This window comes from Ascaphus truei, unplaced genomic scaffold (genome assembly GCF_040206685.1).
Source record: "Ascaphus truei isolate aAscTru1 unplaced genomic scaffold, aAscTru1.hap1 HAP1_SCAFFOLD_1911, whole genome shotgun sequence".
NCBI lineage: Eukaryota > Metazoa > Chordata > Amphibia > Anura > Ascaphidae > Ascaphus > Ascaphus truei.
In genome coordinates, this window is record NW_027454815.1 from 1 (window position 1) to 58,680 (window position 58,680).

Sequence of the window (58,680 nt, forward strand, 5' to 3'; positions counted from 1 at the left end):
CGTCTCCCCCGTCTCCCCTCTCTCTCTCTCTCTGGTCTCCCCCATCTCCTCTCTCTCTCTCTCTCTGGTCTCCTCTCTCTCTTTCTCTCTCTCTCTCTCTCTCTCTCTGGTCTTCCCCCGTCTCCCTCTCTCTCTCTGGTCTCCCCCGTCTCCCCTCTCTCTCTCTCTCTGGTCTCCCCCGTCTCCCCTCTTTATCTCTATCTCTCTCTCTGGTCTCCCCCGTCTCCCCTCTTTATCTCTATCTCTCTCTCTGGTTTCCCCCGTCTCCCCTCTCTATCTCTCTCTCTCTGGTCTCCCCTGTCTCCCCTCTCTATCTCTATCTCTCTCTCTGGTCCTCCCCCGTCTCCCCTCTCTATCTCTCTCTGGTCTCCCCCGTCTCCCCTCTCTATCTCTATCTCTCTCTCTCTGGTCTCCCCCGTCTCCCCTCTCTATATCTCTCTCTCTGGTCTCCCCCATCTCCCCTCTCTATATCTCTCTCTCTGGGTCTCCCCCCGTCTCCCTCTCTATCTCTCTCTGGTCTCCCCGTCTCCCTCTCTACTCTCTCTCTCTCTGGTCTCCCCCGTCTCCCCTCTCTATCTCTCTCTCTCTCTGGTCTCTCCCGTCTCCCCCCTCTCTCTCTGGTCTCCCCCGTCTCCCCTCTCTCTCTCTCTGGTCTCCCCCGTCTCCCCTCTCTCTCTGGTCTTCCCCGTCTCCCCTCATTTATCTCTATCTCTCTCTCTGGTCTCCCCTCTCTATCTCTCTCTCTCTCTGGTCTCCCCCGTCTCCCCTCTCTATCTCTCTCTCTCTGGTCTCCCCCGTCTCCCCCTCTCTTTCTCTCTCTCTAGCTCTCTCTCTGGTCTCCCCCGTCTCCCTCTCTATCTCTCTATCTCTCTCTCTGGTCTCCCCCGTCTCCCCTCTCTCTCTCTCTCTCTGGTCTCCCCGTCTCCCCTCTCTATCTCTCTCTCTGGTCTCCCCCGTCTCCCCTCTCTCTCTCTCTCTCTCTCTCTGGTCTCCCCCGTCTCCCCTCTCTCTCTCTCTCTCTCTGGTCTCCCCCATCTCCCCTCTCTCTCTCTCTCTCTGGTCTCCCCAGTCTCCCCTCTCTCTCTCTCTCTCTCTCTGGTCTCCCCCGTCTCCCCCCTCTCTCTGGTCTCCCCCGTCTCCCCTCTCTCTCTCTCTCTCTGCTCTCCCCCGTCTCCCCTCTCTCTCTCTGGTCTCCCCAGTCTCCCCTCTCTCTCTCTCTCTGGTCTCCCCCGTCTCCCCCCTCTCTCTCTCTCTCTGGTCTCCCCCGTCTCCCCCGTCTCCCCCCCCTCTCTCTCTCTCTCTCTCTCTCTCTGGTCTCCCCCGTCTCCCCTCTCTCTCTCTGGTCTCCCCTCTTTTTGGTCTTCCCCGTCTCCCCCCCCTCTCTCTGGTCTCCCCTCTTTTTGGTCTCCCCCGTCTCCCCTCCTCTCTCTCTCTGGTCTCCCCCCTCTCTGGTCTCCCCCGTCTCCCCTCTTTTTGGTCTCCCCGTCTCCCCTCTCTTTGGTCCCCCCCGTCTCCCCTCTCTCTCCCCTCTCTCTTTCTCTCCCCTCTCTCTTTCTCTCTTTCTCTCCCCTCTCTCTCCCCTCTCTCTTTCTCTCCCGTCTCTCTTTCTCTCCCCCTCTCTCTTTCTCTTTCTCTCCCCCCCCTCTCTCTCTCTCTCTCTGGTCTCCCCCATCTCCCCCCTCTCTCTCTCTCTCTCTGGTCTCCCCCGTCACCCCCCTCTCTCTCTCTCTCTCTCTGGTCTCCCCCATCTCCCCCCTCTTCTCTCTCTCTCTGGTCTCCCCCGTTTTCCCCCCCCCCTCTCTCTCTCTCTGGTCTCCCCCGTCTCCCCTCTCTCTCTCTAGTCTCCCCCTCTTTTTGGTCTCCCCCGTCTCCCCCCTCTCTCTCTGGTCTCCCCTCTTTTTGGTCTCCCCCGTCTCTCCTCTCTCTCTGGTCTCCCCCTCTCTGGTCTCCCCCGTCTCCCCTCTTTTTGGTCTCTCCCCGTCTCCCCTCTTTTTGGTCTCCCCCTCCCTCTCTCTCCCCTCTCTCTTTCTCTCCCCTCTCTCTTTCTCTCTTTCTCTCCCCTCTCTCTCTCCCCTCTCTCTTTCTCTCCCTCTCTCTTTCTCTCCCCTCTCTCTTTCTCTTTCTCTCCCCCCCCCTCTCTCTCTCTCTCTGGTCTCCCCATCTCCCCCCTCTCTCTCTCTGGTCTCCCCCGTCACCCCCTCTCTCTCTCTGGTCTCCCCCATCTCCCCCCTCTTTCTCTCTCTCTCTGGTCTCCCCCCGTTTCCCCCCCCCTCTCTCTCTCTCTCTCTGGTCTCCCCGTCTCCCCCTCTCTCTTTCTCTCTGGTCTCCCCCATCTCCCCTCTCTCTCTCTGGTCTCCCCTCTTTTTGGTCTCCCCGTCTCCCCCTCTCTCTCTGGTCTCCCCTCCTTTTTTGTCTCCCCCGTCTCCCCTATCGCTCTCTCTGGTCTCCCCCCTCTCTGGTCTCCCCCCGTCTCCCCTCTTTTTGGTCTCCCCCATCTCCCCTCTTTTTGGTCTCCCCGTCTCCCCTCTCTACTGTATCTCTCTCTCTCTCTCTCTGGTCTCCCCTGTCTCCCCTCTCTATCTCTCTCTCTCTCTGGTCTCCCCCGTCTCCCTCTCTATCTCTCTCTCTATCTCTCTCTCTCTCTGGTCTCCCCCGTCTCCCCTCTCTATCTCTCTCTCTCTCTGGTCTCCCCTCTCTCTCTGGTCTCTCTCTCTCTCTCTTTCTCTCCCCTCTCTCTTTCTCTCCCCTCTCTCTTTCTCTCTTTCTCTCCCCTCTCTCTTTCTCTCTGTTCCTCTCTCTTTCTCTCCCTTCTCTCTTTCTCTCCCCTCTCTCTTTCTCTCCCCTCTCTCTTTCTCTCCCCTCTCTCTTTCTCTCCCCTCTCTTTCTCTCCCTCTCTCTCCCCTCTTCTCTCTCTCTCCCTCTCTCTTCCTCTCTCTCTCTCTCTCTCTCTCTCTCTCTCTCCCTCTCTCTTCCTCTCTCTCTCCCTCTATTTCTCTCTCTCTCCCCCCTCTCTCTTTCTCTCTCTTTCTCTCTCTTTTCTCTCTCTTTCTCTCTCTCTCTCTCTCTCTCTCTCTCTCTTTCTCTCTCTCTCCCCATCTCACCCCCTCTCTCTTTCTCTCTTCCACCTCTCTCCCCCTCTCTCTCCCCTCTCTGTATCTGGATATCTTATTTACCCTATATGTCTTAACTGTCCTATACTACACCAAAATAACTTATACTGCTTTCTTCCAGATCTCACTCTCAAGCTTCACACGGAAGACATCGGAATCCCCCCTAACCAGAAGACAGGTAGGGAACACCTCCCTTCCAATTTATAACATTGCGTGAATGAGGGTAGCTGGACATTGAGGGACTGCGGATCAGGTAAGATCCCAGGCGGGATTGCTGCTTTAGATATTGTGAAGCGGGGACGTCAGACACTGGTTAAAGGGTTCAGGAAACTAGTCATTCACCTGTGGCTTTTATTTCTAGATCCGACATTTACACACCCACACCCACACACACCACACACGTAACAAGGACTAATTGTAGTATAATGTAATAAATACATTTGTCAAAAACGAATGTTGTTCTGACTAGGAATTTATTAAATGTATTTTATTTATATATTTTATTTTAAAGCGGGGTTGGGGGTGGGACTAGGGGCGGGGTTGGGGGCGGGACTAGGTGGCGAGTAGATTTTTTGGTTGGGCGAGTAGATTTTTGGGTGATTTGTCGAACACTGTGTGTGTGTGTGTGTGTGTGTGTGTGTGTGTGTATGTATATATATATATATATATTATAATTTATTTATTTAAAATCCGTTCGGCTGGGCCGAGCGGGCTAGAAATTGCTAGACCCTCATGCCGGAGGGGACTCTCCATGGTGGCAAAGTTTCAGCTCGCTACGACCCACCGAACCGGAGATAACAATATACCACTTCAAATGCACATTTACCGAAGTTGCATTTCTCCGCCATTGAAGTCAATGGCAGAATCACATTTTACACAGTTACCATACTCTGTTCTGTTGATCAGAGAGGGCTAGAAATTGTCATGCAATCATTCTGGAGCAGTGATTATATGGTGGCCAAATCCCAGCCCTCTAGGTCTTATAGAACCGGAGATATGGGTTTTCACTTTTTACACTTTCTGACTTAATGTTTTAAAGCTATGCGGCTTTTCTCCGCCATTGCGGTCAATGGTGGGACCCTCATGGCCGGCGCCACCCTTTCTCGCCGCCATTGACTGTCGGACCCGGTTGTGTCGAGTAAGGGGGTTCCTATGAGCTAGGGGCAAAAGGAGTTTTATTGCTGGCTGCCCTAGAACAAAAGTTACACACGTTAATTGGTGGTGAACTTGGCCATAGCCTAGTTCCCACGTCATTGAGAGATATAGCTCTTTTCAGTGAAACAGTATCCATTTTCGGATGCTGTGGTTTGGCAGGCATCCAACTCATTCTTGGAGAGCGGTCTTCGAGGAATCCACATTGAAAAACATTACGCCATTCACTTTCAATGGAGAAGCTCCGCTCCTCCTCTCGGGTGCCACCTGCTGGTCTTCTCAGGCATCGGGCCCAAATCTGTGAAATCTCCATAGGGTTGCATGGAGCTCCAATGGCAACCTATGGACAGGCTACAAATGGAGACTGAAAAGGCGGGAAGGGGAACAAAGGTCCATAACCATGTAAATACAATTAACCCTTTCCCCTCCCGACCTGATCCCCGTGTATGTGGTTGGTGCATCACCGATAATTGGAACAAAACATACAACCAGCAAAGAGGACACATTTTGCCCTGAGGCAGGGGAATAGAAATACATGTAATCGCTCTAATTGTGGGAACATGATAACCAAAGGGACATACATTTTGGTTGTGAAACAGGGGACCATGTGTATTACAAGTAAATTTCAGGTTAACCCCTCACTTCCCAGACGGTTGAAGGGGGTGCCTAACGGGATGACCCCTTTATTACTCGCTTGGCACCCCGCTGCCGTCACAGGTTATACAATATATACAGTATAAAGACATTGCATTACATTAAGTGAACAGGCAGTGGCGGATTTCACGTTAGGTCTAGGGCGGCAAAATGTCTGCTCCATAAAGTTTTCCTGCACTCTCGGCCCTGATGGGAAGTCACCTGGCTGTATTGGCCACCTCCTTTTTACCTGCTGCCCTCCTAAACCGCAGCCGTCAAATGACATCATAACGCCACATTACCATTGCAAAGCGACGTGACATTGGTGACGTCGCTGCGTTCAGAAGGAAGAGGGGGCGCAACTGCTGAGTGAACACTGTTATACATTAAATATGAAGACATTGCATGAACCGTTAAAGATAAAATAAGTTCATAATATAAGTTCTAGGCGTATGTAATAGTTACAGACCACTTTAAAATGTGAGACAGCTTTAGTTTTGAAAGAACTTAGACTGGGGTGGTTTTGAGAGTCTCCAGTAGATTGTTCCAGTTTTGGGGGAGAAGGGGGAGCGACCGGATACTTTGTTGAGCCATGAAAAAATCCCTTGGAGTCAGATCTCAGGTGACAAGTGCTGCGTGTGGTAGGGGTGAGGAGCTTGTTCAGATACGGGGTAGCTTGCGGTATAAGTATTTGAAGGCAAGACAGGAGAGATGAGCTTAGTGCCTGAACTCAAGTGATGACCAGTCTAGTTCTTTGAGCATTTTCGCAGTGATGTGTGTTGTGGTTACATTGGCGGACAAAGCGACACATTGAATTGTAGTATGTGTCTAGTTTACTATGGTGGGTTTGGGTGCTGTGCTATATACTATGTCCCCATAGTCTATAATTGGAACTATCTGCTGTGCGATGCACTCTCACCAGCAGGCTTAGGGAGGATTTATTCCTATAAAAATACACCTAGTTTGGCATAGGTTTTGGATGTCATGGTATCAATGTGCAACCCAAATGTTAAATGGTAGTCAAACCATATGCCCAGATATTTAAAACTAGTAACGGCTAGGATGGTATTCGAGCTGGTTCTTATCTGAAGCTCTGTCATTGGTAGCTTTAGAAATGTAGCCTTGTCCTGAGATACCATGGTTACAGTCTTGCCAGTGTTTACAAACAGTTTATTTGGGAAATCCAATTTGTAAATGGCAAAAAGTCAGATTGAAGTATGTGTTCATGGTCAGAGAGGCGAGGGCTGCATGCATATAAGATTGTGTCATCTGCATACATGTGTATTGAAGCTTCCTTACAAGCTGTAGGGAGATCATTGATGAACACCGAGAAAAGTAGGGGCCCCAGAACAGAGCATAGCGGGACACCGCAGGTGGTATTCAAGGGGTTGGAGTTGGACACATGTTGGGTTCCACCTGATAGGTAGGAATGAAACAAGTCGAAAGCATGTTTCCCTATTGCAGAGCACTTGAGTTTGTTTTGCAAGATAACATGATCAACAGTATCAAAAGCCTTTGCAAAATCTAGGAATACTGCACCAGTGAGTTGTCCCCGTTCCATTCCATACTGATTTCATTGCAAACTTTTAGCAGGTGGAGTGTTTTGGGCGAAAGGGAATTGACTAGGGAAATTTGTCTTTGTATAGTAATCGCTTAATTGGGAATGAACACTTTTTTTTCCATGACTTTGAATAGTATTGGAGAAGAGAGATTGGCCTGTAGTTTGAGACCATGTTTTTGTCCCCACTTTTGAAGATTGGGACAACTGTGGCAGTTATACATGTTTTAGGGGTATGGCCTGCAGACAGGATAGATTTGATTAGGGAGGCAAGCTGTTTGGCAATGGCTGGGGAACCAAGTCGTAGGAACTTTGATTGCAGTAGGTCAGGTCCACATTGGCTGCTTAGTTTTAATTTGAGGAGCGCTTGTGTAATCTCCTTCAGACACTGGGACAAATTGAAAATTGTGGGCAGTGTTGGGAGAGTGTAGGGCAATAGCGGTACTCCAGATTGGGCTTCATGTTTGTAGTTTGGGTTGCGTTTTGCTAATAAGTTAGTAGCACACCCCACAAAGTAATCATTGAATGCATTTGCAATGTCAGTGTGATTTTTTTTTCTCCCTTAATATTATAGGTTGTTGATTGCTAGAAAGGCTGGAATATATTGTTAATGACCTTCCAGAAGTTGGCTAGATTGATGTATTCTGGTGAAGATTATCAGAATAATATTGGGCTTTTGCATGTCTTGTTTGTCTTGTGCACATATTCCGCAGGCATCTGTAGTTATTAAGATCCATGGTAGTGACCGTTACTTTGTAGCTTTTCCACATGTCATCCCTAAAGTGGTAGAACGCTATAAGTCGGTTGTAACCACGGAAGGTGGTCCTTAATTTTATTCTGCGTAGTGGAGCATGGTTATCACAGAGTTTTAGAACTCTGGCAATAATCGAGGGCGGAATCGGGGTCAGGTATTAAGTTGATTCTGTACTAAGGGCAGCTGGTAAGATCAGCAAGGAACTGTTTTGGGTTAAAGTTTCTAAATGTTCTAGTGAGGAGAATTTTAGGGCTTGATTGGGGTGGTTGATTTTCCTTACACAGTACACTATTGCATTGTCACTGAAAATGTCAGGTAGTATGCCAGAGGATTGGATTCTGCTTGGTCTAGAAGAGAGAATCCAGTCTAGCAAGAAATGGTTGTGAGATTTCAGATTTGTTCGTGTGAGTTGGGAAATTAGTTGCATTAGGTTAAGTGACTTGAATTGTATCTGGATTTTGTTGTTTTTAGGGTCAAGCCAATTCGAGTTGAAATCCCCAAGAAACTAACAGCTCACTCTTCTCGTTCAGAGAGCAAATTGTGCCAAGAAACTGGGTAATATTAGTCAGGGATCTTAAGGGGGCCACAGATGCCAGCAATAAGAACAGACTTGGAAAAGGGGAGGCAAATTGTGTATCCGTATTACACAGTAGTTATATTACCATCAGCTGGCTCTGCTTTTCTGGCCTGATCTCCGCCCCTGGACACTTTCCTCTTTGTCCCCTGCACCCCTCCAGTCCCCAAAAATACACAAAAATAGGAGCGCATGGAAAGAGACAAAACCGAAATTAGTACACGAAATCTTTATATGTAAAAAAGACAGAACATATAACACCACATACAGGTAGAGATCACATTGATCTAATGGTCCGTGAAATCCACAGAGGATAAGGAACTGATGAACAGAACCTCCCGACTAGAAATTCTACGCTATCCCTAAGTATATTAGCAGGGAAGGAGTCTGGGGCTAGATGATAAGAAGCACACAGACCTCAAGCTAATAGAACTCCTGTCAGCGTCCTCGTTGAGTCTCAGGACTGCAGCCCGGATGTCCATCGTCACGGACATCGCGTCGCTGCGTATGACGTCACCTACGCGTTTCGTGCCATATGACACTTCAGGGATAAGTCATGTGATCCCTGGGTATTACTTAAATATCTGACTAGAGAAACCCTTAGCCAATAGGGGTCACTATACCGGATAGAAAACACAGCCTTCCAATCAGTTATCACAAAACATAACTTGATACAAATGACGAACAAATCATTAACATTACACAACATATCACAATTAAAATACATCCTACATGCATGAACTAATCGTGTTACAGTATACTGGGATAATTATTAGAATTACATTGGTTATCACCACTAACTAATTAATCTTACATACCATATGTAATACCCATATATACATTAGCACTCTAAAAAACATTTTAAAGTATATATTTATTAAAATGTTCTAAATTCACATATATATCTATTTTTTTTTAAATGTTTATTTAAAAGTATTACAATATGTTTAAAAAAAATATAAAAAGGAGGAGTCTTAAATGACTAAACTTGTATTATATAAGTCCTCTCTCTATATATTAAATGTCCAAAAATGTGTGGAAACCATCTAATGATCATAAATGCAAACTATACACATGCAAATAAACAATATTTACCTGAATGTGTACATTAAACCATGTGTAACTAAATACCGTATTTCCTCGATTCTAATTCTCGATTCTTAGAATCGATGGCGTCTTAGAATTGAGGAAATAGGGTAGTATAGACTTCACATACAGTACATGGATGTATATAAATATACATACATAGAGCTCACAGATAAGATATTAAACCATAAAGTGCTCTATAAACACATTGGTGTCTCTGTACACATTAGTGTCAATGTATATAAATACCATAAATTGTCATAGATTAAATCTATACACATGGTTTATATACAACAATTCCCTTAATTGATACATAAAACCTGAGGTAGCTAGAAGGTGTAGTGCTTCATTCATGAGTTCTATTAGCTTGAGGTCTGTGTGCTTCTTATCATCTAGCCCCAGGCTCCTTCCCTGCTAATATACTTGGGGATAGCGTAGAATTTCTAGTCGTGAGGTTCTGTTTAGCAGTTCCTTATCCTCTGTGGATGTGACGGACCATTAGATCAATGTGATCTTTACCTGTATGTGGTGTTGTATTATCTGTCTTTTTTACATATAAAGATTTTGTGTACTAATTTCGGTTTTGTCTCTTTCCATGCGCTTCTATTGTTGTGTATTTTTTGTGACTGAGTGTACCCCGCTGATCACGGGAGACTGGGAGCAGCAGGGAGGACCCGTTATTAAAGGGAGGAATATCCAGGGACAGCGCGCACATTTTTCCTTTTCAACCTCTCCAGTCCCAGCAGCACACAGGGTTTCACAGCCCTGCACGTCCCCCTCCAGTCCCAGCAGCACACAGGGTTTCTCAGCCCTGCACGTCCCTCTCCAGTCCCAGCAGCACACAGCATTCTCAGCCCTGCACTCCCCCTCCAGTCCCAGCAGCACACAGGGTTTCTCAGCCCTGCACGTCCCCCTCCAGTCCCAGCAGCACACAGGGTTTCTCAGCCCTGCACGTCCCCCTCCAGTCCCAGCAGCACACAGGGTTTCTCAGCCCTGCACCTCCCCCTCCAGTCCCAGCAGCACACAGGGTTTCTCAGCCCTGCACGTCCCTCTCCAGTTCCAGCAACACACAGCGTTTCTCAGCCCTGCACGTCCCCCTCCAGTCCCAGCAGCACACAGGGTTTCTCAGCCCTGCACCTCCCCCTCCAGTCCCAGCAGCACACAGGGTTTCTCAGCCCTGCACGTCCCTCTCCAGTTCCAGCAACACACAGCGTTTCTCAGCCCTGCACTCCCCCTCCAGTCCCAGCAGCACACAGGGTTTCTCACCCCTGCACGTCCCTCTCCAGTTCCAGCAACACACAGCGTTTCTCAGCCCTGCACGCCCCCCTCCAGTCCCAGCAGCACGCAGTGTGTGCTTCGCTCACACTTGCTGGTCTTACACCATTCCAGTCATTATGGTGTCTTAGGCTTATCAACTAAGTTGGTATGGAAATCATTTTAGGAAGTGCCGGATGGTACTCCTTTTAAATATGCTTTGCCCATCTATTAGCATGTCTCCCAGGCTACCTCAGGTGTGCTACTTTTTCAGCACATGCATTTCTCCCTAATTTATTTGTAGGGTAGTTTGAGGGGATATATACAACTGGAGACACTACTAAAATAGAAGTCGCCCCCCTTCTCCGCGCTTTCCATAGCCTCTAGAATTAAATGTAAAACGCTTGTTGTAACAAGAGACCAGAACTTAATACCCGGATAAAGGTACCAGACAGGACAAAGCAGTTCAATAAAGAGTATTTATTCCAGCCGGAGCCAGCACAGCACAATATCACAAACAGATCTTTTATTTGCCAAAACAGGGAATATGGGGGAACTCCTAACAACCTAGTAAAGACGATTAGTCTTTCTGGACTTGCTGGTGTAACGGGTATTCCCTCTATCCCAATCACAGATACAGTATGTGTGGGTGGAAACCTATATGTTACCAGTGTGGTGCGTTATACCTGTCAGGCTCACAGGGGGCCTCAGCCTCCGCCAGTGAGAGCCTGGGGTGAATCCTCTGGAACGTTCTCGGTTTCAGCGCCTCCACCTGTGTAGGGTTCTAGGGATGTAGAAGGTTTCCTACACAGGACCCGCATATACAATAACCACATACACAGGAATGTATGTAACCAGTTTATATATATATATATATATATATATATATATATATATATATATATATATATATATATATATATATATATATGCAGGAAACAACACACTTAATAACATACACTACTAACACTCCCCCTAGGGGGTAACTCCACCGTCTACAACGCAGTCTGACGTGTCGTTCACTCCACTAGGAGTGTACCTACCCACCACCGTGTATCCCCACACCGTGTCCACAGCCTAACCCCTTTGTCCCGTGGTCAGCGCTGCCATTATGTGTAATTATAATGAGTATGGTATACGTTGGTGCACTTATTGGGGTACCTGCCGAGCGCTCCTGCACTCGGGCCTGCAAGCTACTTCGAAAAGGATCTGCCGCTTGGTGATCCCGTCTGATCCGGTGGTTCCTCGCACGAGGGTCCGCCAGGTGCGGTCCCACCCTGGAGATAGTCTCTGTGGGCACAGATTTGAGCCCAAGTCTCTTCTCGGGGAATGCAGCGTCCGCTGCGTCCCTATCTAACACTGATACTAAAGTGACAGGGTCCCTAACCTAGGGCCTGTCCCTGTAGCACCACAAGCTGGGGAGTGCAGGACCTATCTGGGGCCTAGGGGTTACTGGCCTAATGCAGTGGGTCACTGACCCCTGCACTCACCTCCTTCCCCTAGCTCTTCCTGGTCCTGACTGCTAGCGTGAGCTCAGCGCGCGAAATGTATCTATTCCCAGCAAGCAGGGAGCTCCCGCAGCCCTATTGGCTCCCTGGCGTCATGGGGCCGCTCTCGAGGCTCATGGGACTTAAGAGCCTTCCCTGGTAGGCTAGCGTTTGTGCGCTCCTTCCTGCGCATGCGCAACTCTGCAGGGCCGTCGGGACTCACTGCGCATGCGCGATCTACTGCAAGATGGCGGCGCCCTGCTCGGGAGCCGCCGGGGACCGCCGGAACGCTAAAATGCTCCCTGCACTGGCCCCCACCCTCCAGAAGTGCCGGCGGGTCCATCGAGTGACCCGCGGCAGCGGAGGAAACGAGGGGGGGGTCGCGGGGCAGCAGGCACGCAAAGGGGACCTGGCTACATTGGTTTGCCAAATGAAGGTTTTCTTCATTAATTCCATATATATCAAATAGTCCACGGATAATCAGGGACTAAATAGAACACACCTTTCACAACATAATTCCAGTCATCATCAGGTTCCATCATTCAGGCATATAGTGTAGTTATGGAGTGGAGAATCTTAGCTTGTTCTTTGCTTGGTGTAAAGGATTCTGAATTCCATAAATACAAATACAATTTTTATACTTTTCTCTCAAACTGTCTAAACATAGGAAATCACTTGTTTTTCTGATTCTGAGCTCATTATACTCTTGGTTAATTATTAATCTGAAAACACTTTCTTCATTTAGCAATATTTACTGTGACATAGTGACAGATCAAAAAGTGTCTTCTAAGTAACTATAGAATGAACTTTGTTCTTTATCCTTTAATACCTCTCTCCTTTTAATTTCTCTCCATTGTATTGTTTTACTAACGATTTAACTACCCTTTGAAGTCAAACTCTTGCAACTTGGCAAACAAACATTTGCAAATCTGCCTGCATTTAACTTATTATCATTGCAGTCTAACTTAATACTAAATTATCCAGTTACATGTTGAATATATATGTACATAGAGAATATAGCATAATTAATATTTAGGATTAAAATCACCCTATCTTCACCTAGGTGCCAGGCGCAACTTCCAGGACTTACCCGTAGTGCAATTCGTGAGAGAGCACTTTCACATCTCCCGCTTGGTTAGGCTCCCAGGCTCGTTTTCACGTGTCTCCGGCACAGCCTCGGAGCTCCCTGATTAGTTCCCCTACACGTCAGGCCATCTGAGCTCTGGAAGTGAGATCAGCAACTCTTTACATAGACCTTGGCCTTCATCTAAAACTGTGGAGTGCTGCAAACCAATCAGAGCACGGATGCCACTGGCACCTTTGTCAGTTGGGCCTTAGACCCAGACCTCACGTTACAGTTTCAGCCAGATACCTTTGGTTGAGATGGATGACTCAGTCTGGGCTGGAGAATGGCCCTCTCCTCAGTCACAGTTCATCTAATAGCTATTTCTCTGGACATGCGGGCTGCACAAAGGTTTTCTCAGCCCTGCATGCCCAGAAACCTATGCTTAAAACACATGTTTACACTCAGTACATTATTATAATAGGAATAAAGAATCACAGTTTACATGAATGCAACAAGCTACTGGACATATAACAGGGAAGCTCACGGGTCTGGTGGCCAGATGGTAGGGAGGGGCTGGGGCCAGGAACCGGGCTTAACCTGCGGTTCCATGTCGCACTAATTATGACAACGGTCTCAATGACCCTGGACACCTTACATCTCAGCCCTCATCCTCAAATACATACCTAAATGCCCCCTATTTTCTGCCAGTGACGTCCGCCTTTCCTCATACCTTATTACCTCCTCTCAATGCTGCCTGAAAGACTTTTCCCGTACTGCACCCTCTCTCGGAAATTCCCTACAACGCATCATCAGACTCTCCCGCAGCTTCATATGTTTAAAAACTCCCCCAAAATTCCCCTTTTCAATTAAACCTTCTTGCCATATCTCTAACATCCAACTCCACCTCCAACATCCAGAGGATGAGCCAACTGTGTGACTGCACCAATCTTCACCCTCTGTAATATCCCCCCCCCCCCCAAATCTTAATGGGTTCAGCTGTGAGGCTGGGATATAGTCCAACCTGAGCCACACTATCCTACAATGAGCAGCCACCCGTGACGAGTGCTCACCACAAACTGGACCAGACCATGGGGCTGAGGTGGGGATGTTTATAACCGCCGCCCTACAACCATGGTACCAGGTCCGGATTGCAGTCAGTTTTGTGTAGCCGGATCAGGGTAGGAGAGTTGGGTAGGTCATAGTTTTTGCCGTGGTTCGGGATAGGAGAGAGAAGAGTAGTCGTTATCTGTTAGCCGTGGTCGAGGAGAGCGGGAGTCCAAATCAAGCCGAGGTCCAGGGGTATAGAAGAGTCAGGTCCAGGTACGAGCTGGGGTCACAACACAGGTCAGATAAGGTAGAGGAACAGGCAATACTAGGAAGCGTACGCGCAGGCTGAGGTTCACGCGTGCCCTTGGAGATAGTGCGTGAGGCGTCCTGGGTGCAGAGCCTAGCTGCGATCCTGACCGTACCCCCCTCTTCATGGGAGACTGCCGGATTACCCTGAGATGGAATAGAAGGGTACCTGCGATGGAAGGCCCGAATCAGTCTGGAGGCGTGTACCTGTTCTTGGGGCATCCATTCACGCTCCTCGGGACCGAAGCCCCTCCAATGCACCAGGTACTGCAAACTTCCCCTTGATACTCTTGAATCAAGAATTGTTAGAACCTCGAACTCTTGTTGGCCCTCCACAAGGATGGGCTGAGGGGTTAGTTCCTAACTCGTAGATTGACGGTTCCTTTAGAAGGGTTTTAGAAGAGATCCATGAAACATGGGCGGAATTTTCATTGTCGCCGGCAGTTTTAGCTGATGGGCAACAGCTAAACATAGTAACATGGGCAACAGCTAAACAACAGGTAACATGAATTACCTTTCATGATAATGAAAGGTCCAATGAATCTTGGTGCCAATTTGGGGGAGGTTACTTTAAGACAAATATTTTTTGCCGACAACCAGACCTTTTGTCCTGGAGTGTAAATAGGAGTCTCCCGGCGGTGACGATCGGCTTGTCTTTTGTATAGCGACGATGTGCCTCAAATTTCCCTGAATTTTTTCCCAAGAATCCTGGAGGTATTGGATTCTGTTTTTGGCAGCGGGAACCCCAGATGTGGGGATTGTGATGCCAAGTGCTGAGGGATGAAATCCATAATTGATGAAGAAAGAAGATTGCGGAGAGAATTCGTTCCGCAGATTGTGTGAAAATTCTGCCAATGAGGAGATCCGCCCAATTGTCCTGAGCGTCCGAAATAAAACAGCGAATGAGCTGTTCCAAGGACTGATTGGTCCGTTCCGTTTGGCCGTTGGTCTGCGGATGATATCCTGAAGAGAAATGGAGTGAAATGCCTAGTCTTTGGCAGAAGGCCCTCCAGAATTTGGAAATAAATTGTGAGCCTCGATCAGACTATGACTTGCGGTATTCCGTGGAGTCTGAAGAATACTTCCGGGAGTCTGGACACGCTGGGTAATCCCTTAAGCGGAATAAAGTGCGCTTGTTTGTAAGAGCGGTCTACGACCACTAGTATGGTGTCCATCCCCTTAGAGGTAGGTAGTTCGACAATTAATTTAAAACCAGAGACAGAACATGAAACACAGAGAGCTCCATGCACATCCAGTGAAACCTTTACACGGTACAGTGCCTAAATATATATGTATAGATATCTATTAAATGGTCTTTAGTTTAACATTTTGGCCAAAGTGTTGTAAGCCCCTGAGCCACTACACGGCAGACCACATCTCAAGGGTCCCTAACACTAATATAAATTCATATTAATTCTTAATAACCTGTGCATTACCAGGAAGAATGATTTTATAATAAATCTGTCAAAATTAGTTGCATAGTTCTAAGTCTGATTGAATGTCAAGCTAAAAGACCATTTTATTTAATAGATATCTATACATATATATTTAGGCACTGTACAGTGTATAGGTTTCACTGGATGTGCACTGAGCTCTGTCTGTGTTTCATGTTCTGTTTCTGGTTTTAAATATATATCGCCATGCTCAGTAGCACTCCTCTGTGACACCTATATGCTTATATATATGTTGTGGTTATTTTGGGGATTTAATATGAGCTTGCAGGTGTCCTGTAAGTTCGACAATGAAGGCATCGAAAGATGTCCATGGAAGGTCCGGAATCAGAGAGGGTTGAAGAAGCTTCGAGGGCCTGTTGCGAGGCGTATTATTCAGAGCGCATGTGGCACTTGTCGAAACGAAATTCCTGATGTCCTTGCGCATATTTGGCCACCAGAAGGTCCGCTCCAAAAGTTTGATTGTTCTCCTGGTACCAGAATGGCCGACTGTCTTGGATACGTGACTCCATTCCATTACTCTCCTGTGGAAGGTAGGTGGCGTAAAAAGTGTCCCTTTGTAATCTTGAGGCCCTCTGCAAGGCTAAATTGAGCTTTTGTGATGTCTGGTAAGCCGTTGAATGAGTTGGCTGAAAGTATATGGCAGGTGGAAATATAGTCTCTTGACGGTCCTCTGATTTGTCCTCCACCAGAAATTGTCGCGAGAGCACAACTGCTTTTGTTTTTAGACCCAGGGAGATACGAGATGACAAAATTAAAACGGGTGAAAAATAAGGACCACCGTGCCTGTCGTGACCTTAAGCGACGCGCACCTTTAATGTATAGCAGGTTCTTGTGGTCGGTCAGGATAGTAACGGAAATCTCCGTACCCTCGAGAAGATGTCTTCATTCTTCTAAGGGCCTCTTAATGGCGAGAAGTTCACGATTTCCCATGTCGTAGTTTTGCTCAGCGGTAGAGATTTTTTTTAGAAAAGAAAGCGCAAGGATGCATTTTGGCCTGAGGAATTTTTTTTGAGATAGTATTGCCCCATCTCCTACATCTGAGGCATCTACCTCAAGCGTAAAGGGCAATCCTGGATTCGGGTGCACAAGGATGGGTGCAGAGGAAAAGGCTTTTTTCAATTTTTCGAAAGCTGTGGTAGCTTTGGGAGACCAGTGTGCTCGGTCGGCTCCTTTTTGGGTTAGGGCCATAATGTGTGCAACCACCGAAGAGAAGTTTTGGATAAATCTCCGATAATAATTTGCGAATCCAAGAAATCTTTGTACGGCTTTGAGAGAGAGAGAGAGGACAAGGCCAATCCATGACTGCTTTGACCTTGGCCGGGTCCATAGCGAGTCCTGTGTTGGAAATTATGTATCCCAGAAAGAAGTCAAGGTTTGGTGTAACTGGCATTTATCCAGCTTGGCAAAAAGATTATTTTCTCGCAGTCTCTGAAGAACCTGTTTTACATGTCCTGGGTGTTCGTTCTTGTGTAGATTTGGAAAAGATCAAGATGTCGTCTAGGTACACGATTACGTGTTGATTGAGCAGGTCCGTGAAGATTTCATTCACAAAGTCCTGAAACACTGTGGGTGCGATGCAGAGGCCAAAGGGCATTACCAGGTATTCGTAGTGCCCATGCCGAGTGGTGAATGCCATTTTCCACTCATCTCCTTGATGAATTCTTAGCAAGTTGTACGCCCCTCACAGATCCAACTTGGTAAAAATGATGGCACCTTGTAGCCTATCGAACAGCTCAGAAATTAACGGGAGTGGATAACTATTCTTTATAGTTACCTTGTTGAGCCCGCGGCAGTCGATGCAAGGACTGAGTGAGTCATCCTTTTTTTTCACAAAGAAAAACCGTGCACCTGCGGATGATGCAGACTTCCAGGTGAAGCCTCTCTTGAGGTTTTCTTGAATATACTGCCTCATGGCCTTGGTCTCGGGGGGGAAAGACAGTGGATTAGAGCATCCTCTAGGCGGAATGTCGCTAGGCAGCAAATTGATGGAACAATCATAGGAGCGGTGAGGTGGAAGTTCCTCGGCTTGAACCTTGTCGAAGACGTTCCGGAACTCCTTGTAGGTTTCTGGCAGTTGCTCCTTACCCTGTTCCGGTACTGACATCCCTGCTAGGCCCTAGGGAGGGTTTAGACAATCCTTCTGACATTGGGGCCTCCAGTGGATAGGAAAAGTCTCTGTCCAATCGATTCGGGGATTGTGTAGCTGGAGCCAAGGCAGACCCAGAATGACGTCCACCGACGGGGTATGAATGGCATCCAGTTGTATCCTCTCGGAATGGACTCCATTGACCTGTAAGCAGATTATCATTTGCAAGAATATTTAGGCGGGTTGAAGTGGGCAGCCATCTATAGCTTCGAGCCCTACGGGGCGATCCTTGTATATTAGGGGTATCTTGTGCCTCTCTGCGAACCCTTGGTCGACAAAGTTCCCACCTGACCCGGAATCCAAAAAGGCACGTGTAGTGGTTCTGAAGGTATCTCCGGATAAGGTGATGGGGGACGTAAATCCTGGAAGGAAGTTTGAAAGGAGGTGAAGACAAGGTACCCAGTGTGATCGTCCTGGCTCTCACTGGGCTGTGGCGTTTCCCAACTTCAATGGGCAAGTGGCCACCCTATGTCAGCTGTTTCCACAATATAGACATAAGCCTGCGCAACGTCTGCGCTGTTGTTCACCCGTCGAGAGGCGTGTGCCTCATAGGTTCTTCTACGGGTGAAGGTAAAGAAGTCACGGTTCCTGCTTGATGAGTAAAAAATGAGTAGTTACCTCGTTGGTGTCTTCCCCTCTCCATCCTTCTTTGAGTCGTTGGTCCATACATATGCACAGGGCCACGAGATCTTCTAGTCACGTGGGGCGGTCTTGGGATGCCAACTCGTCCTTGAGTCAAGGACAAACCATACCAGAATACCGCCGAAGAGGACGCGCCATTCCAGCCCGTTTCGGATGCTATAGTACGAAATTAAACCGCGTAGCGGGCCACAGTACGGTCTCCCTGTGAGATGTTTGAGACTGGAAGATTCAGTTACCTTGCGGCCAGGCGTATCGAAGAAGCTGGAACTCTGTGGTGAAGCGGTTAACGTTGGAGGTCAGATCCGGTCTTTGTTCCCAGGTGGGGGAGGCCTATGCCAGGACGTCGTCCATCAACCATGAAACAATGTACACTTCGGTCCGGGAATAATTGGACACTGACACAATTTTCATAATTTTGGCTCTATACGCCATCACAATGGATTTGAAATGAAACAACCGAGATGCAATAGAAGTGCAGACTTTCACCTTTAATTCAAGGGGTTGAACAAAAATATCATATGAAACGTTTAGGAATTGCAACCATTTTCATACACACTCCCCTTATTTCAGGGGCTCAAATGTACAGTAATTGGACAAATTAACACAATCATAAAATGTTCATTTTTAATACTTTGTCGAGAATCCTTTGCAGGCAATGACTGCTTGAAGTCTGAAATGCATGGACATCACCAAACGCTGGGTTTCCTCCTTTGTGATGCTTTGCCAGGCATTTACTGCAGCTGTCTTCAGTTGTTGTTTGCTTGTGGGTCTTTCTGCCTTAAGTTTTGTCTTTCGCAAGTGAAATGCATGCTCGATTGGGTTGAGATCAGGTGATTGACTCAGCCATTGCAGAATATTCCTCTTCTTTGCCTTAAACTCCTGGGTTGCTTTCGCAGTATGTTTTGGGTCATTGTCCATCTGTAAAGTTAAGCACCGTCCAATCAACTTCGCTGAATCTGAGCAGACAATATATCCCTATACACTTCAGAATTCATCCGGCTGCTTCTGTCTTCTGTCACATCATCAATAAACACTAGTGACCCAGTGCCATTGGAAGCCATGCATGCCCATGGCATCACACTGCCTCCACTGTGTTTTACAGATGATGTGGTATGCTTCGGATCATGAGCCGTTCCAAGCCGTCTTCATACTTTTTTCTTCCCATCATTCTGGTACAGGTTGATCTCAGTTTCATCTGTCCAAAGAATGCTGTTCCAGAACTGGGCTGGCATTTTTAGATATTGTTTGGCAAAGTCTAATCTGGCCTTTCTATTCTTGAGGCTTACGAATGGTTTGCACCTTGTGGTGAACCCTCTGTATTTGTTCTCGTGAAGTCTTCTCTTTATGGTTGACTTGGATAATGATATGCCTAACTCCTGGAGAGTGTTCTTCACTTGGCTGGATGTTGTGAAGGGTTTTTTCTTTACCATGGAAAGGATCCTACAATCATCCACCACTGTTGTCTTCCATGGACTTCCAGGCCTTTTTGTGTTGGAGCTCACCAGTGCATTCTTTTTTTCTCAGAATATACCAAACTGTTGATTTGGCCACTCCTAATGTTCCTGCTATCTCTCTCATGGATTTTCTTTTTTGCAGCCTAAGGATGCCCTATTTCACTTGCATTGAGAGCTCCTTTGATCGCATGTTGTGGGTTCACAGCAACAGCTTCCAAATGCGAATGCCACACCTGGAATCAACTCCAGACCTTTTACCTGCTTAATTGATGATGAAATAACGAAGGAATAGCTCACACCTGTCCATGAAACAGCTTTAGAGTCAATTGTCCAATTACTTTTGGTCCCTTGAAAAGGAGGGGGCTACATATTAGAGATGTAATTCCTAAACCCTTCCTCCAATTTGGATGTGAATACCCCCAAATTAAAGCTGATAGAATGCACTTTAAGCCCATATTCATTATTTAACCAACTTGAATTTATTTTGGTACACAGCCGAAATAACAAAACTTGTATCAGTGTTCAATTATTTCCGGACCTAACTGTATGCCACCTTAGAGCGTTGAGATGGAAAATGAGGGCAACAATTTGAAATGTATGGAGCACTGATTGAGAAATCCCCGACACCCCAGTGGGTCACCTCCATAGCGTTTAGGGGTAGGTAAGCATGGCTTACCAGCCGGGGTCAACAGGACAGAAGCAGGAACTACTGGTATAGCAGTGGTAGGAGTGAGGCCTTTAAGCTGGACACAAATTTTCTCTATCGAGCATTGGAGCATATCCATTAGCTGATTATTCTATGTCAGACACACCTTTACTTGCTTGAACATGGCGTCGTGTTCATACATTCATCGACCCACCTCAGGTATGAGCAGGGGTCACAACACAGGTAAGGTAAGGTACAGGAACAGGCAATACTAGGAAGCATATAACATAACTTGTAGTTGTCTGCTCACCAAATAAGAATGATAAGAAAAATAATCAAATAAATTACAGTTGGTGCACAGGGATAATGTTATACATAAACTCAAGTCAGAAGATTAAAGGTCTCCCAAAGATCCCCATTGGTTGCACTCGATAGCTGCTAGAATACAGGGGGTTAGATACTCCCCATCATAATTTCAAATAGGCTATATATAAGTACACGAAGTAGCTGCTCCCAACACTGGGAGGACAGTAACCACTAAAAACCTAAATAGGTAGAAAAGAATGAAATTTTAATGAATTAAACCTTAAACAACAACGCAAACACAAAAATCAATTAAAAATGGGTGATATAGGTCACGGGTGAGATCGTTCCGACTTGTTAGGTGGTGGACGTGTTGGATGGGTGGCGGGTGCTCCTAATGTTTGTAATGCTTGTAATGTTACTGAAGCTTGTCACGGTAGCTTGTGACAGGCTGTAATTTACACCAAAACTATATATAAATATATATATACCTGGGTTTGAACTGGGACGAGACTTAGATATGATAAAATATAATTTATTCCTTGATAAAGGTGAACACAACAGATTATACAAATAACAGCAAAATATAGACACTTACTTAAAGATGGCAATGATGACACAGTCCCTTCTGGACTGGCAGATCATACAGCAATACCTGCATCATTCCAAGACCTTGCCTAAAGACACAGGCCTGATGACATGCAGACATGAAGATCATGAAGACAATGGGTAAAAGATGGTTCTGACTTATATATCATTTTAACCCCCTCTTCCCCAGTTACAGCGCCGTGCCGTCTAGCAAAAGTCCCTTTGAAGCTTTTGAAGCTCATTTTGGACTTCCAGCTTGGGGTAGCCCCCCATCAATAAACCCTTTGAAGCAGGGAGGACATTTGTCATGTTCACTCCTGCAGGAAACCTTGGTGTGTAAGTGTGAGTTACCACGTTTACAAAAACATCCTCTTCCCTTGGTCCCTTCCCTGCTCATTATCATAACAGGGGAGTTGCAGTTTTTCAGAACTCAACCAAAATTTCATATTTACTGCAAATCACTCCCTAACTTGAGTTCAGTAATACATACAGGCAGGTGAGACATATTACTACATTCCGTCACACCTGACGCTCTCAGAGAGACCAAACATTACAGTGTAATATGAAAATTAATAGAGATATTAATATCTGGCATTTAGTAGCGGTTAAATATACAATGTTTAGACTCCAAAAGATATGCTAAATCCCACGAATACACATATGTAGTTCTTAGCAGGTTCAGCCAAGGACATCTCATAATATTCTTATATTTAATAAGGTTACTCATTTTGATTTCCTGCTGGGGCTCTTAACTGAGAGTTCCCTTGCTGCTCCGCCCAGGTAATGGGGAAGCCTGGCTGCCCTACAAACTGCCCTTCCTTCCCCACCCCTGGTACCCCTATCTTCTGCCACCCCCCTGTCACCCCTATAGTGAAACAACAGGGTACAGTCATAGGGAAACATAAGTCAGAGTCAGTCTGCGACTTGGTCTGGCTTACCTTGCTGGTCCCCGCAGAGACCGCCGCCTTCGTTGGTCCCAATTGCAGGGGGACTGGAGCGGCCGCCACCGGCCCCCTCTGGGCTTGGCAGCGCCGGGCCGCTGCCGCAACAGCGCCCGGGTTGGGTACAGGTAAAACGGTGCAGGACAAGGGTCCCAGGTCTTTGTGGAGGAACACAGCTCCATGCAAAATAACCCACTCCCGCAAACCCTGTCCCTCCCCCCAAAGGAAACTCCCGCTGGCAGGATGCCGGAGTGGCGGCTTCTTCTCTGCTGCCGCCGCTGGTTCTCCGCCGGGATCAGGTGGATGGCCGCTGCTCTCCGCCGTTGTTGCTGATGCAGCCCGTCCAGGTTCTCCAGGAGACGTCTCGAGGAGGGTTGTCGCCCCGGCTGGGCCATCAGAGGATGCCGCTAACGGGGTCATCTTTTCCGCAGCTCGTGAGCGTTGGCCCTGAGGGGCTTCTTCGCCTGACCGCGCACGGTCAGGGCACTGGGCATTATTGTGGCCCATTTGTTGGCAGTGCCGCAGCAACTGCCGGTGCTTCTCCGCCACCGGTGGACTAACCCCAGCAAGGGGCAACGGAGTCCAGAGCGGAGTTGCTGGAGCGCCGGGCTCATTCCAGAGCTTCTCCGCCGCCGGTGGATTAACCCCAGCAAGGGGCAACGGAGTCCAGAGCGGTGATGCTTGAGCGCCGGGCTCTGGGAGGGGATTAGCGGGTCGGATCATTGCCAGCTTCAGCTGCTCGAGCCGCTCTGCCGGGGACATCTCTCCCTGCGCAAACATCAGGGCCAGCAATTCTGGGTAAAATGGACTGGCCGCCGCAACGGCCAATACCTCTCCTGGTGCAAGACTTCCATGGTCTCCGAGACCACCCGCTCCCTCCACAAGTCTCTGCCGTCCCGGAGCTGGGTCCCTTCCCTGCTCTCCGGGCGGTTTGATGGTTACAGCAGCTGCAGCTGTGGCTCTTTGCTCAGCCTGCCGGGTTTCATGCTCACCGATTGCTGTCTCTCTCTCAGCCTTGCTGGCTGCTGGTCCCCGCGCCGACTTGATGCACTCCTCCGGTCTCAGTGCCCGGCTCCAGTCAGACGGATGGCCGGCACTTTGGTTCTGGAGGCAATGCTTCTCACAAGTAGGGGAACAGTGAGGAGGTGCCATATCTTGTGTTATATGTTGTACACTGTGTGTTCAATATCTTTAGTCCCAGGAACTTGCAATTACCATCAAGTTCCCACTGGATCACAGTACCCCGCAGAATACTGTAATCCAGGTCCAGTTCAATCACACCACTGCCACCAGTTAATTACAAGCTTGTCACGGTAGCTTGTGACAGGCTGTAATTTACACCAAAACTATATATAAATATATATATACCTGGGTTTGAACTGGGACGAGACTTAGATATGATAAAATATAATTTATTCCTTGATAAAGGTGAACACAACAGATTATACAAATAACAGCAAAATATAGACACTTACTTAAAGATGGCAATGATGACACAGTCCCTTCTGGACTGGCAGATCATACAGCAATACCTGCATCATTCCAAGACCTTGCCTAAAGACACAGGCCTGATGACATGCAGACATGAAGATCATGAAGACAATGGGTAAAAGATGGTTCTGACTTATATATCATTTTAACCCCCTCTTCCCCAGTTACAGCGCCGTGCCGTCTAGCAAAAGTCCCTTTGAAGCTTTTGAAGCTCATTTTGGACTTCCAGCTTGGGGTAGCCCCCCATCAATAAACCCTTTGAAGCAGGGAGGACATTTGTCATGTTCACTCCTGCAGGAAACCTTGGTGTGTAAGTGTGAGTTACCACGTTTACAAAAACATCCTCTTCCCTTGGTCCCTTCCCTGCTCATTATCATAACAGGGGGGTTGCAGTTTTTCAGAACTCAACCAAAATTTCATATTTACTGCAAATCACTCCCTAACTTGAGTTCAGTAATACATACAGGCAGGTGAGACATATTACTACATTCCGTCACACCTGACGCTCTCAGAGAGACCAAACATTATAGTGTAATATGAAAATTAATAGAGATATTAATATCTGGCATTTAGTAGCGGTTAAATATACAATGTTAAAACTACAAAAGATATGCTAAATCCCACGAATACACATATGTAGTTCTTAGCAGGTTCAGCCAAGGACATCTCATAATATTCTTATATTTAATAAGGTTACTCATTTTGATTTCCTGCTGCAGGATACCTTTTGCTGTAAGGTGTGAGTTATAAGGCTCACCCCCACTCTAGCTTCCTGGGTCCCGCAAAGCAATTAGGTAATTACTCTTTGATCAGGATTATTAACTTCCATTGTAAGTGTGAAGGACCAACACTCAGTTTCTTGGTTCCTGCCTCCCGCATAAACAATTAGGGCAGTTACCTTTTGCTGCTTCCTGGGTCTCACATAGCAATACCCCTTTGAAGCAGGGCTAAATTCTAGCAAGATGTCCTATCTAGCATCCAGCTGGCCCATTCACACCTCCCTTTTGATATGCACTTCCAGAGAGGAAGCTTGCATATCAAACATGAATAGACTCATATGAGTCACAGCATTTGGTTCTGGACATTTTAAAAACTGCAAAAAGTCACTTTATCAAAAATATATGTCCCGCTTATGACAAAGTTATATTTTTAATATGTGGGTACTTGGGGGGTTGCCCTGAGGCTGCACCCCAAGACTCAGGGTGCTGGCTTACTCCGTTCCCAAATTACTAGTTTTCAGGTAACTGTTTATTCAGCACTGCATATAAGATTAACCCCTTAAATCCCAGTGGGTGGGTTATGCAGACACTGATCCAGCAACAATACATTTACACAGGAGAATAAGCATTTTCATGTTATAACAAGGGTTAAATCACCTTTCTGGACCTCGGCCTAGTTAACCCCTTGTCTCCCTGGCGAGGTTAGAGGGGGCCAATTGGGGGGGTAACCCCGTTAATCCCGGGCCAAACCCTCACGATCGTCACAATACTTACTATGATCTGACGGGCACTGTCTATGATCACATGAGACATTGCTACACATCACTACTAGCTTTGTGTGGCGATTCATATATGTCTGCATACACTAGCAACCGCGGTAGCAGGAAGAGAACATGTGTACCTGGCTACTCTGTACCCTTACTCTTGGGTCTGAGACATATGTAACAACTATTTAGATCCACAGTGTTACTGAGGCTGTGGGGATAAGTCTGTGTATGCGACCATATGTTTCAATATTTTGTTGCACTGCTGATGCTCTCCACATCATCATATGTATGTCTGAGTACTATATAGACACAATCACCCACCACCTATATGATAAGCAAGGTTAACCTGTACATGGTATCTTAACTATTCCTATATGAGACATACCTTATTCTTGGCACCTCAGGGGTTAACTGTACATCCTCATTAGATATTACACACCTACTTCCCTAGTGAGGTAATTATATGGAACGTCTCTAGTACCTATTACCAGGGATTATCTATATCTACTTGGGGATTACCCCTCGCTCCCTGTTAAAGCTACTATATCACCCATTTTTAATTGATTTTTGTGTTTGCATTGTTGTTTAAGGTTTAATTAATTAAAATGTCATTATTTTTTACCTATTTAGGTTTTTAGTGGTTACTGTCCACCCACAGAGTTGGGAGCAGCTACTTTGTGTACTTATATATAGCCTATTTGACATTATGTTGGGGAGTATCTAACCCCCTGTATTCTAGCAGCTATAAAGTGCAACCAATGGGGATCTTTGGGAGACCTTTAATCTTTTGGCTTGTGTTTAAATACTAGGAAGCATTAAGCTCGGGACATAAACAGTCTATCCTCAGCAACTAGCATAGGGCTGACTGTGTATAAAAGAAGGTAGCAACCAATCGGGGAACAGCAGGGTGACTGTCATACGTAGGCTACGAGCCGATAAGAGGGCATAGGATTAGCAACAGATGAGAGGCAGCCGAGTTCCCTTCTGTGATTACTTGCTGTGCTGTGTGCGTGGGGCGTGACAGGCGTGTCACCCGTGGGGTGGACCGGAGTGGTGATGTCACGTGAGCGGAGGTCTGTTGACCCAGCATTCTTGCGGTGTGTACGCGCAGGCCGAGATCCGTGTGTGCCCCTGAAGATAGTGCGTGAGGCGTCCTGGGGGTGGAGCCTAGCTACGATCCTGACACCAGCTTACATTCTTGTTTCAACATTGTCCCTCTGCCCCTAGATTGTAAAATGTCACAAGCATGACCTCTTTGTATCTGTTTGTGCATATTTGTCCTTACTTGTATGTAATTGATTATGTAATATACATAACTCCACGTACCCCATTGCAACACGCTGCAGAATATGTTGACGATTTATAAATGAACTAGCTGGTTTACCCGGCATTGCCCGGGATGTAATTTTCCCGCTCCCCCCTCTCTCTCCCTATTCACCTCTCCCTCTTCCCCTCTCTCTCTCCCTCTTCCCCTCTCTCTCTTCCCCTTCCACTCTCTGCCCCCTCTCTCTTTCTCCTCCGTTCACAGCAATCCGGTCGTCGTCGTCCCCTGCACATGAATGCGGCCCTCCCTCCCTTCACAGCTCCGGTCTCTCCCTCCCCCCCCCTCACATATCCGATTCTCCCTCCCCCCCCATTCACAGCTCCGTTTCCCCCCCTTCACAGCGGGGTATCTCCCCTCTCTCTCTGTGAGTGTATATAATATATGTATCTCCCCTCTCTGTGTGTATATAATATATGTATCTCCCCTCTCTCTGTATGTATATAATATATGTATCTCCCCTCTGTGTGTATATGACGTCACCCTGCCTTGCACTCGGAGACCGCGAGAGCCAAGGCCCGCCCTGCAGTCAGCCAATGGGAGAGGTTGACAGCCAATGAGTGTGCACAAACCCACAGACAAACATATTTTGAGTTTTATATAGATAGTAATAATATTTCCCATGCTTATAACTGTGGCAAAGGTGTAACCACACACATGTAATAGCAGTAATCATAAAGGGATTTCTTCCCTTTGGAGAAAGGTGGGAATAACCTTTGCTGCAGCAATAAGCTTGGGAAGTATATTTTTTCTTACATTTTCTTTTGAATATGATTTGCACCCTTATTTAGGGCACGTTTTGTTAACTAGTTTCAGTTGCAGTGTAGCACAAATCAGGGAAAATGATGTGACATTACGACAGGAACGTCTGTTCCTGTTTTAGTTAATCAGCCCAGTTAGTCTAGTGTTAGCGGTGTATTTACCCCTTTGTAGATGTTAGTGGTCAGATAGTCATGGGATGCCAATGGCTAGCTGACCCCGTGAGCCACTAAACGGTTAATATATCACAAAGCACAACAAAACTTATTTGATGAAAAAAAAAAACGTTCCAATCTACTATTGTATGTGCTCACTTTGTAATAAGTCATAGCTGCAGAACAGAACAATATATGAAGAACATTGATACAGGGAGAAATGGGATTTCCATTACTGGAGTGAGGGGAGAATATGTATTTCATTTCTGAGAAATAATTGTAAAATGATTCATTGGGGTGTTTCTTTGCCTTTCTCTGGGTGAATGTAACTATAACAATGTAACTTTTATATGATTCAGTACCTTGCACAATTAGAATTTTTTAAAGGTTGAACTCAATGTCTCTATCATTCAAATGTATTTTGTTGCATTAATATATTTTCTCGCCATAGATGTATCTTCAGCACATGACTGATCTGTGACAACAAGCAATGTAGGAAATGTCCCAAACATCATAAATTACAGAGGTGCTAATGGAACAATGCAATGTTGAAGTCCTTAAAACATAATTCTGTATGAGAATTGGAACAAGATTACAAGATACTCGGCAGAGCTTTCCTATACATCAACAGCATTTTAGTTAATTTACAGACATCACAATACCAGACAAGACAAAGAGAGGATTTAAAGAGCAGAGACATGAATACCATATTTCCCACTGTAGGTTATGTTATACCGCAAATAATCCATACAGGGAATAAATCCTATAACTGCTCTGACTGTGGGAAAAGCTTCAGTAAGAAATCACATCTTGTTACACACCAAAGAATCCACACAGGGGTGAAGCCCTATAACTGCTCTGAATGTGGGAAAAGCTTCAGTCATAAATCAAATCTTGTTACACACCAAAGAATCCACACAGGGATGAGACCCTATAACTGCTCTAAATGTGGGAAAAACTTCAATCAGAAATCAAATCTTATTAAACACCAAAGAATCCACACAGTGCTGAAGCCCTATAACTGCTCCGAGTGTGAGAAAAGCTTCAGTCAGAAATTGTGTCTTGTTACACACCAAATAAGCCACACAGGGGTGAAGCCCTATAACTGCTCTGAATGTGAGAAAAGCTTCAGTTTTAAATCCGCTCTTGTTACGCATCAAATAAGCCACACAGGGGTGAAGCCCTTTAACTGCTCTGAGTGTGAGAAAAGCTTCAGTCAGAAATCACGTCTTGTTGCACACCAAATAATCCACACAGGGGTGAAGCCCTATAACTGCTTTGAATGTGAAAAAGGTTTCAGTCATAAATCAACTCTTATTACACACCAAATAATCCACACAGGGGTGAATCCCTATAACTGCTCTGAATGTGAAAAAGGTTTCAGTCAGAAATCAACTCTTATTAAACACCAAAGAATCCACACTGGAGTGAGACCCTATAACTGCTCTGAATGTGGGAAAAACTTCAATCAAAAATCAGCTCTTGTTAGACACCAAAGAATCCACACAGAGGTGAAGCAGTATAACTGCTCTGAATGTGAGAAAAGTTTCAGTCACATATTGCGTCTGCTTACACACCAAATAAGCCACACAAGGGTGAAGCCCTATAAATGCTATGAATGTGAGAAAAGCTTCAGTCATAAATCAGCTCTTGTTACACATCAAATAATCCACACAGGGCTGAAGCCCTATAACTGCTCTGAATGTGGGAAAAGTTTCAGTCAGAAATCGCATCTTGTTACACACCAAACAATCCACACAGGGCTGAAGCCCTATAACTGCTCTGAATGTGGGGAAAGCTTCCGTCAGAAATCGGCTCTTGTTACACATCAAAGAATCCACAGAGGTGAGACCCTATAACAGTCCTAAATGTTAGAAAATCTTAAGTCAAAATGAAATCTTTGAAACACAAGATAATTCACTCAGTGAAGTCTCCCACTAAATATTAATGTGAAAAAAAAATACCATTAAAAAATACTTCCGGTGTGTAGGCCATGGCAATGGCCGTTTTCTAGTTGAGCTCCCAAAAAGCCTTGTCAAAAAAAAAAAAAATTGGTCCCAAATTAATTGCAAAAGAACTGTAATAGCAGGGGATGAGCAGGCAAACAAGAAGAACAAGAAATACGACCTCACCCAGCTCTCTGCCTAAAGATTACACCAGAGGCCATCTCAGACACACGCCAAGTCAGCAAGATGACCGCGAGGTGAGTGAAAAAACACAAAGACTGAAACACACACAGCACAAATAAAAATGAAATCAATACAAAGCGGCTGCACAGGAGACCCCACCCAAATCCATTAAACCTGCATACATGCCCACGCCAAAAGTGTCAATCCCGGGAAGCTTGGCGGTGTGAGGTGACTTGGGCAGGAAAACCCTGATGGAGAAACTGCAAGGATAGTCCACACTGGCACATCCCGTGCAGTACCAGAAACTCACCAAAACAATCAAGGCCCATCAGTGCGAGGGAAAGCTGAGCCGGGAAGGACTGAGCCAAGCAGGGAAGGCGCGGGTCCCTAAGATAATGCTGTAGAGAGGCCCTGCAATATAAACAGCAGGGGGCCTGTGGAGAGGGATCCAGCTATCAGCGCCACACACAGAGAGGGAGGGGGGAGAGCTGTGCTGAGAGCTGCAAGAGGAGCAGTGACAGGAGGGGGCCTGTTAAAGGAATAGGCATACCAACCCAGAGGTCAGTAATCCTCAGCACCATAGGCCTGCAACAGAGACACAGCAGCTTCAAGTCTGTCCCCTATGACTCCTGTAGCATATATCTAATAAAATAAACTCACACTAGCTTATATAAAACTACCAGAAATCTGGAAGTGCGGTGCTGTCAGAATCCACACGGACAGCAATTGCACTCAAAACAAAAGTCAACACATCTCAAATTCTATCCCAAATTAAACTAAACAAATATAACAAAATAGATGAATAAATAAAGGACAACAAAAGGTACCCCAACACAAACCAATGCAATAATTTTATACATTTATGGACAAAACAGACACTATAAGGAAAACTAAAGCAAAACAAAGGGAAACAGAGGAAAGCTACCCCAGCCACGCAATCCCCGCAACTATCTGAGAATGAAGGCCACAGCAATACAGTACCTGATACCAAGAAATGACACACACAGCGGACACACTGAAGAGATCATGAAACTAATGTCCCCACTATTTGACGAGAAGATCTTAGACCTCAACAACATAATGCAAGAAACTAAAACACAAATTAGCTCACACGGGCAATGACTTGAGGAAAACAAAACTTAAGTATGTGAAACTAAACTCCAAAAACTGCAACTCAAATTTGAGATGCAAGCTAAAACTATAATAACAATACAAGAAAATTAGAAACCCTGGAAAACAGAGGCCACAGGAACAATTTACAAATCATCGGCATACCAGAATCTGTAAAAGGTAGAGCTCTGAATCACATACTAACAAAATGGTTGCCACAGACATTGAAAATGCCGGAACTGCTGGAGAACCTTAAAATCGAAAAGGCACACAGAATACGCCCAGAGGGAAGTCAGGATAGAGCAAGACCACGGCCGGTCATCATGAGATTCTTCAACTATGCGCCAGAGCAACTGTCCTCGCAGCATACAGGCAAATCTCGAACCTATACTATGAAGGGAAGAAGCTCCTGATCTTCCATGACTTCTCAGCCCAAGTAGCAATGAAGAGAAGAGAATTCTCCCCACTCTGCAAAGAACTCCACCAAAAAGGTAAACAATTTGCAGTCCTATACCCGGCCAAACTGAGGGTGATGAAGGGTAACAAGCTTGCTATTTGACTCACCCGAAAAGGCGTATACTCCTTTTTAAGGCAGTGATACCCAACCTTTTTTGTTTGGAGGAACATTTGAAGTGTTTAGAAAAATCTCGTTTATGCTCCAAATTTGCCTAGTCATCTATTCTTTACAGATGTATATCAAAAGATGGTCGGACGGGGTACGGCGACAATTCTCTTAGGGGGTGACTTCAACATGGTGGAAGACTAAAAGCTAGACCGATCAGGAAATAAGATGGTACCAAATTACTCAGACACATAATTAGACACTTTAATAATCTTCAGAGAATTAGCATCCACATCAGTAAAGAAAAGAGGGCTAGTCAATCCTAATACATAAGAATTTCCCATTTGTCCCAGAGAGAGATTTTATTATCATAATAGGCAACATGCGAGACACTAAGGTCACACTGGCATGTGTTTATGACCCGAACGAATCCAGAACTCAATTTTTCGCATCCTTTTTCGAAGTATTAAATTCCATTATACAACGGGAGGGGATTTTAACATAACTCTAAACCCAAGAATGGACAGATCCAATGCCACTGGAGGCAATATAACCTCTGGAAAGATTCTGTGCGATTCTAGAGTGTTGTCTGAGAGGTTGGAGGTCGAGTCTCTGGTGGACATGATTACATCCCACAACACGGATTACACAGGATAGACTTTTTAATTATAAGATCATCATTGGCCTCACAAGTGTCAAATGCTGTTATACACAACATAATATGGTCAGACCATGTGGCCATGGAGGTGACCCTCAAGGGGTTATGTAAAGCTAGATCACCGCCTACCTGGCTACTTAATAATGCCCTCCTGTCTATCCCAGAAATTATAGGGGGGGGGGGGGAATTTGGCTTATTTATTTTAAAACTAATATAAATCAAGAAATATCCCTGTCACTATTATGGGTAGCTTATAAAGCCATAATAAGAGGAATCCTAATTAAAACAGCAGCAAGAAGGAAGAGACTGAAAAATGAAAAGATTGATCAACTCTCCAAAAAACTTTGAGTTAAAAAAATAAACATAAGCACCAGCAATCTAATAAGATATGGAAACAAATAGTGTTAACAAGAGGAGAATTGCATTTATACAGGATACAAGAAGGATTTCGGCGCAACTGCGCATGTCTGATTCAGTAAAGCTCCCGGATGTTCTTCAAACAACTTTATTGGAACAATAACACACAAGGGCTACACCGCAATCTCCCCCTCTACGCGTTTCACCCTTACAGATAGGGCTTCGTCTCGCCCTATCTGTAAGGGTGAAACGCGTAGAGGGGGAGATTGCGGTGTAGCCCTTGTGTGTTATTGTTCCAATAAAGTTGTTTGAAGAAGATCCGGGAGCTTTACTGAATCAGACATGCGCAGTTGCGCCGAAATCCTTCTTGTATCCTGATACTCCAGACGGCAGCACGCAGGAGCAGCCGAGGTGAGCGGGTCCCAGACCGAACATGCAGGTGAGGTAAGATCATATTTCCCCCTGCTCCGGTCAACTCCGTGGCCACGCTGAGCTCCCTCGCACACTGCCCCAGTGTTTGAAACATCAAAGTGACCCACATACATACACTGAAGCGCAGGACAGACCTCTTGGCAATGAGAATTGCATTTATGCCTTTCCGAAGCCTCAGAGAGAGCTCTTAGATGGACCAATCAGAAGTTCTACGATAAGGGGAACAAAGCAGACACAATGTTAGCCTCTAAATTGAAAAAAACAATTTAGGTCCCAGAATATTTATGCTATTGAGAAAAGATCAGGACACCTCACATACAATTCCTCTCAAATAGTAGCAGAATTCCAGGCATATTATAAAGATTTATATTCTTGTCTTCCAAGTAAGGGGGGAGCGCTCGGTGAACAGGTGATGTGTAGGAGGAAAAAAGAAAAACCAATAATAGTTTAGTCGGTAAGGAAAAATTTTCCTATCAAATAATTCTGTTAATCTCACTCACAATGTGCTTCTCATATAGTGTAGCATATCAGAGATTCTTCTCTCTGATGAAAGCCCTTTTGTGTGTCCTTCGGTAGGAATTGTTGTATTATAATACCCCTTCTATTATTTGTCACTTGTCCTCATTCAGTGATATTCAAAGGTAAAAAGAAGAGAGATGCCGCAATAGTGTAATATCGTTTGAGTAGTATATTGCACAAATAGCAGATAAAATAATTGCACTCGCATTTCAATGTTAATTTTTTTCATGTGAGAACTGCTGAGGGAACCCCGAATCTGCCGTATCATATAATAAAGATTTATACGACGGCAATAAGACCAATTCAGGCCTAGATCATAATAGAGAAATACATTGTATGCTAAGTGCAAAATCCCCAAACTAAATGAAGCTGCCTGTAGGTCTCTCAACAAAGAAATCACACTGGAGGTTTGTGAGGTAATTAAAAAATGAAAGCCGGCAAAAGCCCCTGGGCCTGATTGGTTCATCAACCATTACTATAAAAAAAAATAGCAACTTCATCACTAAGCAACTAACACGATTATGTAATTAATTTCTTAAAGGCCGCCCAATCCCCTCAGAGATGCTTCAGGCCAACTTGATACTTATCCACAAGGAAGATAAAGACTCCCAACTATGCAACAATTATAGACCAATTTCTTTATTTAAGACAGACCTTAACATTTTTACTAAAATTCTAGCTAGTAGACTGAACCAGCATCTCCCTAAATTAATCCACCCAGACCACGTAGGTTTTATACCTCAACGTCTGGTGTCTGATAATAAGAGGCAAATTCTAAATTTGATCCATAAAGCTAACCAAAAGTAGATCCCTACCATGGTTCTCGCACTGGATGCAGAAAAGGTGTTTGATAGGGTGGACTGGAACTTTTTGGGTGCCGTCCTGTCACATTTTGGCGTCTAGGGAGAATTTCTCAACTCTATCAAAAGCCTTTACAGCTCCCCAGTGGCTAGGGTCCAAAATGCAAGGTTTTCATCAGATCCAATTCCCCCCCCAAAAAAGTGGCATGAGACAGGACTGCCCACTTTCACCTCTCCTATTCGGTTTATATATAGAACCCCATGTCATTATGAACAGAGAATATTCCAACATAAATGGAACTCAACTCCCAATCCCATAAAATAGCCCTATTTGCAGATAAGATGATAATATTGTCCCTCACAAAACAATGAGGTCACTCCTAAACCTCTTCCATATTATTACACAATTCGGGAAACTCTCTGGCTTCAAAATTAATAGCTTTAAGTCAGAGAGGCCCTGGGGATAAGATTGTTAAAGGAAACTGTCAAGCTGATTGACATCAACGTTGATCTAAAATGGCCAATTATCCTCATTGAAATACCTGGGAATCAGCTTTGACAAAAACAATACATACATTATGGGAGACTAACTACCCCAGCCTCATTAAAAAGCTCAAGAACAGTCTGGCTCTATGCTCTAAATTCCCAATATCTTGGATAGGAAGAATTAATTCGGTTAAAATTAATTTGTTACCAAAAGTATTATCTCTCTTTTGCACTCTAACTATTACAATAAAAAAAAGAAAGGTTATCAGAAACCTCCAACAACACATGACGACATTTATTTGGAATGGTAACAAACCGAGGGTTTAATATAAGATTATGATATGTACATCTGGCTCTGGAGGCCTATCGGTACCCTGCCTGTATTCATTTTACAAGGCAGCACAAGTGAGTCAGCTGACACTGTGGCATCTGGAAAGGGGAACGGGTATGGGTAGATATTGAGGCAGCAGATACTGGCCCATTATCACTAGGGTCTATTATGGCTTCCAGCCCCCTCCAGACCAAAAGGTTTGGCATCAAACCCATTGATCTCCCACTCTTTGAACATATGGGATAGAAATAAATGTAAACACAAATTTACCTTAAAACGATCAAACATGACCCCACTATTTGGAAATCTGGATTTCAAACCTTGATACTCTGGAAAAAGTTTCCACTAGTGGGAAACTGTGGGTATTATCAGAGTGAGGGATTTCCTGCTGGACACCAGGATTAAAACATTCAATACAATTAGAGAGAGTTATGGTGCACCTGAAGGGGGAGCTATTCAGATATTATCAGTTGAGACACTTGTTTAGCTCAAAAAGCCTGGGAGTTTCTTCATTCAATGGTGTACTTTTTGAGTCTATTTGTAGGGCAAATCCATTGCATACAGGCTTGATATCACTTCTTTATCAGCACATAATCCAAAGTGGTGTAGAGTCAAAAACCCAGTTTATAAAACAATGGGAGGCAGACATAGGCGAGGTCCTAGAGACGGAGGAAAGGGAAATGATTTGGAATGAGCTGACAGAAGCCTCAATCAATGTGATTACCAAGGAAAATGGATACAAGGTTTTATACAGGTGGTACCCCTGCCCCTCACGGTTACACAAAATATATAAAACACCAACCCCACTATGCTTTAGAGGCTGCAGGTGTGAGGGTACAATTTACCACATATCGTGGAGTTGCCCAGAGGTGGAATCTCTTTGGGAGAAGATCTATGACCTCATATATGACCTGTTGGGCCTTAGAATCATTCGAACCCCATGACAGGCCCTCCTTAAACCCCAGGAAGATTTACCAAAAACAGCCCAGAAGCTAATTAAACACATCCTAACAGCAACTAGATGCTGTATTGCAGCCTCTTGGCGACTAAAATGCCCGTCTATACTAGAGGTAGAAAAAAAAGACTATGGTGGACCCTTCTGATGGAAAAACTGACAGCCATTCTTAATGATTAAGTGGCTAAGTTTGAAGCGGTCTTGGGCCCTTGGGTGGTGAGAAACGATCCCTGTGGCTCTAATCATCAAGTGCTTACATTGTACGTAGGTAAAACCACAAGGAAAACCATAGTTTAAGTAAAAATAGTTCCTCAAACCATGTACCCAAGAAAAACATCAAACTGTCGCTGACTTTTGTTCAGAACAAGTGTGATCGTGACGATGCAAAGTAACAACCTTTCAATTAAGTTTGTTTACATGAAATTGCTCCGGAAATGTATCTAACCCACTTTGTTTTGATTTTTTTGTCTTTCTGTATCTTCACTATTATATGTATTATTGCCTTGAAATATCCCTATACCTGCTCCTCCCCGACTTCCTTTCTGTATCCCCTCCCCCAAAAATCTTATTGATAAAAAAAAATAAAGTTACAAAAAAAAACCTTCAGAGAAAGCTCGTCCCTAAGTGACTTATCATAGGGGATGACTTCAACATGGCGGAAGACTGGCAGCTCGACAGATCAGGAAATAATATGGTACCACATTACTCATATACATAATTAGATACTTTAAAAATCTTCAGAGAAAGTTTATCCCTAAGTGACCCATGGACAATACTAAACCCATTGGAACGGGAATACACCTTTTTCTCTCACGCCCACAACTTTTACAGAATAGACCCTATTTTGATATCAACAAGAGAATTGCAGAGAATACACTATATAGATAGAAAACATAATTATCTCTGACCACACACCAATTTGGATCAGTCTAAAGCTGAATAATCCCCAAAATATATCTCACAATTGGTGCATGCCCACACACCTTGCTGGTTAAAATGAATTTAGAGAGGCGCATGCGCGGCAGGAGCAGGGATGGCAGCTTAACCTGATCGCTCCGAATCCTGCCGGCAGTAAACACATAAAAAAGCATAACAAAACTCATCAAAAGCGCAAAAAAATAACAGGACTTAGTAGGCATAAGAACCAGACATAAAGTCTCATGGCGGCTACAAGGCGAAAATCTAAACAGAAGGAAGACGTGCGTTCATACTTTGCGGGAGCGCAAAAGATACAGGAGGAAGAAAGCATGGCGGCATCCGAATCTGATTCCGGTCCGGAGATGGACGCGATAACGGAGAAACAGACGGGCGCCCTGAAGAAAGAAATAGCCAAACTCCTATCTGACTTAAAAACATTCTTCCGCGGGGAAGTGGACGCTTTAAGAAAAGACATACATAGCATCGGGGCCCGCACGAACGATCTGGAGGAGAAGATGGACGAATCCATCCGCTGTCAGACCGCTACAGACTCCAGAGTTACTATACTGGAGAGAAAAGTAGCAGAACTTGAAGAACGCCACGAAGACAGCGAGAACAGAGACAGGCGAAATAATCTGAGGATACGGGGGATACCGGAAGAGATCCTGGACCCTGAGCTATTAATAAACCGCTGGATGACATCCATAATGCCAGAAAAAACAGAATCCGAACTGGTAATGGACAGATGTCACCGGGCGTTGAGGGCCAAGCCACTTCCCAATAACCCCCCCAGAGATGTGATCATGCGACTACATCACTTTAAAACCAAAGCCGACATCTGTAAAAACACCAGGGCCACCCCCACGATCAAATTCGAGGGCATAGAGATGTCAATATTTCAAGACATCTCTCCAATCACTTTGGCAAGACGTCAAGCCTTACAGCCAGTCACTAGACTCCTAAGAGAGAACAATGTACGCTACCGTTGGGCTTTCCCCTTTGCCCTGATTGTACTGCAAAATGGCAGGTCACACGTCCTTAAGCACATCGCAGAGGGGTCTGAGTTCCTGGCCAAGTTGGGATATCCTAATGCCCTACCGCAGTCTGACACCCCAGCTGGACGAGTGACCCGACGGACGGAATGGGAAAAGGTGAGACAGCCATCCGGACAACAACACACGAAAGCTGGCCCTTCAAGACCGGGGTGAAGATTAAACACCACAGTTCTCAGTCTCGTTCACTAGTTGTTCACGTTAAAAGTTTGGAACTATATACCCTCCCGAGCTACAGCCCCAAGTAAGAGGGACTATAATACATCCCCCACCGAAAGCTCGGACTCAGATTGAATTGGCCTCGCTGGCAGCCCAAAAAAAGACAAAGGAAGCAAAAACATGGCAAAATCTGCCTAGCCTGTAAACTTACCAAGATGGCTTCATAAGGCTCCACGAGGCTCCAAGAGTAGCTGGGCGGGAGAAAACGGAGAAGAAGAGAAGGATCAGAATGGCGGAGAACGCTCGGGCGTGCATGTGAGGAGCTAAGGGTAACCCCGCCCATCGGGACCGCCTACACCAGCCACAAGACACTGCCAGATCTGCGCATGCCCCCAGCTGACGTCGCTAACTATCTTCCCGCGAGAGGTCGGCGCTCGGAAACTGACGTCACCAGCAGCGACTCTGACGCGAGACGCACAGGATGCAAGCAGTTTAAGGACAGAAGCAGTAACCGGAAGGCTGGCGCAGAGCACCGGAGCTCTTCAGAGGGGTCCGCGCACTCCCCTACTGGGGAGAGGGGATGAGCTCAACCTGTAGAGAGAGGGTAGCCAGTTAAAACCTGTTAAATAAAAATAATAGAAGCTAGAAAGTAAAAGGGTGGGATCACCCGGAGTTTTCTACTAGACAAAAAGATGAGTTATAGTTGAAATTTATCATGTTGTTTATATGCTGTATGTTAAAAAATGTTTTCATATTGCTGCCGGCGGAGGGGCGGGAGTCTGCCCTCTCTAGTGCCTGTTGGCATGTGCCTCTGGGGTTGGAATGTGGCCTTAAGCCACACTCTAATCAAAGACCTGGGCTGCCGCGAGCTGGATGATTTCCCACAACCCTATATGGGTAAATGGGAACGTCCGGAAGCGGAGCGGTGTTCCCGGGCAGCAAACCACAGGTCTCCAAAGACCAAATGGGTTTCCCTTGTTGGTATAACAAGGCTATGTGTCCCCTGTCACTCCCTTCTGTGTTTTCCTCCCCCCCCCTCAGGTATCCTCAGAACTGAAAACATGGCAACACAAGACCTACAGATCCTCTACCATCATCCGCCGGGCCATCACAAGCCGGGTAAGAGGAGAAACCTACACACATACGCAGAATCATCACACACACAAAGATGACTTTATCATTCATATCCCAGAATGTCAAGGGATTTAATTCCCCCCAAAAACGCAGAAAAGCGTTTGCTGAATTCAAACGCAGAAATTCTGACGTTCTATTCCTTCAGGAGACGCATTATTGCCGTAATAAGAACCCGAGCTATATAGACAAACAGTATAGGAAATTCTATTTGGCTTCAGCCAAAGAAAAGACAAAGGGAGTGGCTATCTTGATACATAATAGAATCCCATTCGTGTTGGAGAAGATAAAAAGAGACCCAGACGGTAGATACCTTATTATAGTAGGCATCCTACAGCAAACTAAAGTTACATTGGCGTGTATATATGCCCCCTGCGAAAATAATCCCCAGTTCTTTACAGAGTTCTTTCTTAAATTACAAAATTGCGCAATTGGTAATGTGATACTAGCGGGAGATTTTAACAAGGTCTTAGACCCGCGCATAGATAGATCGCCGAGACAGGAGAAGGGGAGACAGGCAGGAACCAAAGAGCTACTAGAAGGGCTACGAAGGGGTTGTCTGGTGGACATATGGCGAGAACAACACCCAGGCGAACGCTCATATACATTCTACTCGCATCCACATGACAGCTATAGCAGACTTGACCACTTCTTTGTATCGAGTAGAATGGTCCCACAAATTTCCGACACTCTTATACATGACATTACATGGTCGGATCATGCGTCTATCGAGCTAAGATGCACCCAAATTAGGCAGGTTAGCCCGGGAGCAAACTGGAAACTAAACGAGTCCCTTATTAAAATACCTGAAATAGCGCAGACAATCAAAGACGAAATCAGACAATTTTTTGTCACAAACTCAGGCACTGTGGAATCCCACAGCACGTTGTGGGAGGCTCACAAGGCCACACTTAGAGGGACAGTGATTAGTCTCGCAGCAAGACGTAAAAGACAAAGAGAAGCGAAATTGACACAGCTATATCAGAGGTTACATGAACTCTCCGCACTACATAGCCGATCAGGTGGAGCGGATATTCTTAAGGAGTTGAAAGATATAAGAATTGAGCTTAATCTTCTCCTCACATCCCAGGCCGAGAGAGATATAAGTTGGACAAAGAGGAAATTTTTCGAGAAAGCCAACAAGCCGGACACTATGCTAGCTAACAGGATCCGTAATAGGCAGCCGAGTTATAACATACAAACTTTAAAAACCAAATCGGGGGAGATGACCTCCAACCCCAAACGCATAGTGGAAGAGTTTAGGCTGTATTATGAACAGCTATATAATGGGGAGAAAGTGACACATAACCCAAAAACAGCCAAACTTTTACAGTCCTTCCTAGAGGAAGCAGCCCTTCCAGAGTTGAATAGGCTGGAGAACGAAGCAGCCCAATCTGACTTTACGTTAGAGGAATTGGTAACGGTAATCAAACACCTTAAGCCCTCCAAGGCCCCAGGCCCAGACGGGTTTTCTAATCTATACTACAAGAAATTTATAGGGGTGCTAGCACCACACATGCTCAAGCTATTTAATGGAGTTCTGGCGGGGGAACCCTTCTCGGCCCAGATGCTTCAGGCGTCAATCTCCATAATTTATAAAAAAGAGAAAGATCCCACAAATTGCCAAAGTTACCGGCCAATATCTTTAATCAATTCGGACGTTAAAATATATTCCAAACTATTGGCCAATAGATTGAGTTCGATCCTGCCGAGGCTGATCCACCCGGACCAAGTTGGCTTTATTAGAGACAGACAGGCGGCCGACAACACAAGAAAGATAATAGATATTATTAACTACATTAACGCCAACGGGATCCGAGGAGTTATTTTAAGTTTAGACGCAGAGAAGGCTTTTGACAGGATCGACTGGCCATATATGGAGTCCACGCTTGAGGCATTTGGGTTTGGAGACAAACTCATAAGGGCAATAAAAGCATTATATACGACCCCGACCGCCAGGGTGATACACCAGGGCTTCCCATCTGAAGTGTTTCAAATTAAAAGCGGTACCAGACAGGGCTGCCCACTATCGCCCCTGTTGTTCGCCCTATGCGTGGAACCGTTGGCGGCACATATACGCCACCACCCGGACATTGCCGGAGTACAAATCCGTTCCCAAGAGCATAAGATTGCTCTATACGCAGATGACATTATATTATCGTTGACAAAGCCGCTTACTTCGTTGCCCAATCTATTCGCGCTATTGGATAAATTCAGCAGAATATCAGGCTTTAAGATTAATCAATCAAAATCTGAGGCGTTGAATCTCAACATACCAAAGGAGACAGAGAAACTAATTGAGATAAACTTTCAATTTAAATGGCAGACCAGAGCTATAAAATACCTGGGAATATTTCTTACTAAACATAGCCGCAATATCTATCAAGAGAACTACCCGAGACTCCTAAGAGCCCTCACGAAGGAACTCCAAGAGTGGTCTGCCTATGGGATATCCTGGATTGGTAGGATCTTCTGTGTGAAAATGAACCTCCTCCCTAGGATACTATACCTGTTCCAAACTCTTCCGATACCTGTAGTAAGATCAGACATTATAGAACTGCAGAAAGCAGTTACGAAATTCATTTGGAAAAATAAAAAACCACGGGTAAAAATGTCAATTATGCAAAGGCCTAAAGAAACTGGAGGTCTGGCAGTGCCGAACTTGATGGCTTACTACAAAGCGGCCCAACTATGCCAAATTACACAGTGGCATGGGGATCCGGAGCTGAGGCGATGGGTAGCTTTGGAGAAGGAGGTATGTGCCCCATTAGAGCTAAAGGATCTTATTTGGTATCCCAGGGCTAGACTAAAAGATCTAAAGAACCCGCTGCCCTCTGTGTTGAACTCTCTCTTGGTCTGGGAATCGACAAAAAATAGACACTCATTGACCTCTAAAGATTCATTAATGGCCCCTTTATATGGCAATCCGGACTTTGCTCCGGGGTTAACTGATAGGAACTTCACATGCTGGCAAAAGGGGGGCTTAAGAAGGCTTAAGGACCTGGAGGGCAGAGACACAATCAAAACATTCGAGATTTTACAGTCAGAAAAGGGCTTACCCAACACAGATTTTATTAGATACCTCCAGGTTCAGGCATTTTATACCAAACACCCAAACAGACCACCACTAACTAATTTTGAAAAGCTCTGTGATCAGGGAACCGATACACGGGGACTCATCTCTGCTCTGTACAGGGAGGTGGTTGGGACAGACAAGGATGACTCACATAGACCCAGTTTTATGACTCAATGGGAGACAGACCTGACAGGACCGTTAGACGACGAAGAGTGGACAGCAATTTTCAAAGCTGCGGCCAGCAGCTCGATATGTACGACACTGAAGGAGAACTCATATAAAGTATTATTGAGTTAGATTAGCAAAATTTGTCGCGGGAGCTTCCCCTCTCTGCCCTAGACAGTGTGGGGAACAGGGGGACCTGGTACACATGCTGTGGTCTTGTCCACGAATCATACCCGTCTGGACACAAATTAGAGATTGGCTTCAAAAGGTCTTTTTGGGCCTCAAAATCCAACTGGATCCGTGGGTTTTCTTATTAGGTAGGCCCACGGAAGAGGTATCTCGATCAGGAAACAAACTAATAGCACACTTTGCTACGGCGATGAGGTGCGAGACCGCAGCGTTGTGGAATCAGAATGCAATTCCATCGATAGACAAAATTCGGAATAGAATTTGGTTCGCCTGCCAGATGGAAAAGTTGACAAGTCTAGTCAACGACACTGGCTCAAATTTTCAAAAAGTCTGGTCATTGTGGCTGGCACAGACCGATATCCCAGGGATGAGCAATGCCACCGTTTGGCTTTGATAGTAACAAGTGGGCTGTCCTTCGGTGACGGAACAGACAAACGAGAGAGTTGACAAATAGTTTGACATACAGGACAAATGCGAGAGACCTACACCTTCCCCTGATAGTTGGACTCAGTGGGTTGATCGAGGAGTTAGATCAGAACACGCAGAAAGAGCCAGGTTTATTGGAATACTAGGAGGATGCTACACCCCTCCATGAGCCGATACCTGCCCCCCACCCCCTCACCTTCCCCTCTCACGTCTTCCCCCTACCATGTTTGTCTTGCTGTTGTATGTCATAAAGCAGACTAAATGATACCAATATGATTTTGGATTGTACTATCTCTGCAAAAAAACAATAAAAGAAAGTTATAAAAAAAAAAAAAAAATGAATTTAGAGATTACTTAAGCAATCAGTGGTTCAATTTCAAAACGGATAATAAACAACATAATACAGAATCACAATTATACTGGGACACCTCTAAGGCTGAGGACTCGCTGTGGTCGGGAGTGCGCGCGGGCCACCAGCCCCTTACCTCCAGTCTGCTGGTCCCTGCTGCCTCCTTACGACGTGGCTCACTACGTGCTGTGACGCGTCAGCCGGCCAGAGCTACAAGACTCTGGTGTTTTGCAGCGGTGACGCGTCACGTGGTGTGGCAGTGAGCCAATGAGGAGGGGAGCTGTCTGGAGCTACGGGAGGGAGGTCTGAGTGTGTATGTTTGTGTCTATATTTACCCACGCCTGCAATTTGAATTCTGCACTGTCCTCTGTACAGCATTCCCTCCCCCCCTCAGGTTCCCGTTTCGCAGGCTGCCCGTGCTGTGTGCTGGGGAGGAGGGGAGCTGCTTGCCGGCTTGTACGAATCTACTACTTACACTGGTTAACTCTCTCCCTCTCTCATTGCTACATTAATGCAAAACGGAAATGTAATTTTTGAGAAAGGCATCCTGTGGCGAAAATGGGGGTAATCAGCGCATTAATAAAGGCAGTGTGCTCGGCTGGTTACCCCTAATTCGTATTGGTGATGAAGGGGTTAATTTTTCATGCACTGTGCATGTCTTATTTTTCCCTCTGTCCCTTGTTGTCCCCATTTTGCAGGATTGCATGTGCTTGCAGTAGAGTACATCCCAAGCACACAAACATTACAAATATAACTTTGTCATACAGTAAGTGAAACATATATTTTTTATAAAGTGCCTTTCTGTTGCAGTTTTAAATGTACAGGCAGGATGCTATTTTTTCTGCCTGCCTTTGTAATGCATGTAATGAACAAATGTTTTACATACATGAGCTGGGGGGTAATTTCTTCTCCATCTGCAGAGACCCCCGTTGTGGCAGTGCCTATGTGTCTCATGAAGTGTTGCAGATGAAAGCCCCCAGAGTCTTAAAGTGTGACTTAACTGGGATGTTTGAGTAGCAGATCCTGTTACTCATCCTGGATTTTTTACACCTTGGGACCAAACTCCAGACGTTGCGTCCCCAGAAACGAGAGGCCCCTTTTTACTCAGCAGTGCTACCAAGCTGCTTACTGAGCATGCTCAGAGCTTCCCGGGCGGTTTTAGGATTTTCCCACGTTACAGGGCAGGCTCTGATAGGAGGAAGATAATTCCAAGTGCCCCTGTCCTTAAAGAGGCCTGTAACCCTCATTCCTGTGTGGTTGTTACCTGATTTCTTCAAGTGGATAAGATCTAAGTACAGTGGCAGCGATTCCAGAACGCAAGGGGTTAAAAACATCAGGATTTCAATAGCCGTGGGGATTCCAGAACGAACCCCAAAGAACCAGAACGAACATTTCATTTTACACGGACTTATGGGTCTGGCATCTGGCGCCCCTTTGCAATAGGACTGCAATTTAAAGGGACATTATTTCTGTGCTTTTCGTTCACTGTGTGAGCATGCGCAGTAGGACACAGAGCTTTGACCTGGATGTAGTCATTGTCTCCACTTCCGGGAAGGAGACGATGAAGAAATAAAGTGGTGCAGGAAGCACACAGGAGCCTTTTCTGAGGCACATACAGGAGATCAACACAGAAGGAGAAAGCACTTTCCAGAGACGGAGTTTCTTCAAGGAACCAGGAGAGACAGGATCATCACGTGGGGTTCGGGTTAACCTGTGAACGTCTGGATCAGAAGAAACAAGGATACAGATTCTCTCAACTGCATGAGACCCACACTCTATATCTAGTAAGTGGGCTTTTCACTTAGAGGCAGAAGGGAGAACTTCATCTGCTGTCAAGTCAATACTGCGCAATGTGGTGTCTCTGTTTTTTGTCTCACACAATAGGAATATAACTTGCTGCATGAGAGTGACTTTATTCTACCCAAGTCAAGGACAGAGTCCATTTCTCTTATAGACATTGAAAAAGGACTTCACTTCACTGTCATATATCCTCTACTTTATAATTTTATTGTTATTATACTGTATTGTATTCACTGTTTTGTATGCGCCAGGTATTAATTCCACATTTGTATCAATATATGGACAATTTATCCTGTTCCCTATACCAGTAAGTGTAATTATTAAGTGTATTTTAAGGTTGTCGTTTGTTTGTCTATTAAGGAAATAAATGTCAGTTTATTTTGCTTAACTTGTATGCTCAATCTACTTCCCCAAAATATAAAATTGTTGATAAGTTCTGTCCATCGTGACACATCCCCAGGTGAATATTTGCAAAAGTTGATGAAATTGTGAGAGTCCAATATTCGCAAACTTACTGTACACGAAAGTTTCCTACATTTCTAATTTCTTATCTATCTATCTATATCTATATAATTGAAAACGTTGTATGTTTGCTGTTCTTATGGGCAATCTGATTGGTCCGTCGGTCTGTCACTCAGCCTCTGGCCAATCAGATTGGTCCGTGGCCCGCCCCCGCATGCCTCTCACATTGGCTTTCTTGCTGCCGACACAGCTGGGGAGGGGACGGGGACACACGCACAACCACTCGGCCACTCTCCTTTTCTCATCCTCACCCCGCAGTCTGGGCCGCTGGATCCACCCCCAATCACCCAAAGCTCACCTCCACCCCGCCGGCTCACCCCCCCTCACCTGCAACTCACCTCCCCGCAACCTTCCGTCGCGGCGCCCTTAACCCTGCTTGGCCGCGGGAGGGGGGAGGAAGCCCGGCATGGCTGACTACTCACCTCCCCGCTACCTTCCCCTCGGCGAGCCTTCCCCCATCAACACGACCCCCCCTCCGCTGCGCCGCCATCACCTCCTGCCACGCTCAGCGGGACATGCCGGGGGGAGCAAGGCAGTGGCGGCCGCGCGGGACATGCCCTTCCCTCCAGTCCCCGTGCCCACGTCGCTCCCTTGGTTGCCCGCGCGGGGGGGACCGCCTGTTCGGATCGGCAGCCATTCCACTCCCCCCCCCCTTCTGTCCAGTGTGTGTGTGACACTGTGTGTGTGTGTCACTGACACTGTGTTTGTCACTGACTGTGTGTGTGTCTGTGTCACTGACACTGTGTGTCTGTGTCACTGACACTGTGTGTCACTGACTGTGTGTGTGACATTGAGACTGTGTGTGTGTGTGCCACTGTGTGTGCAATTGTGTGTGTGTGTGTCACTGTGTGTGTGTCACTGACACTGTGTGTGTGTCACTGTGTGGGTGTGGGTGCCACTGTGTGTTTGTGTGTGTGTGTGTCACTGACACTGCGTGTGTGTGTCACTGACACTGTGTGTGTGTCTGTGTCACTGACACTCTGTCTGTGTAACTGACACTGTGTGTCTGTGTCACTGACACTGTGTGTGACTGTGTGTCTGTGTGACACTGTGTGTGTATGTGTGTTTGGGACACTGTAGGGGGGACAGGAGCTGCGCATGGGGGGGGGGACCGGAGCTGCACATGGGGGGGGAGCCGAGAAAGAGAGGGGGAGCGGAGAAACAGACAGGGGGAGTGGAGAGAGAGGAGGGAGCGCAACATTTTACTTCCGGTCAACGCCGGGTCTCTCAGTTAGTACTAAATGAAATATAAATATGGGCATGTTATTGTCACGGGAGCTTGTGCAGGGTTATAATATACACCAAAATCACTGGGTTGTATTGAATGCGACTAATATATATTAAATGTTTAGATATGTGGGAGCTCAAATGCTTGGTTCCACCATTAATCCATATGGATGTAGACAAATAAGGGGGTATATGCGTTGATAGTGTAGTGCTAGATCTTTGCGTAGATTACCTGAATAATGCCTGAAGGTTTTAATTTGCCTTGTGACCTGTTCCTTCCTGCTGTGCACCCACACACACTACTCTTGGAGATCGTAAGATATAATAAACAAAGTTTATTTCTTCAAAAAGGTGAACACACAGAGTATACAAATAACACACCGAATATGAACACTTACGTAGGAAGGAGTCAATGAAGTAATCAAGACAGGATTAGCAATTCATCAGGTAATCAGGAATCATTCAGATGTTGTAACGAAGACACTGGGCATACTGTAGGGCTTACACTCGTTTATATGGGATTTAAGCCCTATCCCTTAACATTGGGTGTCAGGTATTGGTTATCAATTACCTGCACCCAATGACCCTTTGCCTGCTAACGTGGGAAGCATTTTGGTACCTGCCCCCAGGTAACTGGCACATGCGCATAATTCTCTACTTTGGGTCTCATTTCCTTAACCCCGCACTAAAGAAGTGGCGCCTCCAAGTCTGCCAGAAGGGGATCTGACCAGGAAAACTTTTGTCTAAAAGTGTGATTTATAACACTTGCAAAACCACTCAAGTCATGCTCTGTTCTGCCCTATTATATACAATCAGGGTGGGGGAGCCTTTGATCAGGGGGCCTGTTGTAGACATATAGTCGCCCCCTGAACATTAACATACTGCAGAGCCAGTATCTTTCCCGGGCTTTTATGCCAGACACCAAATACAGTACATTTCTACAATTACATACATATTAAAATAATCCATTCGGTTAGGCCGAGCGGGCTAGAAATTGCCAAACCCTAATGCCGGAGTGGACTCTTTAGGGTGGCCAACTTTCAGCTCGCTAGGACCCACCGAACCGGAGTTACAGAAATACATTTTAAATGCACATTTCACAGAAGTGGCATTTCTCTGCCATTGAAGTCAATGGCAGAAACCCAAACTAAACCATTAACCTGACTCCGTCCTGTTGCTCAGAGAGGGTCGGTATCTGTCATGCAGTCATGCCGGAACTATGACTACATGGTGGCCAAATTCCAGCCCTCTGGGTCATACAGAACTGGAGTTATGGACTTCAGGTTTTTTACACTTTGATTTAGCCATTTCTACCTCGCGGCTTTTACCTCCGCCATTGGAGTCAATGGCGCGACCCTTTACTGGGATCGACTGGCGAACCCGGTTGGGGTCGAGTGACGGGTCCCCCTTAAGCTAGGGGCAAAAATAATTAACCCGCTAGCTGCCCTAGAACAGGAGTTACAATTTTAATATGAATGAACTTGGCTGTGACCAAGTTCCCACGCCAATTGAGTGATCAAAGCTTCTTTATTGAAATGGTATCCGTTCTTGCGGTTTTGCGGTCTGGCTGGCTGCCAGCTCGTTCCTGGAGGTCGGACTCGAGGGATCCCCATTGAAATGCATTACTCCATTCACTTTCAATGGGGAATCTCCGCTCCTCCTCTCGGGTGCCACCTGCAGGTCTTCTGTGATATCGGGCCCAAACCACCGAAATCTCCATAAGGTTTCATGGAGTCTCAATGGCGACCTATGGCACAGTCTGCAAATGGGGACTGAAAAGGTGGGAAAGGCAACAAAGGGCCATAAACACAAAAATGCAATCAACCCTTTCCCTCCCGACCTGATCCCAGTGTATGTGTTGGTGCAAACACTGAAATGGGGAAAATACACATTTACTTGGGGACACACATTTGGTGCTGAAGCAGGGGTATAAACAAAGTACTGAACATCATTCCAGTTAACCCCTCACCTCCCAGGTGAGGGTAGAGGGTGGCCAACTGGGGTGTAACCCCTTTAATACCGGGCCAAGCCCCCTCCCTTGCAGAGGGTTATCTTCTCAGAACCCTCTGCTGTCCCAGTCCTAATTTGTCACAGCTCTGCTAGCACACCTCATGTGTTCCCTTCAACCCCAGTGGTATCCCTAATGCACAAAGCTCTGCCAATGCATCTCCAACCAGATGGACGCAATCCGCCTTCACCTCTCCTGACTGCATTGAAGCAGAGTCCAACCCCAGGCACAGGGAGAAGGTAATACAGCCATGAGACATCCTCGCCCCCCTGTCATTGCCGCACCCACCCGACCCGTTTTGGCCGTGCCCCCATGCCCCAAAAAATTAGCTGCAGATCGCAGTGCAGTGACTTGCATGCGTTGCAGACAAGCAAGGCGGCCATGCGGGGGCGTGCAGCGGGGCCTTAGCCTAAGGCTGCTCTTATAGTGCTACGGATGATGTCTCCCGTCTCCGTAGTCATTGCGAAAGTTGTAATCTGTTTTGGAGACGTCTCTGGCTACAAGGTGAGTGACGTCAGGCAAGGGGGAAGGCAGAGGGGTGGAGATCAGAGCAAGGGGGAAGGTTGAAACAGAGGAGTTTTAATTTCTTTTTGTATGCTGAATTTACTTTACTTTAAATTTCGGGGGAATTTCCTATTTTAAAGTTGTTAATACAATGTGTTTCACTTAATCACAACACACACTTCCCAGCATACTCACACATTTCTCCTCTCCCTGCATCAGAAGCTATCTGATTGGTTTATAGCCTGTCACATGATGCAACCGTCGCTGTAAAAATTACATTCTACTGACTACAGAGATTTATGTTGCTCCGTCGCGCCTACTATAAGCGCATGTGACGGATTCAATGCATTTTTTTTTACGCAACGTTGCCGGCTCTATAAGCACAGCCTTAAGCAATACGCAGGGGGCACATAATAGCGTATAATGCTAAGAAAAATGAAATCCTAAAAAATAAATTAAACAGCCTTAACACTCTTAACTAAAACATACAAGGCAAACAACACAGCAGAAAATAAGTAACTTTAATTGAACACAAAAGAGATATATGATACCCTGCTCACAGAGCGCAAACACAAATGCTACTTCAGAAAAATAAATATTTTAGATGGGACAATAAGCCTGGAAGACTCCTGGCAAATTGAACAAAAGATGCTAAAATAGCCAACCAGATTGCATCTATTTGTACTGCGGAAGGAAACAGAACAATGCAAACAAAAACAATCTGTGAGATATTTCTAAAATATTACAAAGACTTATACACAAGAGGCCCGGATGAGGTAGATATAGGAGAAAAATGTATAGAAGAGGCCAACCTCCCCCAGCTAACAAAGAAGCCTTAAACAAACACATAACAAACCTCGAAGTACAAAACACCATCAAAACACTCAAAAAATGGTAAATCACCAGGTCTGGGTGGACTGGGTGCAGAATATTATAAGATTATTAATCCAAAAATAATACCACTAACTAACCTTTTCAACCATATTATGGAGACACAGGAGATGCCACAAGATTTCCACAGAGCAAAAATAATTGTCCTTCCAAAGTTAAGGAGAGACCCTGAACAACCATCGTCCTACAGGCCCATCTTTTTATTAAATCAAGATTTTTAAATCCTGACAAAAATATATGCAAATAAACTTAAAAACATTCTTCCAGATCTAATAGCACCAGAGCAGACAGGCTTTGGCACAGGACGACAATCAGTTACAACTATACAATCAGATATTGCAACAATAATAACTGCAAAGCAAAACAAAGGGAAATATATAACAGTACATTTAGATGCCGAATAGGCCTTTGATAAGGTAACATGTCCGCACATAATCAGACTACTAAAAGCACAACATTTTGGTGATCACTTCATAGCTTTAATAAAAACCATTTATGACAAACTTACAGCCTTTATAACGGTCAGCGCCCTGAACTTGAAATCTTTCACATTACAACAAGGTACCAGACAAGGATACCCATTGTCCCCAATATTATTTTGTTTGGCACTAGGACCCTTACTGAGACATCTTAAACAAATGGACAAATTTAAAGGTGTACATATAGGAAACCAAGAACTTAAAATAGCGGCATTTGTTGCAGATGACATGCTGCTCTTCATTTCAAATCCAACAGAGGCTATACCAGCCATAATAGAAACAAATACAGATATTTAGTAGAATATCATGACTAACAATACACTATGAAAAATCAGAGGCACTAGCACTCACAGATAATAAACAAATAGGGTGGAAGGGTCCCTTCCCCTTTAAATGGAGCCAAAGGTATATACATTTCTCAGGTATAATTCTACCCAACAATATATCAAAATTGTATGCAATAAATGTAAAACCATTAGTGGAAACAATTATACAGTCATTACAAAGATGGCATAATCTAAATATTAAATTTTTAGGCAGATACCATTTAGTAAAGATCCCCATCATCCCCAAAATTATTTTTCTTGCAAATGTTGCCAATATTATTGAAAGACAAAGATGTTAAAAAAATAAACGGGGGCGCACGCGTGACGTCAGAACGCATGCAAGTGTGCTAAGTAAGCTCCGTGCATCCCGCTCATTATACTTTACTATAGCCCCCGATCGGCACCTCGTATTCACCCTCAACTCACGGCAGCAGGCGGAGAGCTTCTAGAGATGTCCCTGAAGAAGGACAGAAGGGTGGGGACCCCAGATCTGTCCCGATTCGGCCGCAGCCAGCCAACGATGGCTGAAAAAAGACTCTTCTTGTCAATAGACCTCAACTACAAAATAGTGAACTGTTAATGGACAGAGCTCACAGAGCATTGGGTAGAAATAGAGGTTCAATCGAATTCGAAAATGCCCCCATTCAGATGTTCTAGGACCTGTCTAGGCTGATTATAGAAAGGCAAAGAGGACTACGACCGGTGACAGCGATACTCTAGGAAAAGGGGATTTGCTAATAGTGGGCCTTCCCGTTCCGTCTAATAGCTAGCCATGGAGGGAAGAAGGATTTGCTCTGCTATCCTGAGGAATCAACATCTTTCCTGTCAGCGCTAGTACTGGACCCCAAGAACAGATCGGGTCACAGCGAGTATGTATGTCTTTATTTATATAGCGCCATTAATGTACATAGCGCTTCACAGCAGTAATACATGTGACAATCATATAAAAAAATAAATGCTATAAATAACACAAAGGGGAGAAGTGCTTCAGACATAAAAGTAACATTTAAGAAAAGGAGTCCCTGCTCCAAAAAGCTTACAATCTATTTGGTTGGTAGGAAGAACGTACAGAGACAGTAGGAGGGCATTCTGGTAAGTGCGTCTGCAAGGGGCCAAGGTTTATGTAATGAGGTGTTAATTATCAGCCATGGAGCTACTCATATGCTTCCTTAAGCAGTTGTGTTTTGAGGTGGGTCTTAAATGTGGATATAGAGGGTGCTGGTCGGATATTGAGGGGAAGGGTATTCCGTGAGAAGGGTTTAAGGCGGGAGAGGGCTTTTGATACAAAGGGGTAGAGCGAAGACATCCCTTGAGCAGAACGCAAGAGAATTGCAAGGTGACGACACAGATCATGAGCGACCGGGCAAGGGGGCGATGAACCGAGGAGGAAAGGCCCAGGACCGGCTATGCACTTGAGATAAGTGCCCTTATTGTTTACCAAATTTTGGAAGATTCAGTATGAATCTGCAGTGGTCTCTGATCGACGAGTCTGCGTTCCATGGTGGTCAAAAGAAATCTATGTTGGAACTGTAGTCTTGTTCTTTTCTCTGTTTCCCTCTGTGTCCCTATGTTCCATTGTAAGTACGGCTCTGCCTGTAAGTCGGGGTCAGCTGCCCATTGCCTGGGTGATAGCTCATCTCTACGGAAGGGAGAAGCCCCTTCATGATTAGTTTGCAGGTTAATACCTGCACGGAGCAGGGGAAAGAACTGACTGAGGGGCCAGGCGGTGGTTGAGTGGGCCTTGACCCAAAGAGTTTGAAGGGATTGATTATTTGGGGGGTTGTACCTGTGGCGAGAGGGGTTAACCAGGCCAATAATAAAGGCATTATACCCGGCTGGTTAACCCTAAACCCTGTTGGGAGTGAAGGGGTTAACATGTATTATCCCCATAATCCCCTGTTTTCCCCTACACCACCGCTATTAACCCCAAATCAAATTGGGACTGAAGGGGTTAACTGTATGTTCACCACACTGACATGTTTTCCCCTACACCACCGCTATTAAGCCTAATCCCTGTTGGGACTGAAGGGGTTAAAATGTATTGTCCCCCTAATATCATGTTTTCCCCTACACTATTATTTGCGTCCCTGTTTGGCAGCTCTAAAGCTAGCTGCAGGTAACTGGATGTATGTGAAATGTGCTAATTGTATTTGCGGCACTAGGAGTGAGCTAGCAATCTAATTTTGAGTGCAGCTAAGTACGTCTGCCGTGGCGTTGGCTCAGGGGCTTACAACAATTTTGGCCAAAAATGTCAAACTAAAAGACCATTTTACTTATTAGATATTTATACATATATATTTAGGCACAGTACCGTGTATGAGTCTCACTGGATGTGCTAAAACTGAGCTTTGTCTGTGTTTTATGTTTTGTCTCTGGTTTTAAAAACGATTGAACCAAGTTTCAGCGGTTCCGGAGTGTGAGGGGTTAATAATATCGTAACCAAGGATCATCCCCCTCTTCGTTAGAGCCAAGTGCTCCCGAACGAAGCCTGAAAGGACTGAATGAACTTTTCCCTGTTGGCTGAGATATAGGGCAGGCAAGTTGCGCCCTAGTCAGGAACTGCTACACGAATACTTTTGCTCACCCACTTGCATGCGTGCAGGTGTGCCCAGAGACTTTATTTCGTTCCAAGGACATTTGTTTTTGTTTCCCAATCTTGAGTGTATATTGTGAAGATTTGTGTGTCTGTCTGAAAATAAATAAATTACAATTTATTTTACCCAACTTCAGTTCAGGGCAGAATCCCAGTATTAATTTGTGTATAAGTCTTGGTCTCCCGTGACAGTACCACACTAGGATTCTGGTAACAGACATAAAGGACATTAAGTTGCATTAAAGGACAAGAACAGCCCACTGCTCGAGAATCAACGTTAACAATTATTGAATGTTTAAAAGAAAACTACAAAGTGTGACGTATGTATTTTTCCCTTTTATTTCTAATTGTATGATATTATTAAAACTTTTATATGCACATATTTGCCAATGTTGGTAAGAATTGATTTCCCTTTTAATCTCTTGACACTTTAAGCAAGTTATAACTAAAAGTGCTCTCAGAAGGTTGAGAGTGATGAGGGGCGGGGTGTATGGGGTGAAAAGGAGGCCTGCATGCCCGACACCAGGATGCCCCCTGTAGGGCCATATGCCCACTAGGCCATGGTCTTCTTTCAGGCCTACAGATCACACTAATGAATGTCCATGCACCTAACGAGGGGCAAATTGATTTTTTAAGGGAAACATTGGAGTCTATGGGAGATAGCCGAGAACATTAATTGAACCTGGGAGGCGACTTTAACATGGTCCTGGACCCAGATATGGATAAAACCACACATCCAGGGCAATCACATGCTGCAACGACATATAGTGTAGCAAAGAAATTCAGAATACTAATGAAATAATTTGGTTTGCTTGATGCCTGGCATCACTCATACAGGGCAGAGATATTATTATTTTTACTCGCCCCCACACGATTTGTACTCCAGAAATCGATAATGTATTTGTAACCCCTAATATCCTGGAAGTATTGATCAACTTAGATATAGGGCCTATTACGTGGTCGGATCATGCTCCGGTTGTAATTATGTTTGACCCCCCCATTTGCCAAGATTCAATCATTCCATTGGAGGATAAATTATTCGTTACTAAATCACCCAGAGATTAGCTCACAAATTGGAGACTCGCTTAAAAACTATTTCCAGATTAATAATTGGTCTGTAGAATTGACAGCAATATTATAGGAGGCACATAAGGCCACGTTTAGAGGACAGCTTAACTCCATTGCATCATACAGAAAGAGAATGAAAATTGAAAAACAAAAATATTTAACGGAAAAATTGTACCGTTGGAGAGTACACATAAAAAAAATCTGTCGAGGAAAATGTATAAAATGTTGGGTCTGGCAAGGGGGGAATTCAGGAGGTTGCAGCTGAAGGATGTAGAGAAGGCCCTTAAGTGGACTTAGCAGGTGTACTACGACAAAGGGGATATGGCAGACCGTATTTTGGCAAACAAACTTAAAGGGATAAGTCGAGGGCATAGGTCTCCGCCATTAAGATAAAAGGGGGAGAAGTGACATACAATCCCTCAAAGTTTGCAGAGGAATTTGCTAAATTTTATACGGAACTCTACAACCTAGATAATTCAACCCCAAATGCTAAAATCCCTGGCTTGGCCCAGATTGAGGATTATTTGAAGGACTGTAACCTCCTATAATTGACAGAGGAATACCATAACATTTGAAATTCAAAAATAACTCGGATAGAGCTTGGGAGGGTGGTCAGCTCACGGAAGCCATCAAAGGCGCCTGGCCCAGATGGTATTACAAATTTGTATTATAATTATTTTTTTTAGGAATTCTGGGGCCTTGTCTGTTGGATTTATTTAATGGTTTCCTTAGTGGAAAACAAATCCCCCACAGATGACGAAGGCCAATTTCACTGCTAAATACGGATTTTAAAATTTATAGTAAAATTCTGGCTAACAGGTTGAATCTAATACTTCCTAGATTATTCCATTATGATCAGGTGGGATTTGTGAGTGAACGCCAGAGTCGGATAACACAAGAAAAATTATTAATGTTATTGACCAGATACACAAGTCTAAACTGAAAGCTGTTTTGTGGAGTCTGGATGCGGAGAAAGTTTTTGTTAGGATACGGTGGGATTTCCTGGATAAAACGCTAGAGGCATTTGGATTCTCTCTGGTTTTTCTACAGGGGGTTCGTGCCCTCTATCAGTCGCCAACAGTCACCCTGAAAATTCCAGGTGGGACAGGCATCTGATAATAATTAAGAATGGGACCAGGCAGGGTGCCCCCTTTCTCCCATCTTATTTGCCTTAGGTATCGAGCCCTCACGCCTACTATCAGTGTCCCCCCAATATTCAAGGGATTAGAATAAAGGATGAGTGCTACAAAATATCACTATTATCAGATGCTATTATTCTTACTATATCTAATCTACTGACATCTTTCCCGGATTTACAATCCACCCTCCGGGGATTTGGTGCGTTATCTGGTATAAAGTTAATTTGGGAAAGTTGGAGGCCCTAAATTTAACGCTATCTGAAAAAGGAGGTTGAGGTCCTTACATTGCACTTTGACTATAAATGGATAAAGACCCATTTGAAGTACCTGGGGATATATTTTACTAGGGATTATCACTCGTTATACAAGTATAATTAGCCTGATCTTTTCTCAAAGATAAAAAAAGGATCTACAAGTCTGGAATTCTCATTATATGTCCTGGATATTATTATTATGATTATATTATAGGCGTTATACCTGCGGTTAAGATGAATATCCTCCCTAGACTTCTGTATTAGTTTCAGATGTTGCCGAAATCTGTCCCACACACAAATATAAAAGAGATTCAAAGCGAATTATGCCATTTATTTGGAAACATAAACAACTGAGAATAGCCAGGTCAATTATGTTGGAGGCTAAGGAAGTGGGTGGTATGGCAATCCCAAATCTGCTTAAATATTATATCGCAGCTCATTTGAAACAAATGTTTATTCCCTCTCACCGTGCCTCGCTCCCCCTCTCACCGTGCCTCGCTCCCTCTCTCACCGTGCCTCGCTCCCCCTCTCACCGTGCTCGCTCCCCCTCTCACCGTGCCTCGCTCCCCCTCTCACCGTGCCTCGCTCCCCCTCTCACCGTGCCATCGCTCCCCTCTCACCGTGCCCCGCTCCCCCTCTCACCGTGCCCCGCTCTCCCCTCTCACCGTGCCCTCGCTCCCCCTCTCACCGTGCCTCGCTCCCCCTCACCGTGCCTCTCTCCCCCCTCACCGTGCCTCTCCCACCTCACCGGCTCTCTCCCCCCCTCACGTGACTCTCTCCCCCACTGTGACTCTCTCCCCCCACTGTGACTCTCTCCCCCCTACTGTGACTCTCTCCCCCCACTGTGACTCTCTCCCCCTCACTGTGACTCTCTCCCCCTCACTGTGACTCTCTCCCCCCTCACTGTGACTCTCTCCCCCTCTCACTGTGACTCTCTCCCCCTCTCACTGTGCCTCTCTTTTGCACATCCTCACTGTGCCTCTCTTTCGCACATCCTCACTGTGCCTCTCTTTCGCACAACCTCCCTGTGCCTCGCCCCCCTCACTGTGCCTCTCCCCCTCAACTGTGCCTTGCTCTCCTCCCCTCACTATGCCTCTCTGTCCCCCCTCTGTGCCTCTCTCCCCATTCAATGTGCCTCTCTCCCCCTCACTGTTTCTCTCTATCCACCTCACTGTGCCTCTCTCTGCCCCTCACTGTACTCTCTCTGCCCCCTCACTGTGCCTCTCTCTGCCCCCTTACTGTGCCTCTCTCTGCCCCCTTACTGTGCCTCTCTCTGCCCCCTCACTGTGCCTCTCTCTGCCCCCTCACTGTGCCTCTCTCTGCCCTCTCACTGTGCCTCTCCACCCTCTCCTCCTCACTGTGCCTCTCCACCGTCTCCTCCTCACTGTGCCTCTCCCCTCACTGTGCCTCTCCCCCCTCTCCTCCTCACTGTGCCTCTCCCACTCACTATGCCTCTCCCCCTCTCCTCCTCACTGTGACTCTCCCCCTCACTGTGCCTCTCCCCGCCTCTCTGCCCCTCACTGTGCCTCTCCCCCCTCTCCTCCTCACTGTGCCTCTCCCCCTCACTGTGCCTCTCTGCCCCCTCACTTTGCCTCTCTGCCCCCACACTTTGCCTCTCTGCCCCCCTCACTTTGCCTCTCTGCGGCTGCCCCCCCCCCCACTTTGCCTCTCTGCCCCCTCACTGTGCCTCTCTGCCCCTCACTTTTGCCTCTCTGCCCCCCTCACTTTGCCTCTCTGCCCCCTCACTGTGCCTCTCTGCCCCCCTCACTGTGCCTCTCTCCCCCCCTCATTGTGCCTCTCTCCCCCCTCATTGTGCCTCTCTCCCCCATTCAATGTGCCTCTCTGCCCTCTCACTGTGCCTCTCTTTCGCTCCCTTATCACTGTGCCTCTCCCTCTCCTCCTCACTGTGCCTCTCCCCCTCACTGTGCCTCTCCCCCTCACTGTGCCTCTCCCCCTCTCCCTGCCTCTCTGCCCCTCACTGTGCCTCTCCCCCTCTCCTGCCCCTCACTGTGCCTCTCCCCCTCTTCCCTGCCCCTCACTGTGCCTCTCCCCCCTCTCCCTGCCCCCTCACTGTGCCTATCCCCCTCTCCCTGCCTCTCTGCCCCCTCACTGTGACTCTCCGCCCCCTCACTGTGCCTCTCCCCCCTCTCCCCGCCTCTCTGCCCCTCACTGTGCCTCTCTGCCCCCCTCACTTTGCCTCTCTGCGGCTGCCCCCCCCCCCACTTTGCCTCTCTGCCCCCTCACTGTGAATCTCTGCCCCCTCACTTTGCCTCTCTGCCCCCCTCACTTTGCCTCTCTGCCCTTCACTGCATCTCTCCCCCTCACTGGCTCTCTGCCCCCCTCACTGTGCCTCTCTCTCCCCCCACACATTGTGCCCTCTCTCCCCCCTCATTGTGCCTCTCTCCCCCATTCAATGTGCCTCTCTGCCCTCTCACTGTGCCTCTCTTTCGCTCCCTTATCACTGTGCCTCTCCCCCCTCACTGTGCCTCTCCCTCCTCACTGTGCCTCTCTCACTGTCCCCTCCTCCCCCCCCATGTCCAGCAAGAAGGAGGCTTTTCATTCCTGCATATGCTCACAGATCACCTGTTGACATCACATGCTGCTGTCACAGCCAATAGGGGAAATACAGCGTGCTGAGAGCCTAAATTTAAG

The 58,680-nt window shown here is 45.9% G+C and overlaps 1 protein-coding gene across 1 annotated transcript; it reads left to right on the top strand.

Annotated features, from left to right (window-relative positions):
* Positions 1 to 3,206: 3,206 nt before the first annotated feature.
* LOC142477066 (uncharacterized) lies at positions 3,207 to 32,373 on the top strand. The gene is made up of 2 exons (XM_075582119.1): positions 3,207 to 3,363; positions 27,865 to 32,373. Exon 2 carries the CDS (start codon positions 28,112 to 28,114, stop codon positions 29,270 to 29,272), a length of 1,161 nt encoding a protein of 386 aa, XP_075438234.1. The 5' UTR covers positions 3,207 to 3,363; positions 27,865 to 28,111; the 3' UTR covers positions 29,273 to 32,373.
* The last annotated feature ends 26,307 nt before the right edge of the window (positions 32,374 to 58,680 follow it).

Bases quoted from the DNA above. Each gene is read 5' to 3' on its own strand.
- LOC142477066 (XM_075582119.1), top strand. From the start codon at position 28,112: ATGAATACCATATTTCCCACTGTAGGTTATGTTATACCGCAAATAATC.